The 71,024-nt window shown below is 42.1% G+C and overlaps 1 protein-coding gene across 1 annotated transcript; it reads right to left on the minus strand.

Annotated features, from left to right (window-relative positions):
* Nucleotides 1-33,536: 33,536 nt before the first annotated feature.
* On the minus strand, nucleotides 33,537-52,342 carry LOC142759938 (olfactory receptor 6F1-like). The gene is made up of 2 exons (XM_075862784.1): nucleotides 52,182-52,342; nucleotides 33,537-34,500 (listed from the first exon to the last, which is right to left on the minus strand). The coding sequence occupies exons 1-2, from the start codon at nucleotides 52,340-52,342 to the stop codon at nucleotides 33,537-33,539; spliced, it is 1,125 nt and encodes a 374-aa protein (XP_075718899.1).
* Between the last annotated feature and the right edge of the window lie 18,682 nt (nucleotides 52,343-71,024).

The following is a 71,024-nucleotide window of genomic DNA, read 5'->3' on the forward strand; positions in this document are numbered from 1 at the left end:
AAATACTCGCAGCCAGGGGCGTAACTAGGAAAGACTTGGCCCCATATCAAACTTTTGACTGGGGCCCCCCTCCCCTGGGTGTCACACAACCCCCCCTTGTAGATAGTGCCTTTTTTACAGCCCCCCCTGTAGATAACGCCATACAGCCCCCCTGTAGATAACACCATACAGCCCCCTCTGTAGAAACCGCCATGCAGAGTCCCCCCTGTAGGTAACGCCATGCAGAGTTCCCCCCTGTAGGTAACGCAATACAGCCCCCTCTGTAGAGAACGCCATGCAGAGTCCCCCCCTGTAGGTAACGCCACGCAGAGTCCCCCTCTGTAGGTAACGCCATGCAGAGTCGTCCCCCCTGTAGGTAACGCCATGCAGAGTCGTCCCCCCTGTAGGTAACGCCATACAGAGTCCCCCCCTGTAGGTAACGCCATGCAGAGTCCCCCCTGTAGATAACGCCATCCAGCCCCCTCTGTAAGTAACGCCATGCAGAGTCCCCCCCCCTGTAGGTAACGCCATGCAGAGTCCCCGCCTGTAGGTAACGCCATGCAGAGTCCCCCCCCTGTAGGTAACGCCATACAGAGTCCCCCCCCTGTAGGTAACGCCATACAGAGTCCCCCCCTGTAGGTAACGCCATACAGAGTCCCCCCCTGTAGGTAACGCCATACAGAGTCCCCCCCGGTAGGTAACGCCATACAGAGTCCCCCCCTGTAGGTAACGCCATACAGAGTCCCCCCCTGTAGGTAACGCCATACAGAGTCCCCCCTGTAGGTAACGCCATACAGAGTCCACCCCCTGTAGGTAACACCATGCAGAGTCCCCCCCTGTAGGTAACGCCATGCAGAGTCCCCCCCTGTAGGTAACGCCATGCAGAGTCCCCCCTGTAGGTAACGCCATACAGCCCCCTCTGTAGAGAACGGCATGCAGAGTCCCGCCCTGTAGGTAACGCCATACAGAGTCCCCCCCCTGTAGGTAACGCCATACAGAGTCCCCCCCCTGTAGGTAACGCCATACAGAGTCCCCCCCCTGTAGGTAACGCCATACAGAGTCCCCCCCTGTAGGTAACGCCATACAGAGTCCCCCCCTGTAGGTAACGCCATACAGAGTCCCCCCCTGTAGGTAACGCCATGCAGAGTCCCCCCTGTAGATAACGCCATACAGCCCCCTCTGTAAGTAACGCCATGCAGAGTCCCCCCCTGTAGGTAACGCCATGCAGAGTCCCCCCCTGTAGGTAACGCCATGCAGAGTCCCCCCCTGTAGGTAACGCCATACAGAGTCCCCCCCTGTAGGTAACGCCATACAGAGTCCCCGCCCCCTGTAGGTAACGCCATACAGAGTCCCCGCCCCCTGTAGGTAACGCCATACAGAGTCACCCCCCTGTAGGTAACGCCATGCAGATTCCCCCCTGTAGGTAACGCCATACAGAGTCCCCCCCTGTAGGTAACGCCATACAGAGTCCCTCCCCCCTGTAGTTAACGCCATACAGAGTCTCCCCCCTGTAGGTAGCGCCATACAGAGTCCCCCCCCTGTAGGTAACGCCATACAGAGTCCCCCCCTGTAGGTAACGCCATACAGAGTCCCCCCCCCTGTAGGTAACGCCATGCAGAGTCCCCCCCTGTAGGTAACGCCATGCAGAGTCCCCCCCTGTAGGTAACGCCATGCAGAGCCCCCCCGCCTGTAGGTAACGCCATGCAGAGTCCCCCTCTGTAGGTAACGCCATACAGCCCTCTCTGTAGAGAACGGCATGCAGAGTCCCCCCCTGTAGGTAACGCCATGCAGAGTCCCCCCCCCTGTAGGTAACGCCATGCAGAGTCCCCCCCCTGTAGGTAACACCACGCAGAGTCCCCCCCTGTAGGTAATGCCATGCAGAGTCCCCCCCTGTAGGTAACGCCATGCAGAGTCCCCCCCCTGTAGGTAACGCCATGCATCCCCTATCCACAGGATAGGGGATACATGTGTGAGATCGCTGGCAGCGATAGGGAGAACGGGGGACCGAAAGTCCCCCGAAGTTCTCCATGACTAACCTCTGACTTCCGGCGTCTGCGCAGCTCAATAAAAATGAAAGGAGCGCTGGTCACGCATGCGCACAAGCGCGACCGGCGCTCCATTCATTTCTACGGAGCTGCCGACACAGACCCCGGAAGTCCGAGGTTTGTGATGGAGAACTTCAGGGGACTTTCAGTCCCCCGTTCTCCTTATCGCTGCCAGCGATCACACATGTATCCCCTATCCACAGGATAGGGTATACATGTATTTTGTTTAATGGCAGAGCGGGGAGATACCTCCCTGCTCTGCCGTAGTGTTCAGTGGCGTCGCGCTGTTCAGCCACAGCGGCCTACAGCGGAGCCTCCGGCCATGGTGGGGGCCCGTGCCGGCGGGCGACACGGGCCCCCTCATGCCGCGGGCCCCATAGCAGCCACTACGGCTGCTACGGCGGTAGTTACGCCACTGCGCGCAGCAGAACCGCACGCAATACACATTGTGTGCATTGACCCCAATGCTCGATGTGATGCATTAATGGCCGCCAGATTTTTTTCTGTTTTTTCCCTGTCAGCCACCAGTAGTTTTATTTAGTACTGGATGATAAGGGAGACATTTGTCCTTAGACCAAAGAAAATAATAAGGAGCTTCTTTGTCTGGCATTTCTTCAGTGGAATCTTAATTTCCAGAGTGGATTTAACAGCTCTGATGAGTTTACTCATTCTATCTTTGTGGAACAGGTAACAATCCCCTACATCACTGGCTGAGACATCAGACCATACTTCTCCTTCAGATAACACCTGTTTAGTTTGGGGTGTGGCAGGAGATAAACTAGTGGCAGATGCTTCCTCTGTTCTCCTGCGTTCCTCGTTAAAGGCCACTGAGAATTGGGATCTGAAACACAGACAAAAACAGAGTTGTTTCTTTATTGGTGGATAAATCCTCCTGTGAAGCAAGTAAGTTTCATACAAATCATTATCCCAGTTTTCAGGAAGAGGCTGGGAGATTTGGAGCACATTTTGTGCCTGGACTTTCTTGCTCCTTTCCTCCTGAGACATCTGCAGGATAAGAAAAAACACATTAGGGTCTGACAACTTTCAAAGTTATAGGCCCCCGGTAATAAAGCACTTACAGTGCTATACAATAAGTTCCTCTTCCCACGGCTCAGCGCTACCAAGGCTGGCGCCATAAAGTTTTTTAAAAGGTGACTCCCCTCCTCTCCCGAGATCACATGATTGTACATGAACATGACGTCAGACGCAACGCCGACAGAAGCACCTGACGTATGACGCACGAAACAGCAGGCCTCAAGAATGCGGGAGTCTCAACAATCAACTACGCCTCCAATGATATTGGAGCGTGCATGAGGAGGAACCAATGTGGGGCAAAACTGTAGCACGTGCTAGAGAGCACAAAACTTAAACCGGCAAATAAGGCAGTCATTGGTATCGCATAGATATATAAATGGTATACATACCTGGCGTCTTGATTAGCCCATACTATACCCTCCAGACTCCATTATAAACAGGAAGGAAAGTATGTATACCATAAAGCAGTGACAAAAAAGTGTTTGCTTATAGCCAGCTGGAAAATTATCAGCGGCGTTCCATATGGCAAGATTACTCCAGACCAGGGAACAGGGATTCAAACAATCCTGTTTTCTTCTGTATCTTCTATTCCTTTATCCAACATAAGACAAAACACGTCTGATGTGTGTGCTGTGGGGAGCTTTATAGGGGGTCAGACTGTCAATTTAAGATGCTAATTAACTCTCAATCTTCTGTTCAATAGGATTAATGGAAACGTAATCCTTTCTGTGCTGCCTGAAGGACGACCAGGAAAGATATATATATATATATATATATATATATATATATATATATATATTATTCAGTGCACCTCCAAACCCTTTAAAAAAGATTATTTCCATGAATTAATTGCCATGAATTGGTTGACGTTTTATAGATTACCATATATGAAATTGTGGTGTTTCCCTTAAAGTGCAGCAGAGTATATAAGGGGCAGCAGAGTATATAGGGGCAGTAGAGTCTATAAGGGCCAGCAGAGTATATAAGGGGCAGCAGAGTATATAAGGGGCACCAGAGTATATTGGGGCAGCAGAGTGTATAAGGGGAAGCAAAGTACGTAAGGGGCAGCAGAGTATATCGAGGGCAGCAGAGTATATAAGGGGCAGCAGGAGTAAATAAGGGGCACCAGAGTATATAGGGGCAGCAGAGTGTATAAGGGGAAGCAAAGTACATAAGGGGCAGCAGAGTATATTGAGGGCAGCAGAGTATATAAGGGGCAGCAGAGAGTATAAGGGGCAGCAGAGTATATAGGGTGCAGCAGAGTATATAAGTGTAATGGCAGGAAGGAGGAGAAGGGAAAGTGAGCCCTAATCTACCCACCGCCCTGTCCCTGCCTACTTGCAACGACCCGCCCTAGGCGACGGGGTACAACTGGGCGGCGGTCCCTACGCTGTCTAAGTGCACAGGAGAACAAACAGGGAACACGCAAGGGAAGGGACAGTAGCCCACGGAACGCCGCGAGGAAACGGAGCGGTGAATGAATAGTCAGGACCAGGATGAAGTGGAGTATACCAACGTGAGCACGGAGAAGGAAGCAAGCCAGGGGCAAAGCGAAGCAGGTTAAGCGGAGCTGCAGCAAGGCAGAAGCACGGCAGAAGCAGGCTGGAGCAAGCAGCAGTGGGGCCAGGAATCCAGAAGAATTACAAGCACTGAGGAAGAGAACACGGCAGGTAATAAAGGACAGGGGGCGGAGCTAACTCCGACTGACCAGGCCGCGATAGGCTCTCCCACTCCTGAGCCTGCCACCCTGGTTGGTGGGAGACGGTGTCAGTCTAACAGGTCTGGCCTCAGGTGTGGATTGATTAATCCCAGGAGTATACCTAGACGTAGTACCTGGCAGATCCCTAACAATAAGGAGCAGCAGAGTATATAAGGGAAAGCATAGTATATAGGGGCAGCAGAGTATACTGGGGTTTGCAGAGTATATAGGGGCAGGAGAGTAAATATATATATATATATAAAAGGGCCTGCAGAGTATATAAGGGCCCCCAGAGTATACAGGGGGAAGCAGAGTAGGGATGTCACGATACCAGAATTTGGACTTCGATATTGATACTTTGTGTAGTATTGCGATACTCTATACCAAAACTATACTTTTCCAACAATAATAAAATAAAAGTTCTTCCATTTTCTGATTTGAGGCATGTGGTGTGATAAATTTTGAATGTGCCTCACATTAATAGTAATTAACCCTATCATGTTCCTCACAGTCATAATGGACAACATTGGGTTAATGTGTGAGGTACATGGAGTTAATTACTATAAATGTGAGGCACATGGAGGTTCAAAACTCATAATACCTCGTGTCTCACATTAATAAGTGAAAGAAAGCAGTTTTTATTTTATAACAGCGTAAACATCATAAATTACGCTATAAATTTGTTATTACGGTAGTGACAATACCGAATGTGTATATTTAATGTATTGAGACTTATTTTAATGTTTTTGTGCATTTTTTTTTATTTAAAATTACTATATTTTTTTTGTACTTTTTATTTTTAAACTTTAATGGCATATATCTATATGCCAGTACATTAGCCTGTGTACTGATAGTACGCAAGCAGTTGTAAGGACATACCTAAGTGTGCCCTAACAACAGGAAATATGGTCAGACAGCCCTGGGTTCCTTCAATGGACCCTGAGCTGTCTGCCCATATATGGTATGTCCCTCGATCACGTCACAGGGAATCCCCGTGACGCGATCCAAAAAGCTCCCCCCATCTCATTTTCCCCTGAATGCTGCGGTCAGCTTTGATTGCAGCATTCAAGGGAATATCTGTGGAGTTGAGAGGTTTCTCTGATCTTTGTCGTTAGTGCGGGGCTGCGGCTATGTAATACAACCATTGTCCATCTCCTGACAACTAGTGTGCGCACGCGGTCAGCATGAGGTGATGCGGCCGGCGCTGCACTAATGAGCGACGGCGCAGGCACTGAAGACAGAACATGGGGGTGTTTTGCAGTGCGCCCGCCATGTTCTGTCTTCAGTGCCGGTGCTCATTAGGGCAGCGCTGGGCGCATCACAGAATGCTGACCGCGCGCGCATACTGGTCAGGACTCAGGAGCGGGGCAATGGCTGTATTACACAACCGCAGCCCGGCTCTGACTACATTCATGTGTTACTATACTTAACTGTATATTGGATCACAGGTTTCTTGCAGGATGGGCTGTAGGCGGAGCTTCCTCCTCTGCTCTTGCTACTCGGCTACTGTTTACTCCGTATGTGTAACTAAGAGCAGAGGACAGAGCAGAGACCAGTGGCGCCCCGCCCCCTACATGCTGGGAGGGTGCAGCACCCTGTGTACTCGCATAGGCGACACACCCCTTAGGCCGGCCCTGTGTGTATATATATATAAGTAGAAGAAATCCCACAGCACTCGAATGGTTCAAAAAAGCATGTAGTTTTATTCAATCAACAGCTGCAACATTTCCGTCCTGCTATAGGACCTTTCTCATGCTTGCACCCATTACCATGGTGGAACTTGATGCAGAGTGCTGCTTATCTCTATCTATATATATATATATATATATATATATATATATATATAGCGATCAAAAAAGTAGGCTTGAGAAAGGCTCTAGTGGATAGAGCTGAAACGTTGCACTTAGGGTTAATAAAGTACCCTCTTTTTCACTAAATCCGATGGTGTGCTGCCTACTTTTTTGATCGCTGTTGATATTGAGAGTTTTGGTCTGCTCCCTGGGGCCTGTACCCACATTCTTTAACCGGTGCTGCTGGATCCTTGTTTGTTTTTGTATATATATATATATATATATATATATATATATATATATATATACTGTGTATATATATATATATCCAAAAAAGTGACCGTGAAGCAGCACTCAAATAAAGTGAATTCATCCAACATAGAACCACAACGTTTCACCTCCTCTATGAAGGCATTTTCAAGTAGTGTGTGTTAGGAATACATACGTATATATAAGGGGTACAACCCAAAACAATCAGTGCAATCAATCAGTATACAATAATACAATAAAATAATTTTTTGTCATCATACAATGATATAAAGTGACTAGTGACATAATGGTGCAAAAGATAAAACATGATATAACATATTGCTTTTCATAGAGTGTAATATCCTCGTGTTACAAAAAGTGTTAAAAAGTTAATTAAGTATAAGCAATGTAAAATTAAAAACATCAACAGCTGGCACTCACCAATCTAGAAAGAGAGGAATCATTGTAGCTGGACTCATATGTATTCTACATCCTCCATTAACAGCATGTAGAGTCTTAGACTGAGCATGCCTCTAACTAACCCACCAATTGGGTCAAAATGCACATGTGATCAATAGTCGTCAAGGGAACAAGGAAACAACATCAGACGACACAGCATGAGTCATCCATCGTAATGGACGTGACTGCGTATATACGTCACTGCTCATTCGGATGTGAAGACACCATCTTTAAGACGGGAAGGCAATAAGGTAAACGGGATTCGAGATTACAACCAAGTTTAAAAAGCTCAGTTTTTATTGCTTAGTCCCTCATCACACCTAGGGATATTAATGGTCAATTCGCCAATATAGCGAAAAACGTTTATGTAGATAGCTTGTGTAGGTACAGATCAAAAGAACATTCTGTCTCTAGACACGGACTGTAACCCTCATGTCAATAAGGGAACAATAAATGTCAAAAAGTATCTACCATATCGTCAGGTGATGGTTCCCCACCCCTGACAGATTATGATGGACACAATTAATTCAGGGATCCTTTAGTTGCATATATATTATTTGAAAAAAATATATATATATATTTTTTGTACCTTCATCAAAATGGTCATAAACGCCACCTATCCCAAGTGTGAACATGGACAAAGCATATAATATCAAAATGGACCAATCTAAAGTAGAATTCTAGATGTTTTTTCAAAATCAAATCCCATTCACATTGAAATTGTTGTATTATACGTCAAGACTAGAGATGAGCGAACTTATGAAAAGTTCGCTTCGGCTAGTTCGCCGAATTTCACGAAAAAGTTCGATTCGGACCGAACTAGTTCTGACCGAACCTGTAATTTTCGTGCGCCGAGCATGGAACTGTCCAGGGTGCTGAAAGAGTTAATGGGCTGCACTAACTCTTTCAGCAACCTTGACAGTACCATGCTCGGCGCGTGGAAAATACAATTTTAATGTAATAAAAAATAAAAAAAAATATGTTCATACTTACATTCCTCCTGTCCGGCCTCCAGCGATGACGTTTCATCCATGTCGCCGCTGCAGCCAATCACAGGCTGTAGTGGCGGTCACGCACATCACGTGACCGCCGCTGCAGCCAATCACAGGCTGCCGCGGCCTCTGCAGCCAATCACAGGCTGCCGCGGCCGCTGCAGCCAATTACAGGCTGCCGCGGCCGCTGCAGCCAATCACAGGCTGCCGCGGCCGCAGCGGCCAGTCACAGGCTGCCGATTAGTATAATATTTTTGTAATGTTCTTTCTGCCCGCCCGGATTCGATCAAAACGTTTTCGGCCGAATCCGGTGAAGTTCGGATTTGCTACGAACCGAACTTTTCGCGATGTTCGGACCGAAACCGGCTTCGGTTGTACCGGTTCGCTCATCTCTAGTCAAGACCATCACTGTGGTAATAAATTCTCAAAAAAAATAATAAAAAAAATAAAAGAAAAATATATTTAAAAAAAAAATTTTTTCTCTTTATTTTTTTATTTTTTACTATTAAAGAGAGACAAAGATCTTCTTATATGTAGAAATGTAATGGAGGCATGATTGTTGAGGGAGGGTTATAACATATGAGTCCAAACTCTCCAATTCCAGATCGTATGGGTCCAGTCATATAATATCATTGACACTCTAAAAAGAGAAGAGAACAAAAAAAGGAAGTTATTCCCTTATACAAAACTGTATAGACTCATACAGGGTTTACACATAAAAAATATTTCAACTACCATCCCACGATATTAACAGGATCCCGGGAGAGAAGATCAGGAAGAGCATAGATTGTCAAAGATTAAAATAACATCAGATGGTTATAAGAGAAGTAGAGATATGTTGATCCAGATATTATTTATAAACATTCAGTGGATAGTCTACATTTAAAGGGAACCTGTCACCAGCATTTTACTGATTAAAACAGAAATACCAAGTGGTAGTGGGTGAAAAATCATTTCTTTATAACCTATAATTGTCTTCTTAGTCGGCTCTGTAGCTTTAGTATTCAGCTGTTTAGTGTTCCCACAATGTATGCAAATGAGCATAAAAGAGTCAGGTCTTCATTTGAAAAGAGTCAAATCTTCGTTTGAAAAGAGTCAGATCTTCATTCCTCACGTCTTTCTGAGTTTACTCCGCCTCCTTACTCTTGATTGACAGTTCCTCGCCTTCCCCCAGCACACACAATCCCGCGCTTGTGCATTGATGTCCTCTTCTGGTGTGTGCGCACAAAGGGACACCGGATTATTACGATAAAAGGCGCAAAATGTTTGCAGACCGTTATTTACAGTCGGAGGAGGAGTTTAGGAGAGGGGATAACGGCAATTAAATTTTGATCGCAGCGGCCAGTGAGGGATAAGTAAAGTTCAATAGGTGAAATGCTGGTGACAGGTTCCCTTTAAACCATATGGATATAAAGAATTGAGTTTAGTTATCCACTGAAGTTCACGTTGCTTCAAGATTAACTCCCTATTACCACCTCGTTTTGGTGGGGGTACCCTATCAATGATAGTAAATTTAAGATGTTGGAGCCGATGTCCTGCCTCTAAAAAATGTTGTGCTACCGGTAACTCCACCTTTTTAGTGCGTATACTCGACTTGTGATTATTCAGTCTAATGCGACATTCCGTCGTCGTTTCACCCATGTAAATCAAGTTACATGGACATTTTAGCACATAGATCACAAAGTCACTCTTGCACATATAGAAGGAATTTATATTAAAGGATTTATCTGTAATTGGATGTATAAAGGTATCACCTTTTATCATAGATGGACAATTATCACAAGAAAGGCAAGGAAAACTTCCTTTGCGTACTACAGTAGTCCGTCCTATATCCCTTTTACTAACATCAGTTGTAACCAATCTGTCTCTTAAATTGTAAGGTCTTCTATATGAAAATAGAGGGGGGTAATTAAATTCCACAACTTTGTCATAATAATTGCCTAAGACCTGCCAATGTTTTTTTTATTATTCCTGCTACATTAGAGCTCCCTACATGAAATGTAGACACCATTGGAAGTCTCCTAGGTTGTGTCATTCTCTTATTGTTATGACATAACTCATCTCTATTTAGTCGTTTAACCTTCTCTAAATGGGTAACCCCTACTAAGAAATCTCTCAGTCATTTGATCCAGTATACTCATCGCTGAAGAGGACATACATCCATTCCAATCTCCTTTGTCATTTTGCTGTGCACCATCATAGCCTTTGAGAGCGGTAGCGTGTGGTCAATGGAACTCCTGTAGCTAGACATCTGGATCATAGCCCAATGTCGTACAAACACCTTCTGATGGTTTGTGTCAACACTGGTTGCTGCACTAGGCATGGGATGAGAAGTCCAATTTCACTTGCAGTACAGAATGGATCACTACGTGCCTTTCTTCCAATCAGACGATCTGTCTGTGAAGAGGTTCGCCATTCGCGGACCTATTGCTGTCATTCCTATTCATTGTAGTTCTCCCAACTTCCGGGAACATTAACTCCTTCCCACTCCTGGACGTACTTAGGTCATGGTAGCTGTATCGTTCGCGCTCCATGACCTAATAGTACGTCACGGGAGTAACGGCCATTTCGGCCGTCCTCCCGACACATACAGGAGTTGTGACAGCTGCTGTCTCGTACAGCAGCTGCCGCAGCTCCTACAGCGGGAACCGGTCGCTGTGTCCCGGCTGATTAACCCCTTAAAAGCCGCGTTCAATAGAGATCGCGGCTTTTTAGGGGTTAAGCTACCATCGCCGGCCTGCTACACGATAGCGGCCGGCGATGGTGACTATGGCACCAAACAATGGCGTCCGTCTATGCCATCGATGGAAGCCTAGTGGGTCCTGACAAAGTCAGGACCCACTATGCTTGCTGTTAGTGAGTAGCTGACAGCTCTAATACACTGCACTATGCATGTAGTGCAGTGTATTAGAATAGCGATCAGGGCCTCCTGCCCTCAAGTCCCCTAGTGGGACAAAGTAATAAAGTAAAAAAAAAGTAAAAAAAAGTTGTGTAAAAATAAGAAAATAAAAGTTTTAAAAGTAATAAAAGTAAAAATCCCCCTTTTTCCCTTATCAGTCCTTTATTATTAATAAAAATAGATAAATAAACAAATAAACTATACATAATTGGTATCGTCGCATCCGTAACAGCCTGAACTACAAAAATATTTCGTTATTTATCTCGCGCGGTGAACGCCGTAAAAGAAAATAATAATAAACCGTACCACAATCACAATTGTTTGGTCACTTCACCTTCCAAAAAATGGAATAAAAAGAGATCAAAAAGTCGCATGTACCTAAAAATGGTAATGATTGAAACTACAGTTCGTTACGCAAAAAATAAGTCCTCGCACGGCTTTCTTGATGGAAAAATAAAAAAGTTCTGGCTCTTAGAATAAGGTAACACAAAAAGTGAATGACTTTTTACAAAACGTATTTTATTGTGCAAACGCCATAAGACATAAAAAAAATATAAACATATGGTATCGCCGTAATCGTATCGCCCCGCAGAATAAAGTGAATATGTAATTTTTAGCGCACGGTGAACTGTAAAAAAAATAGAATAAAAAAACAATAGTAGAATTGCTGTTTTTTAGTCACCACGCCAATTAAAAATAGAATAAAAACTGATCAAAAAGCCGCATGCACCCCATGAAAACTGCAATGAATTCCTCAAGGGGTCTAGTTTCCAAAATGGGGTCACTTTTGGGGGGTTTCCACTGTTTTGGCACCACAAGACCTCTTCAAACCGGACATGGTGCCTAATAAAAAAGAGGCCTCAAAATCCACTAGGTGCTCCTTTGCTTCGGAGGCCGGTGCTTCAGTCCATTACCGCACTAGGGCCACAAGTGGGAAATTTCTCAAAGCTGCAGAATCTGGGCAATACGTATTAAGTTGCGTTTCTCTGATAAATCCTTTTGTGTTATAGAAAAAAATGGTATAAAAAGGATTTTCTGACAAAAATAAATACGTAAATTTCACCTCTACTTTGCTCTAAATTCCTGTGAAACACCTAAAGAGTTCATAAAGTTTCTAAATGCTGTTGTGAATACTTTGAGGGGTCTAGTTTCTAAAATGGCGTGTTTCATAGGGGTTTCTAATATATAGGCCCCTCAAAGCAACTTCAGAACTGAACTGGAACCTAAAAAAAAATAAAAATGAGGCAATACTTCGCTTCTCCAAATGAGCATTGCCTACTCCAAGAAGACCCCAGTTTTGACCATTTGTATAAACGGAGACCCCTATTAGACCGTTTCAGTGCCCGGTTTTCCCAAGCATACACCACCGGGACCTGTATTTCTATTGATGAGTCCTTGGTACATTTTAAAGGGAGGCTTCAATTCCGCCAGTACCTGCCGGGTAAGAGGGCAAAGTATGACGTGAAGATGTATAAGCTGTGCGAGTGCATCAGGGTATACCTACAAATTTAGGATATATGAAGGGAAGCACACCAGTGCTCAGCCCCCAGAATGCCCCCCCTTACTGGGAGTTAATGCAAAAATTGTGTGGGATTTGGTGCACCCACTGCTGGACCAGGGTTACCACCTCTACCTGGATAACTTTTATACCAGCGTCCCACTCTTCAACTGCCTCGCTTCCAGAAGTACTGCGGCATGCGGCACTGGTAGAAGAAATCTGAGAGGCCTCCCTAAGACTCTGCTTGGGCAAACACTCAGAAGGGGTGAGAGCAGGGCACAATCTAGCAGCAACATATTGTGTGTCAAGTACAAGACAAGAGAGATGCCACACCAGTACCCATGTACCTGTACGAGGTACCAGTACAGAGACCCCCAAACCAGACTGCATCCTGGACTACAATAGGTACATGGGAGGGGTGGACTTGTCAGATCAAGTCCTGAAGCCCTACAGCGCCATGCGTGTGGTATAAGAAGCTGTCCGTGCACATCATACAGATAGCATTGTACAACGCGTACATGCTACATCGATGTGCAGGCCAGACGGGAACTTTCCTGGAATTTCAAGAGGTGGTTATCAAGAAACAAATTTTTAGGGGCCAAGAAGGGGGGCACCCAGTAGTTCTGGAAGCGGGGCCACACGCATCACACCAGGGCAACACTTTCCAGAAGAAGTTCCCCAAACAGGCAAGAAAAGAAAAAGTCAAAAGAGGTACAAAGTCTGCTAAAAGAGGGGGATAAGGAAGGACACAATATATCAATGTGACATGTGTCCCGAAAAACTAAGGCTCCGTATGAAAGAGTGCTTCAAAATGTATTATACATCCCTTGATTTTTAATCTACCCCAGTTTTACTTACCCTGATGCACTCCGCACAGCTTACCCCCCTCATCTTTCCCTTCTGAGCCCTGCTTTGTGCCCAGGCAGCTGATCACAGCCACATTGAGGGTATTGCCATACCCGTGAGAACCCACATTACAGCTTATGGGGTGTATGTCTCCGGTCAAAATGCTCACTACATCTCTAGATGAATGCCTTAAGGGGTGTAGTTTTTAAAACGGGGTCACTTCTTGGGGGTTTCAACTATACTGGTACCTCAGGGGCTTCTGCATACATGACCTCGCACCAGAAAATCCCCAGTAGGCCAAATTGTTGTCCTTTCCTTCTGAGCCCTCCCATGGGCCCAAACGTCAGTTTATCACCACAAATCGGGCATTGCCTCACTCAGGACAAATTGGGCAACAAAATAGGGTATTTTGTTTCTTGTGAAAATAAGAAATTTTCAGCCAAAACTACATATTATTGAAAAAAACTAATTTTGTTTGAATTCCCAGCCCAATTCAAATAAGTTATGTGAAAAAACAATGGCGTCAAAATGGTAACAACAACTATAAATTAATTCCTTGAGGGGTGTAGTTTCCAAAATGGGGTCACTTCTGGTGGGTTTCCATTGCTTTGATACCTCTGGGGCTCTGCAAATGCAACATGGCACCCGAAAACCAATCCAGCAAAATCTGGACTCGAAAGAACAAATAGCGCTCCTTTCCTTCTGAGCCCTCCCATGGGCCCAAACGGCAGTTTATCACCACAAATGGGGTATTGCTGCACTCAGGACAAATTGGGCAACAAAATGGAGTGTTTTATTTCTTGTGAAAATAAGAATTTTGAGCTAAAACTACATACTATTGGAAAAAAAAAGTTTTTTTTACATTTCCAGCCCAATTCAAAGAAGTTCTGTGAAGAAACTATGGGGTCTAAATGGTCACATTACCCATAAATTAATTCTTTGAGGGGTGTAGTTTCTAAAATGTGGTCATTTCTGGTGGGTTTCCATTGCTTTGATACCTCTGCGGCTCTGCAAATGCGACATGGCACCCGAAAACCAATCCAGCAAAATCTGCACTCCAAAGAACACTCAGCGCTCCTTCCCTTCTGAGGCCTCCCATGGGCTCAAACAGCAATTTATCGACACAAATGTGGTGTTGCTGCACTCAGGAGAAATTGGGCAACAAAATGGGGTATTTTGTTCCCTGTGAAAATAAGAAATTGTTATCAAAACTTACATCTTATTGGAAAAAATGTCATTTTTTTAATTTCACAGCCCAATTCAAATAAGTGCTGTGTAAAAACTGTGGGGTCAAAATTGTAACAACAACCATAAATAAATTCCTTGAGGGGTGTACTTTCCGAAATGGGGTAATTTTTGGGGGATTCCTACTGCTTTGGCACCTCAACACCTCTTCAAACCTGGCATGCTGCCTAAAATGTATTCTAATAAAAAAAGAGGCCTCAAAATGCACTAGGTCCTTCTTTGATTCTGGGGCTTGTGTTTTAGTCCACGAGAACACTAGAGCCACATGTGAGACATTTCTAAAAACTGCAGAATCTGGACAATACATATTTTGTAGTGTTTCTCTGGTAAAACCTTCTGTGTTACAGAAAAAAATTGAATACAATTGAAATTCAGCAAGAAAAATGTAATTTGCAAATTTCACCTCTACTTTGCTTTAATTTTTGTGAAATGCCTGAAGGGTTAAAAAACTTTCTAAATGCTGTTTTGAATACATTGAGGGGTCTAGTTTTCAAAATGGGGTGTTTTATGGGGGTTTCTAATACATAGGCCCCTCAAAGCCACTTCGGAACTGAACAGGTACCTTAAAAAAAAGGCTTTCGAAATTTTCTTAAAAATATGAGAAATTGCTGTTTATGTTCTAAGCCTTGTAACGTCCAAGAAAAATAAAAGAATGTTCAAAAAATGATGCCAATCTAAAGTAGACATATGGGAAATTTTAACTAGTAACTATTTTGGGTGGTATAACCGTCTGTTTTACAAGCAGATGCATTTAAATTCTGAAAAACTCTTTTTTTTATAAATTTTCTCTAAATTTTGCAATTTTTCACCAATAAACACTGAATATATCGTCCAAATTTTACCACGAACATAAAGCCCAATGTGTCATGAGAAAATAATCTCAGAATCGCTTGGGTAGGTTTAAGCATTCTGACGTTATTACCACATAAAGTGAAATATGTCAGATTTGAAAAATGGTCTCTGAGCCTTAAGGCCAAAACAAGGCTGCGTCCTTAAGGGGTTAAACAGTGCTGACATCTCTGCCTCGGCGTGTAGCGATCTGCCAGAGTGACAAACCAAGGTCTCCCAGTTCAAGGATTCTGTCTCTCTCAGTTTGCGAGAAGTGGCTATAACTGGCATGTCGACGAACAGAAGGCATCGCTCAATTATCCCACACCACTTGATCCAATTCGTGAGGTTTCATGTGGCTAAAAAACTTTGCTTTCAATCTAGCTTTTATGCCCCTCTCACATGCCACAGATTGTAGCTAGGTGCTTGAAAATTTGATCATTTGCAGATCTTAGGGCCTGTTCACAACAGCGTTGGCTTTCCGTTCCGGGGTTCCGTCTGAGGTTTCCGTCGTGTGAAGTCCGCAACGGTAAGTCAAACTGAAATCACAGCTTCCATTTCAGTCACCATTGATATCAGTCGACTGCGTTATTGATTCCGTCGTTAAAACGGAAACCTGCCGGAATGGTGACGAACGGAAACCATTAGTAATGTTTCCGTCACCATTGATGACTGAAACGGAAGCTGTGGTTTCAGTTTGACTTTGCCTCGTGGGGTTCACCCGACGGAAACCTCCGACGGAACCCCGGAACAGAAAGTCAACGTTGATGTGAACAGGCACTTAGCGACACCTGCTGCTTCCTCGATTTGCATAACCTTACGGCTTACCCTTCTTGGTGCTGCAATTTCAATGTTGAGCAGTGTATATCCAATATAATATAAACAATAACGTTTAATTGAAATTTTATATGCCATATCTGTTGATACTTGAGTAAAATATTTGTAAGTATTTTGTGCAGCATCTTATTGTACAATAGGGAAGTTCTTTTTTTTTTTTACACATGGAGACAATCAATCCAATAAAGCAAATTGTTAAGTAACAAAGCTAAAAGATTGCTTATGGGCATTGAATGCGTGCCTTAAACAGGTAGATTGAATTCCTGCAACACCATAAAAGGGTAAGGGCGGGTTCACACATGGCGGAATTGCACTTAAATTCCGCTGCGGACACTCCGCAGCGTTAATCCGCAGCGGAGCCGTTTCTACATTGACTTTCACTTTAATTTAGCAGTGTTCGTTTACACGATGCGTACAATTCCGCTGCGGAGCATAGGCTGCGGAGCGGAATTTGGTGTCCGCAGCATGCTCTGTCTGTTGCGGAGCAGTGGCGGACTCATGGCGGAATTTCTCCATTGACTTCAATGGAGATTCAAAGTTCCGCAATGAAGTCCGCAGCTGTCATGCACATGTCATGTGTGCTGCGGATGCGTCTTGCTTTTTTTACTTGACATTTCTTCATTCTGGCTGGACCTATGTATTTCTAGGTCTACAGCCAGACTGAGGAAGTCAATGGGGCTCCCGTAATGACGGGAGCGTTGCTAGGAGACGTCTGTAAATAGTCACTGTCCAGGGTGCTGAAAGAGTTAAGCGATCGGCAGTAACTGTTTCTGCACCCGGGACAGTGACTACCGATCCCAATATACATGTATCTGTAAAAAAACATATAAGTTCATACTTACCGAGAACTCCCTTCGTCTGTCTCCAGTCCGGCCTCCCAGGATGACGTTTCAGTGTAAGTGACGGCTGCAGCCAATCACAGGCCAAGCACAGGCTGCAGCGGTCACATGGACTGGCGCGTCATCCAGGGAGGTCGGGCTGGATGCCGAAAGAGGGACGCGTCACCAAGACAACGGCCGGTAAGTATGAAAATCGTTTACTTTCACTAGGGAAAGTGCTGTCCCTTCTCTCTATCCTGCACTGATAGGGAGAAGGGAAGCACTTTTCCCGCAGTCTGCAGCAGCTAGTCCGCATCAATGTACTGCACATTTTGTGCAGATCCGCTGCAGAATCTGCAACGCAGATTCTGTGCGGCATCGATGCGGACAGTTGCGGAGGAATTCCGCCATGTGTGGTCATGCCCTAAATGAAATTCCTCTCTTAATCTATGGCTAGGCTCACATGCACCATTCCTGATGTGACTTTTGCTGTAGTGTTGACGTAGTTTTTTTTTATGTGTTTCATTTTAAAGAGTAAAAGTAAAACATTTTTCTGTGATTAAAAAATAAATAAAAAATGTATATTTTTTACCCTCAAATATTAACAAGTCATGGCTGCTCCTCTGGAATAATCGTAATCTACAGTAGTTTCCATGATGTCACATTTTGCAAAAACAGGGACATTGATAGACTTCCTTATCTTTTTTAAAGAGGATAAATTAAATAGTATTCAGCCTGGGAAGAGTCATTTGGTCTCCCCAAACATTCCTTGTTTCATTGTTTTAATTTTCTCCTGTACTTCAAGATTCACATGCCTAAGACTATGTTCACACCTGCGTCTGGCTTTTCCGTTGTTCTGCTCTGTCAGGGGAGCACAACGGATACCACTGGCGGCCGACGGAACCTATTGACTTTAATAAGTTCCGTCGACTTTCCGTCAGGGTGTCCGTCGTTTTGCATGCATGCTGCACTATTGTCTCCGGTAATCTCCGGTAAACTAACGTAGCCTACAACGCAGATGTGAACAAAGCCTTAGTCGTATTTCCAAATAGAGGAACTTAAAGTTTTCAAAATCTTGGAATCTTTGGGAAATGGTTTAGCCTCTAGACTGTATGGCTCTTTGCTTTCTAATTATCTTGATGCATTTCCATTATTGAGTAAATGGGAGTGGAAATTGGTAAACATCGGGCATAGTCAGTGGAGGGACATATTTAAATCCATAGAAAGCATTTCTCTTGAGCTGGCAATATAATTCTTACCATGGAAAATCTTATTTTTCTTGAATGATAGTAAACTAAAAGCTATAACTTTAGCTACTGGAAGAAAATGAAAAAAGTAGCAAAAAAACCACAGTGGCTCACCCAATATATTAGTTCTGGGATCTGTAGTTCCTCAGTGGAGTGCAGCGAAGAGGGGGCTTGCGGGCTGGCAAGAGATTCACAAAATAACAGGACAAAAGGAGGTTCCTCAGAACATCCATAAAATATAAAAAGAGCTTTATTCGTTCATCCCTAAAAATTCAGGGAGGGCACAGGATAGGCATGCTACAGCTTACGCGTTTCGAACAAGACTGTTCTTACTCATAGCATACGTAACAAGTTCAATGCATATGTTTTAAAATCATGATTAACCAATCCTGACACATCATCTCAGAAACAGCTTCACACAGCAGGTGAAAATACAAACAGGTTTCATGTATGAAGAAATCATGGCATATATGTGTGTGTATACAAGAATCTACGAAATTCAACTTTGTGTTTAGACTGCAGGTGATACATTTTTCATTTCAAAATAATGTGTTCTAATGAAATATATCATGAAATGTATCATCTACAACAAGACATACATAGAAATGCATCTCAAAATGGGAACAAATAACTTGTGTAAGTTAGAAACGGTATAGTTGTAAGAAACTATCCATTTGTTTGTTTCAAAATTTCAAACGAAGTATATCATAAAATATATCATTTTAAGCAAACTTGGAAAAAGAAGAACATACTTTCATGATAGAACAAGTAGTTGTTTCTGGCAATTTAGATATATGAAACACAATATATTGAAGTCAAACTATTAAAGATTTAATATTTTATGTGTAAAACAACATATAGTCATTTAAGGAAGGTCTTCCCAAACTAAATATATTGTAAACCATACCGTTTATAGATTTACATTCGTAGAAAGTATGAATATTATTTTTAAGACTAATTTTTTAAAAAAAGAGATGGACCAATATAATGATAATATGGAAATGGGTTTAATAAGTTCCGTCGCCTTTCCGTCAGGGTGTCCGTCGTTTTATAGGAGATAATAGCGCAGCATCCTGCACTATTGTCTCCGGTAATTTCTGGTCAACTAACGTAGCCTACTACGCAGATGTGAACAAAGCCTTAGTCTTATTTCCAAATAGAGAAACTTAAAGTTTTCAAAATCTTGGAATCTTTGGGAAATGGTTTAGCCTCTAGACTATATGGCTCTTTGCTTTCTGATTATCTTGATACATTTCCATTATTGAGGAAATGGGAGTGGAGATTGGCAAACATCGGCCATAGTCAGTGGAGGGACATATTGAAATCCATAAAAAGTATTTCTCTTAAGCTGGCAATATAACTCTTACCATGGAAAATCTTATTTTCCTTGAATGATAGTAAACTAAAAGCTATAACTTTAGCATCTATTACTAATAACTGAAACATTTTTTGATGCATGAACGATAAGATGGAGCAGGTTTCCATTGGTCAAAAACGATAACTTTTAATACCATGGACATAAGAATTATTGTTAAATTGGTTGGAACATTAGTGATAATTGTTTCATGTATGACCAGATTTAATTCTTCACATAGGATCTCCTTTAGGCTAGGGCTCCACAAAATGTTTTCCTATGGAGTTAAAAGTTTTGGGCAACTTGTGATACTATCTGGAATTCAGACTGTGCCGTAATTGTGATTGTTGCATAAATTTTTCTCCTATAGAAAAACATTGGGGTTGTGAGATGGTTGTGGTAACCCGTAATTTTAGTCATCACTATGCAAAAGAAAGATCTGCAACAAGACTCTCTTGCTATACTGCAATTTTTAATTGATAACAAAAATTGTTTTATTTCAAATCTTGGACCTCATATTCTCACCTTCAGCAGGGAAAAACAATGTCTCTCTATTGATAATGATGATAAAATAACCAGAGAAGAAATTTGTTAGTTACAGGGGTTGTCCCATCAGGACATCCCTTGTCGATATTGTATATTACGGCATATGGACGTCAAAAATGGAGGTTGCCCTCTTAGGACTCCCTCTATGTGCCAAAATGGAGAGCCGCTCTGGCAGTCCCTGCATTACATGGATAGCCATTTATTTGAATAATCAGCATGTAATCAATGTTCCCTCTAAGTCTTGGCAGCTCATGAGCGGAGCAGTTAGGGAGCAGGGCAAGTCTCCATCAAAGGTGGGCGATCTGATAACCAAAAGTAATATGCTAATATAGCGTACTACATAAGAGATATAAACCTAAAAACGTATAGGGCACAATTAACACAAGTAGATAGGAAAAATAATCAATTTTATTGAGAAATACAACATTAAAAGATAGGTCATACTGAGCAAAAACACAGAGACGTCTAACACTTGCAGAGAACATACAGATACAAAGGGGTAAGTGACGGTGTCAAAGATGTATTCTTAAACTGGGTAAATATGGCCTGATCACATTGATAATTTTGAAAACCTCTATATACATAACATGGAGATGTGAATCTGCAGAGTAAAAGATGTGTATATATATAGGCTGGATGTAGATTTAACCAGTACAGAGATTATCAACAAAGTGAAAAGCTGTAGTCCGAAGTGACAAGCATGGTGTGCCAGCAGTGAATGATACAGGCAAGTTAGGTGGAAGAAAACCCAAGAAAAGAAACATGTAACATACCCATTGTAGTCCTCTGCATGGAGAGAACGTCAGTCCCGACGCGCGTTTCGGCGAAATGCCTTCGTCCGGGGGTGCCGTCTCTCCAGCAGGAAACTCCTCTTTTAAGGTGTGTAGCCAACCAATCATGGCCGTATCGAACATCACATGGGACCGTGGGTGTGTATACAGTGGCGTCAAGTGCCGGGGGCGGGGACGCCCGTCATTCACCTCCGACCGCGCGTCATCACGGGGGCGTGACCCAGCGGCGACTGACGCCAAGGAGACACGCCCACCCCGATAGAGACGCGCAGGACCGGGGGAAGCGGGGGCTCCCTCCCGACACAAGCGCACAGGTAAACACAGCTGAAATTAAAGTATCCCATGGGATGTTGAGAATACGAGACCGGGCGGCAGAAAGGAAGAAGAGAGTATAGCAGAGGGTTTAGCATGAGTCAATAGATCCTTATATATTAAGTTGAATGCGGCGGATATGAATATATTAAGAAAAATGAAAGATATAGTAAAAGGTGATGTTTAAACAGCAGATTATAATGAATAGATAGATGTGTCATACTAACATCCATTTATAAGTCTCATATATATATACATCCATTGTGACAGTATAGTAACATGTATATGAACTCAAGTTAGGGAACATGTTCGCGACATTACGTTAGCCAAAACGATCGAGACCCCAGAAATCCTGAAACCTGTCGCTCGACATTTTAAGTTATACCATTCGTGTGACCCAACTAAACTTAAAGTCAGAGGAATCGATTGTATAGAAAAACATATTAGAAGAGGCGACATCTCTAAAAATTTGGCAAGGTGTGAATCCAAGTGGATCTGGACTCTAGGGACTATGTCTCCTCATGGGCTCAATGAAACTCTCAATTTTGCTCCCTTCCTTTGACCGTTAACCTCCAGTGGGTTATTTTAAACATGTTTTTAGCTTTTTAAATGTCTAATTACCTTCCTCTTCACCATAGAATATCTCTTTGGTATACAATTGGAGGACGAGAGGCCATGAATGCAGTGCGGTGGACATATGCTTACATCCGACAATGAATATCACTTATCTTCTCGGCTAACGGCTCGTTTGTGCGGTTTAATGTTTCTATAGACATATATATCTACAGCTTGTATACGTCCAATCACCTATATCTATATACTGTGTATTTTTATCACTTATCAGTGTTGTTACTATATTTTATTTGTACTAACTATATTTTTAATACTCTCTAATATATTCACATTGTCCACTAATATTTACATGTTCACATATTATTATGTTGTACAATTCATTTTATTAAATGTATTTTCACATATATGTTTCAACCAATATTTTGGGCGTCCTATTGTTTACACACAATACAGTATGTTCCGCAACAAATCACTCACATGAATTTTGTTTTATTATTTATACATATATTTTTTACCACTTCTTATTTACATACCTCACACATATATTTCTCACAATCATCTATGACATATATTTTATATTCATAACATATATATTGTACATTTATATATGCACTTCTCTACACATACATTTTCTGCACCTTGTTTGTGCCAAAAACTTAACACTATATTGACACATCGTATATTATCACTTCTTCTTTTCATTTCTTAATTTTAAGTATATACTGTATAGATACGAGAAGGGGCAAAAAAGAGAGAAAAAAAGAAAAAAAGAGAATAAAAGAAAAACTTTTTAGACACAGTATTTATATTTATTGCTTCAATGTTTCTATATATTTGTACAATAAGTTATATATACATTTTTAATCTACATATAGTGTTTTGGATACATATGTGCCTGGCTCGGCATGTTCATATACATGTTACTATACTGTCACAATGGATGTATATATATATGAGACTTATAAATGGATGTTAGTATGACACATCTATCTATTCATTATAATCTGCTGTTTAAACATCACCTTTTACTATATCTTTCATTTTTCTTAATATATTCATATCCGCCGCATTCAACTTAATATATAAGGATCTATTGACTCATGCTAAACCCTCTGCTATACTCTCTTCTTCCTTTCTGCCGCCCGGTCTCGTATTCTCAACATCCCATGGGATACTTTAATTTCAGCTGTGTTTACCTGTGCGCTTGTGTCGGGAGGGAGCCCCCGCTTCCCCCGGTCCTGCGCGTCTCTATCGGGGTGGGCGTGTCTCCTCGGCGTCAGTCGCCGCTGGGTCACGCCCCCGTGATGACGCGCGGTCGGAGGTGAATGACGGGCGTCCCCGCCCCCGGCACTTGACGCCACTGTATACACACCCACGGTCCCATGTGATGTTCGATACGGCCATGATTGGTTGGCTACACACCTTAAAAGAGGAGTTTCCTGCTGGAGAGACGGCACCCCCGGACGAAGGCATTTCGCCGAAACGCGCGTCGGGACTGACGTTCTCTCCATGCAGAGGACTACAATGGGTATGTTACATGTTTCTTTTCTTGGGTTTTCTTCCACCTAACTTGCCTGTATCATTCACTGCTGGCACACCATGCTTGTCACTTCGGACTACAGCTTTTCACTTTGTTGATAATCTCTGTACTGGTTAAATCTACATCCAGCCTATATATATATAAACATATTTTACTCTGCAGATTCACATCTCCATGTTATGTATATAGAGGTTTTCAAAATTATCAATGTGATCAGGCCATATTTACCCAGTTTAAGAATACATATTTGACACCGTCACTTACCCCTTTGTATCTGTATGTTCTCTGCAAGTGTTAGACGTCTCTGTGTTTTTGCTCAGTATGACCTATCTTTTAATGTTGTATTTCTCAATAAAATTGATTATTTTTCCTATCTACTTGTGTTAATTGTGCCCTATACGTTTTTAGGTTTATACTAGTTGTTTAGGGCAACACACCAAGAGTTACTTGGTTTCATTGGGGTCTAGCCTTTATATATAGGCTGTAGTATAGCATATATTTATATGTATACCATTTAGATCTCCTTCCTGCATGTACCAATAGGTTTATGTTGGCTAATTCTTTACTGTGTTCCTCACAGATTCAAGTACATCAGGGTCCATGGATCATAAAGCTAGGGAACGCATCTGGCGTTCTCAAATGGATCAGGTGTTTAATGATGGGTCTACTCAGCCTGTTTTTAACGGTCAAGGGAATGTGAGTGAATTACAAAATAAATACAAGAATCTATTACACCGCCGTATGAAAATATGGTGGAACAAGATCTTTTTGGAAAATTACTTACAAAGAAAATTGATCCCTAGAGGCCTTAGAGTCCAGATCTTCCCCTCCTTTCCAATTGAAGATACCACATTTATTACCAATTGGGAAGAAGTCTGCAATCAGAGTTCCTTTAAATTTATGGAGCTGTTAACCAATTTGAATCAAACCACATTAGATCAGCTCGATATAAATATCGAAGCCATACAATCTGATCTTAAAGAAAAAATGAGCGCTGAAGGTTTGGTCAGATTCAATCTCACATTGGAACAACAATTTACCGAATGGGAAAAAGAAATTAAAGATATGAAATCTAAAAAATTCTCAAGAGATACTAACGATTACGCTCAGCACAAAGTATACAAATGGAGGAAAAGTACTCCATTTGTACAGACCAATCGCCATATGTCCACTACATCAATCTCATCTCAGAGTGAATCTGACGGTGGATCACGACAGCGGCCGTATCATGCCTATAGCACGAGACAAAAAAGAAAAGTACCATACAAACTAACTTCTAACAAAAGAAAACCTGATGTTGATGGATCCCAGAATCCACTTAAGGTAATTAATTTATCCAACCATGTCTTCTCTACCTCTGATATGGAGGTTCTAGAGCGAGGACTTACTTTTGCTCCATGTGCCCGCTTTGATGCATTTTCTGCTATCAAAGATTTACACATTTTCGGTCGATCACTCATCTATAAAAAATATTTCCATAGGTCTGATGTCCATGAGATTTTTCCTACTGTTACAGAACAACAGACTGTATCTGACCTAGAGGAACTATTGAGAGAACAAGAATACGACCCGACAGGTAAGGTTCCCCCATCACTCAGGGTAAAATCAAAACGGTTTCCTGCAATGACAATGTGTTCAGCAGTAGACTCCTTTGTTAAATCTGTTAGTCAGGAATTTGCAAAATTGCCCAATAGGATAAAAAATGATAATCTATCAGTAGCACAACGACAAAGCCTTAAAAAACTAAGTAAAATCGACAATGTCGTCTTTAAAGGAATAGTGTCATCACAAATAATTTTTTTATATGTTAAAGATGTTAGTGCTTTAATAAAAACGTTTATATTCATTTGTGTGTTTGTGTTTTACTGTTTCTTATTTTTACACTTTTTCTTCCCTATGGGGGCTGCCATTTTTTGTTCCATTTCTGTGTGTGTCGATTAACGACACACACAGACATGGAGTACGGCAGCCAAAGTCCCATAGGGACTGTGAACGGCTCCCGTCCCATTCACGTCCGTGTACGGCGTCTGTGTGGGAACTGCGCATGCGCCGCTCCCACACAGTCCTATTCGAAATTGGCGCCGTCCGGCGCCATTTTCCTGTGGACCGGAAGTCGCGGCCGGACAGTAATATTACTACTTCCGGTCGCGGCTTCCGGACTTGTGCACATGGAACAGCGGCAGCAAAGGGAGCGGACGGGCCGGAGGGAGCCGCGGCGGCAGGAGCAGGTAAGAGATTTCAATGTATGTTCGTGTTTGTGTGTGTTTACTACTGTATGTAAACCTACTACACTGTGGGTTACCTCAAAAAATGGCGACACACAGTGTAGGAGGTTAAACCTTTCAAACCCCTCGTTTATCCCGGCACTAGCCAGGATAAAGGAGGGGGGGATGCTGAGAGCTCACTAGAGCGAGAGCTTTTAACCCAATGTTGCAATGCTGCAATTTTGGGAACTAGCTCCATCTAGTGACCAAAAATGGGTAGTATTATAAATTAGAAAAAAATTTATAATATTTCCTGACTCGCGAAAAAAATAAAAAAAATTTGAACAATGTTTAATCACCCACACACTAAATGTTTAAATTTTAAAAAAAAAACATGTTTTTCGGGCAACACCATGCCTTTAAAGCAGCCGACAAAGGCGGAAATATCGTGGTTTGGCCTTGTGTGATGTATGAAACCGAGGCTTATAGACAATTAAATGACAAAAACTGTTATAAAAGACTTACATATAATCCTTTACATACTTTCCAACTAGATCTGGAGAAGATTCTAACAAAGGCCCAAACTGAGAACATCATTTCTAAAGAATTACATGATGCACTCATTCCCACTGAACCAACTATATCAACTCTATATTTACTACCAAAGGTTCACAAAGATGCACAGGTCCCCCCGGGAAGACAGATTATTTCAGGTAGGGGTAACTTAACTGAGAAAATCTGCAAATTCATTGACCACCACCTTAAAGGGGTTGTTGAGTGTTTACCGTCATATGTACGTGATACCGCCGACCTTCTGCAGAAAATAGACGGAATCAGCGTGGAGGATGACATGTTACTGGTTACGTGTGACGTCGAGTCACTCTATACCAGTATCCGCCATATCGACGGTCTAAGAGCCGTCTCTACATTTTTAACTATGGAAAATATGGAGTCTAATTTTCCAAGTTTATCTTGACACTTCTCGAATTTGCACTCAAACATAATTTCTTTATCTTTAACGAACACTTTTATCTCCAGCTCCAGGGAACAGCAATGGGGGCAGCATGTGCGCCTTCATATGCAAATTTGTTTCTGGGGCTGTGGGAACGTGACCTCTTCCATGGTGGGCGTGGTGTCTCGATGGACCGGGTCATCTTTTGGGCCCGGTACATTGATGACATTTTGCTCATCTGGAGGGGTACGCCAGAGACTTTTGAGACCTTCATCAATAATGTAAATTCCAATGATCTAAACATCAAATTAACTTATCATTATGATAAATATCGGGCGGAATTTTTGGACATCAAACTATGTAAAGATGAAAATGGTTTTCTCCAATCCGATGTGTTTCGGAAAACCACGGCGGTTAATTCCTTCCTTCACGCCTCCTCTTCTCACCCCATACAGACGATAAAAGCAGTTCCAATAGGTCAATTCCTCAGGATCCGAAGGATTTGTTCCTCCGTTGACGCATTTGAGAAACAGGCTTATGATCTTACCAACCGATTCCTTGTCCGGGGATATAGTAAACGTTCCATAAAAAAAGCATATCATCGTGCGAAAAATACATCGAGAGACGAACTCTTATTCCCTAAACTAAGAAACAAAACAGAGACACAGGTAAGATTCACTACAGAATACCATTCAAGGTGGCCTCAAATGAAAGATATATTGAAGCAGTTTTGGCCCATATTACTTACCGATCCAACAATCGAGAAATATATCTCCAGATATCCAGCTATTTCGGCACGACGCTCAAAAAACCTTAAAGACCATCTTGTACGCAGTCATTATCAACTAAACAATAAAAAGTTTCCGTTTGGCACTAAAGGCCCTAAATGGGGCTGCAAGACCTGCGGTCATTGTGTAGCGTGTTCCAACATAGAAAAAGCGACAACTTTTGTTGACGCAACGGGCAAACGCACATTTACCATCACCCACTCCATCACCTGCTCAACCAGGGCGGTTGTTTATTACGCTACCTGCCCTTGTCCCAAAATATACGTGGAACTTACCACTCGCGAATTTAAAACTCGAGTTAGGGAACATGTTCGCGACATTACGTTAGCCAAAACGATCGAGACCCCAGAAATCCTGAAACCTGTCGCTCGACATTTTAAGTTATACCACTCGTGTGACCCAACTAAACTTAAAGTCAGAGGAATCGATTGTATAGAAAAACATATTAGAAGAGGCGACATCTCTAAAAATGTGGCAAGGTGTGAATCCAAGTGGATCTGGACTCTAGGGACTATGTCTCCTCATGGGCTCAATGAAACTCTCAATTTTGCTCCCTTCCTTTGACCGTTAACCTCCAGTGGGTTATTTTAAACATGTTTTTAGCTTTTTAAATGTCTAATTACCTTCCTCTTCACCATAGAATATCTCTTTGGTATACAATTGGAGGACGAGAGGCCATGAATGCAGTGCGGTGGACATATGCTTACATCCGACAATGAATATCACTTATCTTCTCGGCTAACGGCTCGTTTGTGCGGTTTAATGTTTCTATAGACATATATATCTACAGCTTGTATACGTCCAATCACCTATATCTATATACTGTGTATTTTTATCACTTATCAGTGTTGTTACTATATTTTATTTGTACTAACTATATTTTTAAAACTCTCTATTATATTCACATTGTCCACTAATATTTACATGTTCACATATTATTATGTTGTACAATTCATTTTATTAAATGTATTTTCACATATATGTTTCAACCAATATTTTGGGCGTCCTATTGTTTACACACAATACAGTATGTTCCGCAACAAATCACTCACATGAATTTTGTTTTATTATTTATACATATATTTTTTACCACTTCTTATTTACATACCTCACACATATATTTCTCACAATCATCTATGACATATATTTTATATTCATAACATATATATTGTACATTTATATATGCACTTCTCTACACATACATTTTCTGCACCTTGTTTGTGCCAAAAACTTAACACTATATTGACACATCGTATATTATCACTTCTTTTCATTTCTTAATTTTAAGTATATACTGTATAGATACGAGAAGGGGCAAAAAAGAGAGAAAAAAAGAAAAAAGAGAATAAAAGAAAAACTTTTTAGACACAGTATTTATATTTATTGCTTCAATGTTTCTATATATTTGTACAATAAGTTATATATACATTTTTAATCTACATATAGTGTTTTGGATACATATGTGCCTGGCTCGGCATGTTCATATACATGTTACTATACTGTCACAATGGATGTATATATATATGAGACTTATAAATGGATGTTAGTATGACACATCTATCTATTCGTTATAATCTGCTGTTTAAACATCACCTTTTACTATATCTTTCATTTTTCTTAATATATTCATATCCGCCGCATTCAACTTAATATATAAGGATCTATTGACTCATGCTAAACCCTCTGCTATACTCTCTTCTTCCTTTCTGCCGCCCGGTCTCGTATTCTCAACATCCCATGGGATACTTTAATTTCAGCTGTGTTTACCTGTGCGCTTGTGTCGGGAGGGAGCCCCCGCTTCCCCCGGTCCTGCGCGTCTCTATCGGGGTGGGCGTGTCTCCTCGGCGTCAGTCGCCGCTGGGTCACGCCCCCGTGATGACGCGCGGTCGGAGGTGAATGACGGACGTCCCCGCCCCCGGCACTTGACGCCACTGTATACACACCCACGGTCCCATGTGATGTTCGATACGGCCATGATTGGTTGGCTACACACCTTAAAAGAGGAGTTTCCTGCTGGAGAGACGGCACCCCCGGACGAAGGCATTTCGCCGAAACGCGCGTCGGGACTGACGTTCTCTCCATGCAGAGGACTACAATGGGTATGTTACATGTTTCTTTTCTTGGGTTTTCTTCCACCTAACTTGCCTGTATCATTCACTGCTGGCACACCATGCTTGTCACTTCGGACTACAGCTTTTCACTTTGTTGATAATCTCTGTACTGGTTAAATCTACATCCAGCCTATATATATACACATCTTTTACTCTGCATATTCACATCTCCATGTTATGTATATAGAGGTTTTCAAAATTATCAATGTGATCAGGCCATATTTACCCAGTTTAAGAATACATCTTTGACACCGTCACTTACCCCTTTGTATCTGTATGTTCTCTGCAAGTGTTAGACGTCTCTGTGTTTTTGCTCAGTATGACCTATCTTTTAATGTTGTATTTCTCAATAAAATTGATTATTTTTCCTATCTACTTGTGTTAATTGTGCCCTATACGTTTTTAGGTTTATACTAGTTGTTTAGGGCAACACACCAAGAGTTACTTGGTTTCATTGGGGTCTAGCCTTTATATATAGGCTGTAGTATAGCATATATTTATATGTATACCATTTAGATCTCCTTCCTGCATGTACCAATAGGTTTATACTACATAAGAGAATAAGAAAACTTATTTTTAATTAGTTTTAATTACTTTTTTAAATACTATAATGTTACAAGTACACCAGTAAATTAGACCTTATAAACACCGATTATAGGCATTAATGAAATTATCCCTCTCTACACCACTGTCCATATAGATAGCGCCACACAGACCCCCTATAGATAGCGTCACACAGCCCCTGTGGATAGCATCACACCCCCCCCCCCCTATTGATAGCGCCACACACATCCCTACCTATAGATAGAGCCACACAGCTCCCCCCTGTAGATCGCGCCACATACCCCTGTGGATAGCACCACACACCTCCCTGATAAGGGTGCCACACACCCCTGTGGATAGCGCCACACACACCCCTCGGTAGATAGCGCCACACACACCCCTCTGTAGATAACATCACACACAGCCCCCAATAGATAGCACCACATAACCCCCCGGTAGATAGCGCCACACAGACCCCCTGTAGATAGAGCCACACAGACCCGCTGTAGATAGTTCCACACACAGCCCCCTGTCGATACTGCCTCACACAGCCCCTGTAGATACTGCTACACACAGTCCCCTGTAGATAGTGCCACACAGATGCCCTGTAGATAGCGCCACACAGACCCTTGTAGATACTGCCACACACAGCCCCCTCTACATAGCGCCACACAGCCCTCCCCCTCTAGTAAATAGTGCCACACAGCCCCCCTTGTATATAGTGCCACACAGCCCCCCTTGCATATACTGCCCCACAGCCCTCCCCTTGTATATAGTGTCATACAACCCCCCCTTTTATAAAGTGCCACACAGTCCTCACTTGTATATAGTGCCACACGGCCCCCTTTTGTAAATAGTGCCACACAGCCTCCCCTTGTATATAGTGCCATGTAGCCCCCCTTTTATAAAGTGCCACACAGTCCTCACTTGTATATAGTGCCACACGGCCCCCTTTTGTAAATAGTGCCACACAGCCTCCCCTTGTATATAGTGCCATGTAGCCCCCCTTTTATATAGTGCCATACAGCCCCTCTTGTATATAGTGCCATACAGCCCCCCTTGTATATAGTAAAATACAGCCCCCCTTGTATATAGTGCCACACAGCCCCCTCTCTTGTATATAGTGCCACACAGCCCCCTCTTGTATAAAGTGCCATACAGCCCCCCTTGTATATAGTGCCACACAGTCCCTCTTGTATATAGTGCCTCACAACCCCCCCTTGTATATACTACCACACAGCCCCCCTTGTATATAGTGCCACACAGCCCCCCTCTTGTAAATAGTGCCACACAGTCTCCCCTTGTATATAGTGCCACACAGCCCTCCCCTTGTATATAGTGCCATACAGCCCCCCTTTTATGTGCTACACAGCAATCCCCCCATGTATATTGCCACATAACCTCAACCAACAAAAAATATTGTACATACTGTGCCCCGTTCCTGCGACGGATGGAGCGCTGCTCAGCTTTGCGGGCGGGATGCATGCGCAGACCAGCGTGATGCAGTGACGTCATCACGCCGGCCTGCGCAGGGAACCTTCCCAGCGCCTTATAGACTGCAGGCCTGACATGGCCTGCAGCCTATAGTATTAATTTCCTCAGGACGCAGATACAAATGAATGTGGCTGTCGCTAGCATCGGGGCCCTCTCCGGTGTTAGCGACGCCACTACATCTGCCTGCTGCCCGTGACAGTGCGGGCTTTAAAGTTTAGTGAGCAGGGGGACAGTGGAAGGTGCGCGGCGGCTCAGCCACGCACCTTATAAGGAACACTGCATGTTATGCTACGTTTTCACTCCAGGGACCTCTGCAGGGGAATTTTGTAGCTGGCCGCTGCTTCCCCAGGCGATAATCAACTGAACTTTTCACTAGCTTATTTTAGAAAAGTAGTTGTCTTCATGAGACAACCCCTTTAATTCCATCGGACTTTGGGATTTGGGAATTAAAGCATGTCTGGACCACTTCTTGGTGTGTCTCTTGTTTTTTACTTTTTTCTTCTACGCTTGGCTGTAGGGGCATGTGGGGTGGGATGTCTGGGAAATAATTGATGATTTATATTACTTAAGGTTTTGTAATAAAGAAATATTAAAATAAAAATGGTTGTTGACACCTTGCAAGCCCTACATAAGAGTTCAAGCATAGTAGTTCATTTTTCTGTTCAATGTCCTTTCACAGCAGTGGGAGGTAAAGCAAGCAATTTATTAAAGGGCTTAATACTGATAGAAAGGAGGCTTTTAGCGCTACTGGCAACCAAAAGCAAAATCCAAAAGAATAGGAAACTTTATTGGTAATGTGCTTCAATGCAAACCCTGTGTCTTCACCAGACCAGATTCTGGTTTGATGAAGATGCCGGTTTGGCATTGAAACGCGTCACTAATAAGTTTCCTATCCTTTTGGATATTGCCTTTGCTAGTTAGGAGGGCTACACACCTCCTATCTTTTGTACCATTATTATCCATTATACGGTGGTGCCCTAAGCAGCTACAACTCAGATATACCCTGGCAAGCCTACATCAGCGTTGTTTCTTTTCTGCAACAACCCGTACAGGTTATTACATTATTTACTGTGTTTAATCAACATGCACTAATAGGTGCTTTATTCTTTTTCTGTCTTTTAGTTAATCATTGAAGGGGTTGTCCATTTTAGAAAACCTGTTTTAACATGCCCTATTAGAGAGTTAATAGAGGGAGTCCCCTGTTCCGGAGCTTCAAGTCTTGGCCAGAGTGGAAATCATTTACAATAGAGTGTCTCTCGGTCTGGAGGTTGTCCTCCATTACACAGACAACCTATTGATTTGAATAGGCACTGTGTAATGCTTAATTTTCCCTGTGGTGGCACTGCTGGGAAATATGACACTTACAGACAAGTTTCCTGTAGATTACATATGATTGCTAGTTTCCTAGCAGGGCGACACTTTGGGATTAGATTATTGTCAAGGGACCCGCCTAACAAGTAGGAATTGTCCAAAGCGGAAGAAAGACCCTTTTCATAAATCAATTTATCCTGAAGTGAAAGATCCACAAGTAACATTTGACAACAATTGTTAAATATAAAAACCTTTTTATTAAAATATAATGTTATATAGGAAATGATGCCATTAAAACGAAACAAATATGAAAATGTTGGACCCTTCCATGGTTTCTTGCTATTTGATGAAAGTCTAGACCGCTTGTCATTTGTTCTTTTTGCAATCATTCTTTTGTATAATACTTATTCAGTTGATGGTTTTGAAAAGTTGAAAAGGGTATTAGTAGTGAGTTAGTACTACCTCTTGTTGATGGCATAGATACCAGGAAAGACTAACTGGTAGGTGAAGCAAGTAAGGTGTGGAAGAAGTTGTTGATGCGAATTTGTTGTTTATAATTTTAGGAGAACGCAAGTTTTGTGTGGAAGAAGCTTCATCCCCATTTCCCTGAACATTTGTTGGACTTGTTTATTCCGCAAAGTGTATATAAACGGATTTAGAACTGGTGTCATGACACTGTTAAGAAGGGCCACAATTTTGTTAAGATCAGGAGAAGAACTTTCAACTGGCCGCACATATATAAAGATCGCACTGCCATAAACTAATGAGACCACAGTGAAATGAGAGGTGCAAGTGGAGAAAGCTTTGATTTTTCCCCTGGTGGAGGGTATCATTAATATGGCAAAGAGAATACTACAATAGGAAATTAATGTGAGACAGAAAGAACCCAAAATTACAGCTGATGCAAAACTGGCGAAAACCATATCAAACTGACGAATATCAGAGCAACTTATCTTTACGACTGCTGAGCTATCACAGAAGAAATGGTTAATCTCATATGGACCACAGAAAGACAAACCAAACATTAACACAGTGGGATAAATAAAAGTAATAAATCCAAATATCCAAGAAATTAATACTAACCAAAGGCAGATCTTATTGGTAATGATTGAATGATACCTCAATGGGTGAGAAATTGCTATGTACCGATCCACTGACATAACTGCTAAAAGATAAAATTCTATAGTCCCTAGTGACACATAGAAATAAAGTTGCAGTATACAGCCAGATATTGAAATTATTTTGTTGTCGTAAGCAAGTATAGTGAGCAATTTAGGGACTGTGGATGATATGAACCAAATGTCCAAGAAAGCCAAGCTGCTGAGGAAGAAATACATAGGAATATGGAGACGCTTTTCCAACCATATAGCAATAATTATTGTCAGATTTCCAATTAGAGATATCAAGTAAAGTACAAAAAACAGTAAAAAGACACTGTTCTGTGCCCAAGGACCAAGTGTGAAACCAACGAGGATAAATTTTGTTTGGTTAATATGAATCATATCCACAGAGAACCTGTGGTAGAAGAAAAAACATTATAATTATTACATGACTGACAAAGAGTAAATGGCAATGGTTGCATTCCAAGTACATAATTTAGCATGAGCAATAATTTACAAAGCCAACAAACCAGATATTAGATATGAGTGTTCTTGGATGTTTGATATTATGAACTCCACTAGTTATGGCAAAGTCGGTGACTTCTAACTTTATTATGACACTACACAGTTACATGCAGATATCGTTCCACATAATCACATAAGAGGATAAATCACAATCCACGTGGTATGCAGTGAAAATAAAAAAAATATCCGCATTTTGATAATTGGAATGGGTATTATTTAAATAAGAACAAGGTCACATATATAAGACGACTATGCAAATATTGAATATAATAATGTCCTGACATTTAGGAAACCCTAGCATAAGTTGTATATCGGTAAAAATAACAAGTACCACTCATAGAAATTTATGGTCAAAACAAATATGGTTATTAGTGACAAGGACTGGGGGCTGTATAAGCGGCATTTAGAATTAGTGGCAGTATGCATCATGCTAGATAGTGAAAGTACTGTAGTAGTGCTAGGATAATGAGTAACGTGAGTATATACTATAACAGTGATTGAAGTGACAGATAAGTTTACTTAAAGGGGTTGTCTGGTTGCCACAAACTGTTAGGAATAAAAAAAACAAAAAAACTTGCAATAAATTACCGGTCTCTATTGCTCCAAGACGTTTCTTCAGCAGCTTTAAAACTTTGTCCAAGTGCAGTCGACTGCGCTATTGAGTCCACCAAAAAAACGTAATCCTTACGGAACGGAGACAGAAGGAAACCACTTGCAACGGAAGCATTACCATTGTAATCAATGGCAATGCAAACGGAAGCTATGGTTTCCATTTGCCTTTCCGTTGATGGGTACCTCCGACAGAAAGGTCTGACGGAACCCATGAACGGAACCCCGCTGCTGATGTGAACGAGACTTTACTGTACCAATAATGCAGTCAATTCAGATGGCGGTGTGTAAGGAACTGCATCGCTGATTACTAGCGCGTCCAGGAGTTGTAGCGTCCATGGACTCACCTCCCAACGCCCGCAGCCATGGATCCGTGAGCGCTGGTCCCCATCTCCTTCCTAGGAGATGCCAGCGCTCACTTCCACTCCGGTCTGCTGTGTCCCGTAGGGTGTGCATGCACGCTCATGCCCGGCCTTAAAGGGCCAGCGCGTGCACAAAGGAAATCGTCATCATCATCAACTGCCACGATTTCCTGGTCTATAAGAAGGCCCCAGGCCTTCTGATCCTTGCCTGAGCGTTGTTAGTTTTCCCAGTCTGTCATGCATATGGTCCCTTCGTGTTTGCCGTTCCAGTTGTTACCCGTGTCTTGTTACCTGTTCCTGTTTCCCATGCTGTGCCTTTAGTATCGAGTTGTGCCATGTCCTGTGTCAACTGCCACATCCGGAGGAATCCGCCACGTCCTGTGTCATCTGCCACTTCCAGAGGAATCCGCCACATCCTGTGTCATCTGCCACGTCCAGAGGAATCCGCCACGTCCTGTGTCATCTGCGACGTCCAGAGGAATCCGCCACGTTTGGCGCAACCTGCGGCACCTGTGTCATCCGCCACATTTGGCGTTATCTGCTGCACCCATCTCAATCAGTGCCAGAGCTGCGGCCACTGTCTGGACTATCCAGGTACCCTTGTGCGGGACATTGTATTGCTGGGGTTTCCTGTTGTTTGGCCAGCTGCCTCCCCGCTACGGTGGTATGGCCTAGTGGGTCCACTAACCCGCTACGTGACAGGAGTGTTGCAAGCCCCAAAGCATATGTCCACCTCTCACACAAAAAAAATATATATAATATATATAATAGTTATTAAATCATATCACTATACCAGATTAAATATTGCATACTGTTACTGCACACAACTCTCTATTATAAGACTAATATTACTAATAATAACACAATATAAGGTCCAAATAATACCGCCACACCATAACCATATAGTGACTGAATAATACCTCCATACTGTTACTGAATAATACTGCCACACGATAACTGCCACACGATAACCACATAGTGACTGAATACCCCCAAACTGTTACTGAATAATACTGCCACACCATAACCACATAGTGACTGAATAATACCCCCATACTGTTACTGAATAATACCACAACACCATAACCACATAGTGACTGAATGATACCCCCATACTGTTACTGAATGATACCTCCACACCATAACCACATAGTGACGGAATAATACCCCCATAATTTTATTGAATGATACCTCCACACCATAACCACATAGTGACTAAATAATACCCTGATACTGTTACTAAATAATACCACCACACCCATAACCACATAGTGACTGAATATCCCCAAACTGTTACTGAATAATACTGCCACACGATAACCACATAGTGACTGAATAATACCCCCAAACTGTTACTGAATAATAGCACCACACCATAACCACATAGTGACTGAATGATACCCCCATATTGTTACTGAATAATACCGCCACACCATAACCACATAGCTCTAGGTTTATGTGGGCCCTTGGGCGACACAGACATAGTAGGCCCCTTTGCAGGGGAACTCACAGCGGCAGTAAAATGGCAAAAAACTTCACTTTGTGCCCCCATATAGACATTAGACCCAGTTTGTACCCCCATAAATTTAGTGCCCTCTATAGATTGTGCCACACAGCCCCCGTTCTCATGTAAATCCACACATCCCTCCCTCCCAGGTAGTGCCACACAGCCCTCTCCAAGGTAATGCCACACAGCCCCCCTTCACCATAGTGCCACACAGCCTCCCTCCCTGGTACTGCCACACAGCCCCCTTCCCAGGTAGTGCCACACAGCCCCCCAGGTAGTGCCACACAGCCCCCTCCTCCCAGGTAGTGCCACACAGCCCCCCCTCCCTGGTAGTGCCACACAGCCCCCTCCCTGTAGGTAGTGCCTTTGGGGCTTCCTCTAGGAGTGGAATCCACAGCCAGAGCATTTTCCGACGCTCTGGCTGGGGATTCCGCTTCAGGAGAAGCCCTTGACGTCACTGTCCATATATGGACAGTGTTATCAGGGGCAGGGCCAGATTAAGGGTGTCTTGCATATGGAGCAGTTAATTTATATGTGGGCCCCCCTACTAACTTGGGGACCTTCACCAGCTCCAGACAAAAATAACAACGTTACTTACACATTTTAAGCTGTATGGTTGACAATATATACTGTAGTCACATATCTCTCATCTTACACCAGAATTTTGCACAATAAAAACAGCATTAACAACCTGGCTCCTACCTGCTCACTTTGCTTCTTCCTTCAGCACAATATCACTGTTACCAGGCAGGGACATATTTACATCTCTGGCTGGGTTCACACCTGTGTTGGGTGATTCCGTTGTACTGCTCCATCAGAGAAGCAGAACAAGGAAATACTGGAAGCAACGATTCCATTGCACCATGGACACCACCGGCGGCCAACGGAACCAGTTGAGTTTAATGGTTTCCATTGGCTTTCGGTAGGAGTGTCCATGGTTTTACTGGAAACAATAGCGCAGCATGCTGTGCTATTGTTTTCAGTAATGTCAGGCGGATCTGCTACGGAGGCTCCTAACAGCCTCCAATGCATATGTGAACAGAGCCTAATGCTGTCAAAAGCATTATGACTGAATACATCCTCATGTACTCAATTTGTTCCACTTTTTACTACATTATTATATATAAATAATAATCCCATACAATACCAACATAATAACAAACAAACATAAGAATAACTTTCAATGTGCAAATAATACTTATACAATGCATAAAAATAGTGTAATACAGCATCTATATAATACTGTCTAAAAGCAAGTGATGCTGAACTAATACCTACAGTACTCAAATAATACCTCCATACAAAGTCCAAAGAATATCACCATGACATGTGCAAATAATACCTCCATACAGTCCAAATAATATAACCATGCCATGTGTAAATAATACCCCCATACAAAGTCCAAATAATATCACCATGCCATGTGTAAATAATACCCCCATACAAAGTCCAAATAATATCACCATGCCATGTGTAAATAATACCCCCATACAGTGCTCCTAACAGAACTTAAAATACACTTATTTTAAAAGGACTTCTTTTAATTACACGCACAGGACAACACGTTACTATACTCTCTCTCTTAGGACCCATTCGCCGGCTCTGCCATCTCCTGTTGTAGTCCTGCACCTGACTTTTTTTAATTATTGCTTTCAAAAACGTACAAATATAAAGTATAAATATAAACCCAACTCCACCCCACTGACCTGTGACCCACCAAAGTACACACTGCTCCCCATATACACCCCTCCTCACACTGCTCCCCATATACCCCCCTCCTCACACACTGTTCCCCATATACCCCCTCCTCACAAACTGCTCCCCATGTGCCCCCTCCTCACACACTGCTCCCCATGTACCCCCCTCCTCACACACTGCTCCCCATGTACGCCCCTCCTCACACACTGCTCCCCATATACCCCCTCCTCACACACTGCTCCCAATGTACCCCACCTCCACACACACAGCGTCCCATGTAACCCCCTCCTCACACACTGCTCCCCATGTACGCCCCTCCTCACACACTGCTCCCCATGTACCCCCTCCTCACACACTGCTCCCAATGTACCCCCCCTCCTCACACACAACGTCCCATGTACCCCCCTCCTCACACACTGCTCCCCATGTACCCCCTCCTCACACACTGCTCCCAATGTACCCCCCCTCCTCACACACAGCTTCCCATATATCCCCCTCCTCCCACACTGCTCCCATGTACCCCCCTCCTCACACACACTGCTCCCATGTACCCCCCTCCTCACACACTGCTACCATATACTCCCCTCCTCACACACACTGCTCCCATGTACCCCCTCCTCACACACACTGCTCCCATGTACCCCCCTCCTCACAGACACTGCTCCCATGTACCCCCCTCCTCACACACACTGCTCCCATGTACTCCCCTCCTCACACACAGCTTCCCATATACCCCCCTCCTCACACACACTGCTCCCATGTACTCCCCTCCTCACGCACTGCTCCCATGTACCCGACTCCTCACACACACACTGCTCTCATGTACCACCCTCCTCACACACAGCTTCCCATGTACTCCCCTCCTCACACACTGTTCCCATGTACCCCCTCCTCATATAGACTGCTCTCCATGTACCCCCTCCTCACACACAGATTCCGATATACCCCCTCCTCACACACTGCTCTAGCTCCTTTTCAGACCACTCATTACCTTCCACCTCTCTGCAGCATCCTTGTATCTTTTCTCCCTGCATAGAGATGTATTAGGAGTTAGACCCTCCCCTTTCTGAGGTCACCTGACCTCCACTTTACCTTCTATCACTTTACTATCCTCCTCAGTGGTTTAGAACCTTTGTCATGTGACTATGATGTCACCAAAGGTCCTACTCCTCTTCTAGTTGCTGTTTTGGCGTAATTTTCACAAAATCGCTGGAAAAATGCCGCGTTTTAATTTTGTAGATTCGTAGAGACATTTAGAGACAATGTAGTTATGCACAAATCCTGCTAAATTTGCAGCAGTTTTGAAGTAAAGATGCGGGATGGTAATGCAGGTAAGCCAAGACAATTGATAGTCATAGGGGATTCTATAATCAGGAAGACGGATAGAATTATTTGTCGCCAAGACCACCTCAACCGAATGGTTTGCTGTCTCCCTGGTGCCAGGGTTCGGCATGTGGTGGAACGGGTGGACAAATTGCTGGGAGGGGCTGGTGATGATCCAGCTGTCGTGGTCCATGTCGGTACCAACGACAGAATAAATGGTAGGTGGAGGAACCTTAAGAATAATTTTAAAGAACTAGGCTACAAGCTGAAGGGAAGGACCTCCAAGGTTGTATTCTCAGGAATACTGCCTGTGCCATGCGCATCACAGGAAAGACAGCGGGAGCTTAGGGAGTTAAATGCATGGCTTAAGTCTTGGTGTAGAGGAGAAGGATTTGGGTTCCTAGAGCACTGGGCTGACTTTTCATTGGGGTACAAACTGTATTCTGCAGATGATTTGCACCTAAATGGAAGGGGGTCCGCTGTGCTGGGGGAGAGAATTCTAGCTGGGGTGGCGGAGTATTTAAACTAGGGCTGAGGAGGGAGGTCAATGTAGAAAAAAAAGGGGTAGCCAGGTTAGAGAGGGGTCAGACTATATTGGTGGGGGGAGAAACAGAATGTGGGGAGAGGACTAGACAACAAGATAAGGAGATCCTTTCGTTACAAAACATCAGTGTAAATAAAAAGGACCGATTAATGTCAAATCACATTTCTGATAATAAAAGTGAAAAACTGACAGGCAAGTTAAAGTGTATGTTCACAAATGCCAGAAGTCTAGCAAGCAAAATGGGGGAGCTGGAGGCCTTGATACTGGAAGAAAATATAGATATAGTTGGTGTTGCTGAAACATGGCTGGACTCTTCACATGACTGGGCTGTAAATCTACAGGGTTTTACACTTTTTCGTAAAGACAGGACAAATAGGAAAGGTGGTGGTGTATGTCTGTATGTGAGAAGTGATATGAAGGCGAGTGTGAAAGAGACAATAGTGGGTGAAGACTGTGAGGAGGTTGAAACCTTGTGGGTGGAACTAGAAAGGGAGGTAAACACTGAAAAAATTACTTTTGGTGTAATCTATAGACCCCCCAATATAACTGAGGAGATGGAAGGTCAGCTATATAAACAGATGGAGTGGGCTGCACAGGCGGGTACTGTAGTGATAATGGGAGATTTTAATTTCCGGGATATTAATTGGTGTCATGGTTCGGCTTCAACTGCAAAGGGGAGACATTTCCTCAACCTGTTGCAGGAAAATTTTATGGGCCAGTTTGTGGAAGACCCGACTAGAGGTGAAGCTCTGTTGGATCTGGTCATTTCTAATAATGCAGATCTTGTTGGGAATGTCAATGTTCGTGAAAACCTCGGTAACAGTGATCACAATATAGTTACATTTTACCTATACTGTAAAAAACAAACGCAGGCTGGGAGGGCAAAAACATTTAATTTTAAGAAAGCCAATTTCCCCAGGATGAGGGCTGCAATTCAGGATATAGACTGGGAAGAACTAATGTCAAATAATGGAACAAATGATAAATGGGAGATTTTCAAATCTACTTTGAGTTATTATAGTGCAAAATTTATTCCTACAGGTAATAAGTATAAACGACTCAAATTAAACCCCACATGGCTTACACCTTCTGTGAAAGGGGCAATACATGACAAAAAAAGGGCATTTAAAAAATACAAATCTGAGGGTACAGCTGTAGCCTTTGTAAAATATAAAGAGCTTAATAAAATCTGTAAAAATGTAATAAAATTAGCAAAAATACAAAATGAAAGGCAGGTGGCCAAGGATAGTAAAACAAATCCCAAAAAATTCTTCAAGCATATAAATGCAAAAAAGCCAAGGTCTGAACATGTAGGACCCCTAGATAATGGTAATGGGGAGTTGATCACAGGGGATCAAGAGAAGGCAGAGTTACTAAATGGGTTCTTTAGCTCTGTATATACAACTGAAGAAAGAGCAGCTGATGTAGCCGGTGCCAGTGCTGTTAATATATCCGTTGATATACTGAATTGGATGAATGTAGAGATGGTCCAAAGAAATAAAATAAATGTGCACAAGGCCCCGGGACCAGATGGGTTACACCCTAGAATTCTTAAAGAGCTTAGTTCAGTTATTTCTGTCCCCCTTTTCATAATATTCAGAGAATCTCTAGTGACTGGTATAGTGCCAAGGGACTGGCGCAGGGCAAATGTGGTGCCTATTTTCAAAAAGGGCTCTAGGTCTTCCCCGGGTAATTATAGACCAGTAAGCTTAACATCCATCGTGGGGAAAATGTTTGAGGGGCTATTGAGGGACTATATACAGGATTATGTGACAATAAATAGCATTATAAGTGACAGCCAGCACGGTTTTACTAAGCACAGAAGTTGTCAAACTAACCTAATCTGTTTTTATGAAGAGGTGAGCAGAAGTCTAGACAGAGGGGCCGCTGTGGATTTAGTGTTTTTGGACTTTGCAAAGGCATTTGACACTGTCCCCCATAGACGCCTAATGGGTAAATTAAGGACTATAGGTTTAGAAAATATAGTTTGTAATTGGATTGAGAATTGGCTCAAGGACCGTATCCAGAGAGTTGTGGTCAATGATTCCTTCTCTGAATGGTCACCGGTTATAAGTGGTGTACCCCAGGGTTCAGTGCTGGGACCACTATTATTCAACTTATTTATTAATGATATAGAGGAAGGGATTAATAGCACTATTTATATTTTTGCAGATGACACCAAGCTATGTAATATAGTTCAGACTATGGAAGATGTTCATGAATTACAGGCAGATTTAAACAAACTAAGTGTTTGGGCGTCCACTTGGCAGATGAAGTTTAATGTAGATAAATGTAAAGTTATGCATCTGGGTACCAACAACCTGCATGCATCATATGTCCTAGGGGGCGCTACACTGGCGGATTCACTTGTTGAGAAGGATCTGGGTGTACTTGTAAATCATAAACTCAATAACAGCATGCAGTGTCAATCAGCTGCTTCAAAGGCCAGCAGGATATTGTCGTGTATTAAAAGAGGCATGGACTCACGGGACAGGGATGTAATAATGCCACTTTACAAAGCATTAGTGAGGCCTCATCTAGAATATGCAGTTCAGTTCTGGGCTCCAGTTCATAGAAAGGATGCCCTGGAGTTGGAAAAAATACAAAGAAGAGCAACGAAGCTAATAAGGGGCATGGAGAATTTAAGTTATGAGGAAAGATTGAAAGAATTAAACCTATTTAGCCTTGAAAAAAGACGACTAAGGGGGGACATGATTAACTTATATAAATATATTAATGGCACATACAAAAAATATGGTGAAATCCTGTTCCTTGTAAAACCCCCTCAAAAAACAAGGGGGCACTCCCTCCGTCTGGAGAAAAAAAGGTTCAAGCTGCAGAGGCGACAAGGCTTCTTTACAGTAAGAACGGTGAATTTATGGAATAGCCTACCGCAGGAGCTGGTCACAGCAGGGACAGTAGATGGCTTTAAAAAAGGGTTAGATAATTTCCTAGAACAAAAAAATATTAGCTCCTATGTGTAGAAATTTTTCCTTCCCTTTTCCCTTCCCTTGGTTGAACTTGATGGACATGTGTCTTTTTTCAGCCGTACTAACTATGTAACTATGTAACTATGTAACTATATGCCTGGGGGCCCCCCTGAGCCAATCAGAGGCTGGGGCCTGGTGCATGTGCTCTAGGAGCACCAATGATAACCTGGCCCTAATCAGGGGCAACCCCAGAGCCATAGTCCCTGGCAGAGAACAACTAGCACTCTGCCTGGAACTCCTTTTCTGCTCCTGACTTCTCTGTCCATATATGGACAGTAATGTCAGGGGCAACCCCAGAGCCAAAGTCCCAGAGCAGAGCAATTTCTAGTGCTCTGCCTGGGACATCTTCTCACCTCCTGACATCACTGTCCATATATGGATAGTGATGTCTGGGGCTTCCCCAGAGACGGAGTCCCGGACTCAGGAAGAGCCGCTTCTAGCACTCTGGCCGGGACTCCTCTACTCCTGACATCACTGTCCATATATGGGCAGTGATGTCAGGGGCAACCCCAGAGCCAGAGTCCCGGGCAGAGCGCTACTAGTACTCTGCCTGGGAGTAAATGGCTTAGTAAATGGCAGAGCGGGGAGATACCTCCCCGCTCTGCCATAGTGTTCAATAGTATCTGTGTCCTAAGGACGCAGATACTATTGAATGTGGCGTCGCTACCTCTGTGGCAGCCATGGCGGCTGCTAGCGTGGCCACCGGGATTGAGGGGGTAGTGGCGGCGGGTGGCACATCCACCCTCATGCCGTGGGCCCTGTAGCAGCCGCCATTGCTGCTACAGCGGTAGCTACGCTGCCTCCTAGACAGGGGCTCCTCTAGAAGCAGAATCACCGGAAAGACTCTAACCGGGGATTCCACTCCTAGAGGAGCCATGACGGCAGCGGCAGCACTCGGCGTCTGAGTGGACCCCCCCCCCCAAGTTAGTCGGCCCCCGGCACTTGCCCGGGTTGGCCGGTGCTGATGACGGCCCTGCCCATAATGTTACTGAATATTAGCCACACACCATAACCACATAGTAACTGAATAATATCCCCATACTATTATTGAATAATGCCACCACACCATAGCCACATAGTGACTGAATAATGCCCCCATACTGTTACTGAATAAAAACCATTATACAAAGACCAATATTACCACCATGTAGTAACCATATAGTGGTAGATGGCAGTTATACACAGGAGCTCTGCAGAGGATATAAGTGATTACAGCACATTTATGTTTAGTGACTCACAGGTGATGCTTTCTCTGATTAGAGTCATTCACTTTTACTTTTAATCTCCATCTGGCCCAGACCACTGTGACAATTTATTCCAGCCACGACTCGTCTCTGCAGAATTTGAGACACAGACATGTTAGTTTCTCGCTTTTCCAGCACCCTCCACACCTATTGTAATGACGGGGTAGGGAGACGGACAAGTGAGCCCTAATCTACCCACAACCCAGTCCCTGCCTACTTGCACGGCCCGTCCTAGGCGACGGCGTACAACTGATACACTCAATATGTGCACCACAGACAACACAAGACAGGGTACACAGAAGAGAGTGAAGTGAGCAACAGGAGTAGTGAACGAGCCGAGTCAAACCAGGAGAGTACGTGGTAACAAAAGCAGAGCAGAAGAATAGTAGTCAATCAAGCCAGGGTCAATATGGAGCAGGTCAAATGTAAGTAGCAGGAACAGCAGAGCCAGGAACCAGAAAGAATCACAGGCAAAGGACAAGCAGCAAATGAAGGTATACACAGACTAAGGGCGGGAGCTAGAACTGTCTGGCCAGGCTGTGATAGGTTCTCCCACTCCTGAGCCTACCAGCCTGAGTGGTGGTAGATCGAGTCACTCTAACAGACCTAGGCACAGATGCAGGCTGATTAACCACGGGCGTCGACAAAGAAGCTGTGTCAGGCAAATCCTTTACACCTATACCCCATCCTCTAAATAAAATCGTAATCCACAGTGCCCCAGACAGTAATAATGATCCCTCCGTGCTTGACACAATAAAAATGCCCCCATCAGTAACCATGCCCCCTTTGTGCCACCACAGTAATAATGCCCCCTTTGTGCCCCCTGTAGATAGTGCTACACACAGCCCCCTGTAGATAGCACCACACACAGCCACCTGTATATAGCACCACAATCCTCCCCCTATGTTTTTAGTGCCACACAGACCCCCCTTAGTAGTGCCACACAGTCACCCCTCTCTTGTATATAGTGCCACACAGCCCCCTTTGTAGATAGTGAAACTAGGAGGTGTAGGACCTGTAGTGACATCACAGTCACATGATTAAGGTCCTGTAGGCTGTACCCAAGAACAAGCACCACAGAGGAAGAGGCTCTGGTAAGTGTGTGGTGTGTATATAACAAACATAATGTAAGTCTATATAGTGTGTGCTGCGTGTATAGAGTTTGTTGTGTGTATAATGAAAGTCTATACAGTGTGTGTATTGTGTATATAGTGTAAGTCTATATAGTGTGTGCTGTGTGTACAGGGCCGCATCATCCATAAGGCGAAATGAGCTTCTCGCCTCAAGCGGCGCCCTGCTGCCTTTCTGAGGGGGCGCCACTGAAACCAGCCGCCACCACCCCCTCCTGCGCTAATTGTACCTGCGTCAATAGGACGCAGATACAATTACAGTTAGGTCCAGAATTATTTGGACAGTGACACAAGTTTTGGCATTTTAGCTGTTCACCAAAATATATTGAATATACGGTTATATAATCAATATGGGCTTAAAGTGCAGACTCTCAGCTTTAAAGGGTTTGGCCAGGAAAAAAATATTTTATAAAAAGTGTCCCCCCAGCATTGGTTTTCCTTCCCTAAAACCCCCTACTGACCTTCTAACCAGTTTCTGTTTGATCTCAATCGTCACTGCTGCTCTTTCTGTCTGTTTACATCCCTTGTTTACATCCCTGCTTTTGTTCCTGTCTGTTTCCTGTCTTGTAACCTACCATACCCATGATCCCTTGCTACATCTGAGGAGACAGCTTACACCCCGCCACTTTCTCCACAGCATCTCAGCTATTTGCATACTGCCACACCCCTCTGTGTCCGCAGGTCATTCCCTGCTCTAATTACAGTCACACAGCTCCCTACTTATACAGATTACACTGCTTAAAGGCTATGTACACCTTTGAAATAAAAAATGTTATATATAAAAATGTGTATCAGTGAGTTTGGTGCAACTTTATAATTACTTTTTCTTAAGAATAATTTTTACTTTTTCAGATACAGCTACTTTGTATCTTGTATACAGAGCAGTTGTATCTAGCGCCGAAACCTGTATCCGTCAGGTCAGCGGCACTGACGGGTTCAGTGACAGTGGGTCATCCGTGCCTCTGACACGGAGGATCGAGCTGTTACCGATCACATCTAAGTTCACGGTGGATCCTGCTGTCAGAGACACGCATGACCCGCTGTTACTGAACCCGTCTGTGCCGCTGACCTGACAGATTCAGGTCTTAGCGCATGATACAGCTGCTCTGTATACAGGATACAAAGCAGCTGTATCTGAAAAAGAAAAAATATTTTTTAATAAAAAGTATTTAGAAAGTTCCACAAAACAAACTGCTAGACATTTTTATTTAAAAAAAATTTTTTTTTCAAAGGTGTACATAGCCTTTGAAGTTGGTTTCTTTGTTTTCATGTGTGTGAAGTCTGGGTTGACTATATACTTCCCAATCCTCCCACATGACGTAGATCAGAAAGAGTTTTGTAGAATGCAGATCAGCCTGATCTCTGCAGCTTACTAGTCTTGTAGTCTTCTGACAACTGTATTTCTCAAGAAGCAAGAGTTAAAGGATCATTAGCGGCACATGAAGCTACAACTTGAGATCTTGTGATCAATATTGCAAAAACTGCAGCAAGTATGAGAATAATACATCTGAAGAAGAAAACAACAAGAAAGTACCTATTTAAGATTCATCTTGTCAAACTGAGATCAGAAACTGTTACAGTATGTTTGAATGAAATGTAGAATATACTGTATGAGGATTAATGAGTGAACTGAACGTGCTGGATAAATTATAAACAGGCAATAAAACAATCATGTAGTGGAAAAGTTACAGCAATAACTGAAATGTTGACAAGCACAAAACTTTTTGATTGAATAAACTGTACTATAACTAATGACTCGCAATATGTTTGTAACACATTTTGATTGTTTTATCATCAGTTAAAAGAGTGGGATGTTAAACAGAATCACCCTCCGCAAATATTGCATAAACCATCACTGATGTTAATATGAAATTATATGCTTAATTATTTTGTAAATTATAAACTGGTAATATGTACTAGGTAAAGTGTAATCTAAAATTCTCTAGACCTGACTAGTTTTTTTTATAGTATCTAGCAATGAATGCAGCCAAAAACTGCAGCAACTGTGTTCAATTGATGACGATCATTGCCGTTGTAGTTAAAAGGATGTTAAAAATGTCTGATGTCAGTTCTATCATTGAGCATCAATGAATGGCTTCCCATTTTCATACTTCAATCAGTGTTATAAACCGCATGGTGTATTCACATGTGCCGTTACGTGTCAGTAGTTTTTAACTACATGGTATGCTAATTACAGTTAAAACATGTTAAAAACACATTACCCCTTAAAAAATGTACAATGAAAAACAGCATTGAAAGCCCACAGTCATTCACAGTCAAAGCGTTTTTCACCAGCACGTCCGAACACATAATATACAAATTCCTAAGGGTAAATTCACATGCGGCAGATTTGTTGTAGAAATTTCTGCGATTCACCCATCTATCTGAATGGGGCTTGCAGAAATCCATGCATCTACTACAGAAAAAAATTCTATCCGCATGAATGGGATGCATTTTTATTTGCAGAAATTTCTGCAACACATCTGTGGATACACCCTAATATGTAAACCCTAGCTCAGTATATCCTGAATTCATGATTTCTTCTAAACCTCCATTAGAAATACATCCCACAGCCAACACAACAGGCAGTGGCTTTTTTCACAGATAGATATGCTTAGCTTGTGTTCTACTCTCCGTGCAGTTATTGACATACCTTATAGTACCTAGACATGTATGTATTCCTCATTGTGACTGCGCATATGCTGATATTTATTAAGAGTCTTCTCATTTGTTTTCCAACTCAAGCGACTGTAAATGATTAGTCTCCAAAGAGCAGTATATAAATTACCCCTGGGAAGAACAAAAGAGTTTCTGTATGAGATACAATTGACTTTTTCCATACTTTATCCAAATTATAGGGGATTTCCACAGTCTGCAGTATAAGGGTATGTGCACACGACCTCTTTTCAGACGTAATGGAGGCGTTTTAGGCCTCGAATTACGCCTGAAAAGACGGCTCCAATACGTCGGTAAACATCTGCCTATTGCTTGCAAGGGGTCTTACGATGTTCTGTCATTTTACGCGTCGCTGTCAAAAGATGGAGCGTAAAATTACGGCCGCGTCAAAGATGTGCAGGACACTTCTTGGGACGTAATTGGAGCCGTTTTTCATTGACTCCAATGAAAAACAGCTCCAATTACGTCCATAAAAGACGCCGCGAAAAATGCGTGGACTTGTAAAAACGTCTGAAATTCAGGAGCTGATTTCGCCTGAAAACAGCTCCGTAATTTCAGACGTAATTTGGTGTTGCCGTATGAACATACCCTTAGGGTATGTTTACACGGCCTATTTTTGGCCATTTTTCTGGCCGTAAAGGCCCGAAAAACGGCCGACTAATCGGAAGCAGAACGCCTCCAAACATCTGTCCATTTATTTCAATGGGAAAACAGTGTTCTGTTCCGACTGAGCTTTTTTCGCAGCGTTTTTTTTACGCGTAAAAAAACGGCCGCGAAAAAGAAGTGCAGGACACTTCTTGGGACGTTTTTTGGAGCCGTTTTCCATAGACTCTATTGAAAAAAGCTCCAAAAACGTCCGTAAAAAAACGCAGCAAAAAAATGCGAGTGGCACAAAAAACGTCTGAAAATCAGGAGCTGTTTTCTCTTGAAAACAGCTTCGTATTTTGAGACGTTTTTGACTCTGTGTGTGAACATACCCTTAGATTTAAAAAGTCTACAATAATCCCTATAGTTACTTCAGAATAGTTTCACCTTCAAATGACCCTTGCTTCACCATTGTAAAATGAGGATGCTGTTACGGTCTGGTCTGCTGTTAAATCCATAACCCAAACCAAATTAGAGTCATGAAACTTGACAGGCAGCAAAATTCTAGAATTATCAGTAGCTAATACCAGTACGCCTAGGTGAGCTTAACAGGACTCACTTAGGCACTGACGTTTTCTGGCTGTCGTTACTTAGGCGTTGATTTGGTGTCCAGCCAGTAGAAGCAAAGAACTGGATTTCTGTGATGAGCCCATTCATCAGGTGAAGTTTCATTGCCCCAATCTGCATGAGGGACATTGACTGCAGGAGCAGAAGTCGGAACAGAACAACGTTTTTGGCGACCTTCTCGTAATCTCTGCTCCAGTTTGTTAAACAACTACATAGCCTACTCGAGTAACTCATGTAGAGGATAATGGACCAACATGTCCTTGTCGGCTTTGAATACTGGAACGGAATTGACTTCTCAGAGCAGGATCGTTCCATTGAGAGTCAATAGCCCAAAGTCTAAATTAGGTGCAATTTTCCTCAACTGAGCACTTTCTCTGATGCAAAGATTAGATCTTATTGGCCACACTATCCGCATCATACAGTAGTCTCAACTTAGAAAATAAATCATCTAAGAGAGTTCTTCAGAATCGGGAGGCAGAAAAAAGGCCCACATCAGTGAATTTCCTTGGAGCAAGGAAATTAGTATACCACCATTTTGCTGCACAATTCCAGAAGAGCGAGGACAAAGTTTGAAATACATATGCCAATTTTCACACAAAAAAACAAATTTGTAGAAACTGGGTAGCAGCACCCTTGTTGAGCCAGGTGTTCAGTCAGCTAATGCACTATTTGCGTAAGGCCTCATACCCACTTCAGTCTTTTTCTTCAGGGTGCTAGCCGTTTTTCTGACGGCTAGCACCCTGACCCATTCATTTCAATGGGGCCATGCACACTTCAGTTTTTTTGACGGTCCCATTGCTCCGTTCCGATCCAAAGTAGAGCATGTCCTACTTTGGTCTGAGATTCCGTGACCGTGAGGCCCATGCAAGTCAATGGGGCCGTCAAAAAAACTGAAGGCACACGAAAGGCATCATAATCAGTTTTCAAACCACGTCAATTTGTGGTAAGATTGCCCAGCAATATCAAGTCCAGAGTCAACTCGCCTGCCCTAAACCCCATAGAGAATCTACGGTGTATTGTCAAGAGGAACATGAGAGACACCAGACCCAACAATGCAGATGAGCTGAAGGCCGCTACCAAAGCAACCTGGGCTTCCATAACACCTCAGCAGTGCCACGGGCTGATCACCTCCATGCCACGCCGCATTGATGCAGTAATTCACGTAAAAGGAGCCCCGACCAAGTATTGAGGGCATATACTGTACATACTTTTCAGTAGGACAACATTTCAGTATTAAAAATACTTTTTTAAATTGGGCTTATATAATATTCTAATTTTCTGAGACACTCAATTTTGGGTTTTCATTAACTGTTAGCCATAATCATCAACATTAAAAGAAAAAAGTGCTGGAAATAGATCACTCTGTGTGTAATGAATCTATATAATATATGAGTTTCACTTTATGAATTGAATTACTGAAAGAAATTACGGTAACTTTTTGATGATATTCTAATTCATTGAGAAGGACCTATATATATATACATATATATATATATATATATATATTGAGGACAGCATAGCTACAAAACATATTTTATAACACATGGTAGGCTTAGGTACACCACCTCGTCAGTACACTGTCCCTGGATATAACTTTATAATTAAAATGAGGGCTGTGGGTCCTGGAGCTTATATCCATAGATAATTCAGCCCTGCCCCAAGTAATTTGCTCCATCATCAATACAAATGTATATATATATATATAATAGTATATCTCTGCATAATACAGTCATGCACTTACTAAATAATACCACTATATAAGGGCCAAAATTATTCTCCACACTATTACCACACACATTTATTGAATATTGCGCCATAGTGTTACTAAATAACATTACTATATCATGAAAAAAATGCATCACTACAAAGTGACTGAATAATACAGTCATAGTTACCAAATAATACCCTTAAACAAGGAATAAATATCACTATAGTGTTACTGAACAAAGCCCAGTTTTTACCATTTGCTTATACTAACATGGGAATACGCAACAACGGTCAGGCAAGGAGTGAAAGGGCAGAGCCCTTTATATAGTTCAGGGTGATCTGGGGATAATTTGTAATTATTTCCATGTGTGCGTGCTGACCCTTTAAGGCCAGGACCGAGCGCGTGCACCCTAGAGGACGGTCTAGAACAAAGTGGCCGTGAGTGCTGGTATCTCCTAAAAGGGAGGCTCTGGCCAGGTCACAGAGGTCTGCGGTCACGGCCGTCGATGGGTGAGTGAGGACGACCGTCCGCGACCATTACACCATATAAGTAAATATAGTACAGTTACATCAAGTGACCCATAAGTGATGTCTGCTCCGGAAAGAGTCCTTCATTTTTCCTTTTCTTCTTTATCCGGTCCAGACCGACATGAAGATTGCTTCCGACCATGAAATGTCTCTGCAGAATTTGATACCCAGACAACTTTGGATCTTCACTTTTCTGGCACATATCCACCCACTGTTAATTGCCCTTTTATGTCCCCCACAGTAATAGCGCTTCCTAAGTGCCCCACACAAATTCATGTTGTCCCTACACAGTAAGCATAGACTCTTAGTTCCCCCCACAGTAATCGTGTCCCCACACGTAGTATTAGTGCCCCGCCCCCAGTTTTGGTGTCACCCTAGTATCCTCCACACAGTAATTGTGTCCCTTAGTGCTGTCCACTTAGTAATGGTGACCCCTGAATTGCCTTTATGCAGTAATAGTGCCCCTTAGTGCCCCCTTCTCAATAATGGTGCCCCCTTATTGGACACTACTCAGTAATAGTACTCTAGTAATAGCGCCCCTTAGTGGCCCCCATTCAATAACAGTTACCCCTACTCATTAATAGTGCCCCCCTTAATGGCACCTACTCAGTAATTGCACCGCCCCCATTCATTAATAGTGCCCCTACTCATTAATTGTGCCCTCCTTAATGGGCCCCTTTCAGTAATAGTGTTTCTTTGTGCCCCAAACAAATAATAAAAACTCTCCTAGCCCTGTTCCCATGATGAACAGAACTTCACAGTCTCATGCTGCAGGCCTCCACAGCCACATTAGGCCTGCAGTCTATAAGATACGGGACACTTGAGTCATCGGGCCACCAGCGCAGGGATACTGTCCCAGTGTCTCATAGGCTGCATGCCTAAAGCGGCCTGTATCCTACGGGAATGAATGATGGAGCAGTGAGCTATCTGCTCCCTGCTCCGCCATAGTGTCAAATCGTATTTGTGTGCCAAGGACACAGAAACAATTGAATGTGGCAGTCGCCCATGGATCTGGGGGATCGGGACAAAAATCCGGGACTCAGGCCTCAGATGTCCGGTGATAGCGACGCAACTGTTCTCTTCGATTTATGTGCTGAAAGTTTGATATTAGAAAATGTTTGCTTGATTTTTCTCTTATACATTTCCTTTTCTCATTATAAAATACTGAGTCCTTATGCTCAACATTCACTGATTCAAGTTTGTATGTCTTATTCCCACCTTCCCATAAATTTAATATTAAACGGTTGGTCAATTTTAAATCAGTATTTCTGGATTATTTTGTATAATAAAGGTTTATGCTATTAATGTTTGTACTGCAGTACATGGTGTTATATTCAAGTGGATATTATAACTTGCTTCTAATCAACATATTCCAGGTGGTTAAAGAGGTTGTACACTTTGGACAACCCTTGTTTATGTAAGAGGTACCCTTTTTATATATCTGGCTATGGGGAGTCATAAGAACAAGCAACTCCAGAAAATATGAATGATTTTTAACTGTATTAAAGATGTATAAATTCAAGATCATGTGTTTTGGGCCATGCATGGTCCTTAAAGGGAATGTGTCATGTACTTAAATTTCATTAAATAAATTTGAGTATATAGATGAAAAATTATATGTTTGGTCTTTTTTTCATCAAATCTCTTTTATTATGCATTTTTTTAAAAATCAAGCAACTGTCAATTCAAGATAAACAGCATGGTGAGAAGAAGTTATATGACAAAACAGTCTTACATTTACATCAAGAGAAAGAAAAGTATGATTTAATAGAAAATATGGGAACAAACTGTTAAGCACACAGGTTTGCACATACTGTATATGAAGCAGAAATCAAAGCGACGGATAATATAGCTTGCAGGGATATATTGGCATCAAGTAACTACCCTGGAGGGGGTAACTCAGAGTATAAGGGCACGTTCAGACGTGGCGGAGTTGCTGTGGAATTCTCCAGCGGCCGTTTTTTACATTTGTTTCTATCCATTTTTAGGAAACTTAGTTCAGACGTTGCGGAAAACTCCGCTGCAGACCATAGACTATGGTGCGGAATTTTCTGTGCGCAGCATCCACTGTCTGTTGTGGAGAAGAAGCAGAATTTCACTGCGTATTTCAGCCTTTGCAATGCAAAAACTGAAATCTGTGGCAAGTCCGCTGTGTTTTCTGCAACGTCTGAATTACCTGTCAATTAAGCAAATGTTGGTGCAGATTCGTTGCGTAATTGCCCCAAATCTGCACCAACATTTGCAGCGGAAAAACTCTGTCACGTCTGAACGTGCCCTAATCACCATTAAATACACAGTACATACTGAAAAAAGGATGTAACCTAGAATATTTGTAACTGCAGAAGTGATTGGAAGGGAAGGGGAGGCTCGTTTCATGAAGAGCAGGTTGATGTCCAGGAAACCCATGGGGCCCACATGTCAACAAATTTTTCATGTGACTTAGATTCCCATCTGGACAAATCTTCAAGATGGAAGATTTAATTATTTTATTAATCCACATGGGGATATCTGGTGGCTCCTTACTAAGCCAACAAAATGGGACTAGTTACATCACAGCCATAATCAATTTATACTTAGATCGGATCTTTGGAAGTAGGTTAAATAAGACTAATTTGGGTGTCAGAGTTTGGTGGAACATATATTGAGACAGATTTAATAATGCTGTCTAAGTTTTAGACAGCGTAGACAAGGCAGTGAGAAAATGCGCTAAATTTATCAAGGTGGTGCATGTTGTATGATCAATTTGGCAAATTTTGTTAGACATGCTAGACATTTTCTCTTCCTTGTACCACCTATTATTTGGATTAGTTTGCACCAATTTCTTTGGGCACATTGTGGCTCATTTTAAATCACGCTTCTTTCCCACTGTCATGCCCCCTTGTCAAGCGTGTCGAAAAAGCTATATAAAGCAGTTAATAAATGTGGCGTACAGTATTATGGCGCATTTTAAATAGTAAATCTGCCTCATTATATATTTGGGTTTCCACTGCTTCTCAAAAGCGGGAAATTATGGAGCACTTCCACAATATGTGTAAGATGAAATCTGGCCAGTAACAACAACTCCAGCAATACCAACTAGTTTGAACACTTTTTCCTGAGTCTTTATGCACCTAGAAAAATTTTAAGCTTTACTTAACTTCAGGAGGAGAAAATGTTGTGCAGAGGTCTTTCTCCCAGGAGTAAATAAAATTAGGTTTACTAGGTACATTGTTCATTAAAAGTTTGCTATAAAGTTTAGAAATTAAGTGGTTAGGCTGGATAGAAAAACGTAGAATCGTTTCAAGCCATATTAGATCCCAACATGCGTTAAAAGAACTCAGGAAAACGGCAAACATTTTAGAGAAATGGAAATATTGCATTAAAGACCAGATTAGTGGAACAACTCAGATACCATTTTAGTGAGTTTATTTATACCCAGAGCTCCACATTTAGACAGATTGACTTTGAAATTTGATTAAGCACCAAAGTGATCAAATTGAGTTAAAAGTGCAGGGAGTGCCTTATCTGGGTTGGTAAGTAGAACAACATGTCAACATGTCAATCGCAAATTCCACAACCTAATGCTCCGCACCTCTTACAGTCAACTCCTGTTTCTCAGAGTGTTGGCGGATTGCTTGAATTAGTGTTTCAAGAGTTATTATAACTAAAGTGCGGGACAGAGGGCATCCTTGCCATTTTTAAACAGGAAGGAGGGGAAGGAGTGACATCTATCCTGACTGTGACATCTGAACACATAAAGAGAGTGGAAATAGAATTAATGAATTGGGGGGAAGGCCGAATTTAGAGAGGGCTTGATTCACGTACTACCAGTCCACCCTATCGAACAACTTCTCGGCGTCAGTGCAGAGAAGAGTCAACAGGGTTTTTGTTTTGTTAGCATAATGAATAGCTTGTAAAATCCTGTAGAAATTAACTCTTTCCTGCCTCCATTTAATGACGCCCGATTGTTCCAGGTTGATTAATTAGAGTAGAAATTGTACTTACTAGGATCTTTCGGCCACAATTTTAACTCCACGTTAAGCAGAGAGGTAGGCCTATAACTCAAAATGTTTGTGAATGAATGAATGGATCGTGCTGAAGAGATCACTAAATTTGAGCGTGGTACTGTAATAGGATGCCACCATTGCAACACGTCAGTTCGTGAAATTTCTTCCCTCCTAGATATTTCACGATCAACTGTGAGTGGTATTATTGCAAAGTGGAAGCGTTTAGGAACCACAGCAACTTAGTCACAAAGTGGTAGACCACATAAAGTTACAGTGCTGGCATAAAAGTTCCATTCCAAGGGAGCTTCATGGCATGGATTTCTATGGCTGAGCAGCTGCATACCAGCCTTACATCACCAAACACAATTTAGACCACAAACGAACAGAAAGGGAGCATATAGACTCGGATATATTTTGTATTACAGAATATATTTATTTATTTTAGACAACAAAGATAAAAACACAAATTTATAATATATAGCAAAAATAAAAAAGATGATATCAACACCATATATACAACGCCTGATTATTTCACGAGTGAGTATATTAGTATGTGGTACTATTTAGCTACATTTTATGGTAGTAGCATGGCAACAAAAAGGTGTTACGTATACATGTCAATGTGTGAAGCTTAAAGGGGTTGTCCCAAGTTGACTCAAATTTTTTTTTTTTGACACATTCTAAGCAGGAAATGAATTTTAAAACATTTGCTCTTAAAAAAAATTTAAAATTCATTTCCTAAGTGCCTTTTTTTTACACTTGATAACTCAGCAAGTGCTGGTTATATTTTCTAAAAAGGGGCGTGAGCGGCTTGATGTCAATCAAGCCGCTCCGCTCTGCAGTGTGCGCGCTCCCGATGTTGCTGGATACTGTAGTTCTAGCAACATCGGGAGAATGTTCGTCTCCAGTGGCGGATTAAGAAGACCATGGGCTCTGGGCTGTTACCCAAACTTGGGCCCCCCTTCTCCACCACCACCCTGCCGCGCCGTAACTATTGCTAACACTACCTTTTTGCACAAGCATTAACAAATGGGTGTTACGATTCCCCTTTCACAGGGATGTGTCCCTACATACTGACAGTATCACACTGTGCAGGGACACATCCCCCCATGTAGACAGCGCCACACACACACCCCCCTGTAGATAAAGCCACACACACCCCCCCTGTAGATAAAGCCACACACACCCCCCTGTAGATAAAGCCACACACACCCCCCCCTTTAGATAAAGCCACACACAACCCCCTGTAAATAAAGCCACACACACCCCCCCTGTAGATAAAGCCACACACACACCCCCTGTAGATAAAGCCACACACACACCCCCTGTAGATAAAGCCACACACACCCCCCTGTAGATAAAGCCACACACACACACACACACACACACACACACACACACACACACACACACCCTGTAGATAAAGCCACACACACACACCCTGTAGATAAAGCCACTCACACCCCCCTGTAGATAAAGCCACACCCCCCTGTAGATAAAGCCACACACACCCTGTAGATAAAGCCGCACACACACCCCCTGTGGATAAAGCCACACACACCCCCACCCCTGTAGATAAACCCACACACACCCCCACCCCTGTAGATAAAGCCACACACACACAACCCCCTGTAGATAGAGCCACACACACACACACACACACACCCCTGTAGATAAAGCCACACACACACACACACACACACACACACACCCCTGTAGATAGAGCCACACACCCCTGTAGAGAGCGTCACACAGCCCCCTATAGATAGTATCACACGGCACTCCACCTTGTATATAGTGCCACACAGCGCTCCCCCCCCTTGTAGATAGTGCCGCACAGCGCTCCCCCTCTTGTATATAGTGCTACACAGCGCCGCTGCAGCCCTGGGATGACATTTTATCCCATATGACTGCTGCAGCCTGTGATTGGCTGCAGCGGTCACATGGGGTGAAACATCATTCCGGGAGGCCGGCCCGGACGAAGAAACAGAATTCTGGGCAAGTGTAAGATTTTTATTTTTTCTAAATTGCGTTATTACATAACATCTGCTATCTGTTGCGGGTTTTACCTCCCCATTGAGTTAAATGGGGAAAACCCGAAACAAATGAGCAGCGTTTACGTAAATACAATTGACATGCTGCGGAATAAAAAACCGCACCGCAGCTTTTTATTTCCCACTTATCATTTACGAAGCGTGTGGAAGAGAATGGTTCACATCTAATCTACTCTGCTGCTACGGTTTTAGGGCTTGTCCACACTTAACGGAATTGCTGCGCATTTTCCGCCCGGAAAATACACAGAATACGGTAGTGGCAAAGTGAGTGAGATTTAACAAACCTCATCCAGACGCTGCGTAAAATTTCCGACCAGACATTTTGTCCTGCGGTGCGTATTTCTCGTACTGCAGCATGTCAATTCCTGCTGCGGAAAGTGACTAAATTGCTGCGTTTTTTCAGAGGAGACGTCACCATCCCCCAACACTGAGAAAAACTCAGCAAAATACGCACCATTTACTGCAGTAAAAACCACAGGAAATGGTGCTTTTTTTCTGTAGCGGAATTTCTGCTGAAATATATATATATATACACACACACATACACTATACATATGTATGTATATATACACTATCTCTATCACAGACAAAGTGACAAAGTACGCACATTATGCACATAGTACGCACAGTACACAAAGTACGCACAGTACACACATTATGCACAAAGTACGCACAGTACACAAAGTACGCACATTATGCACAAAGTACACACAGTACACAAAGTACACACATTATGCACAAAGTACGCACTTTATGCACAAAGTACACAAAGTAGGCACATTATGCACAAAGTACGCATAGTACACAAAGAACCACATTATGCACAAAGTAGGCACATTATGCACAAAGTAGGCACATTATGCACAAAGTAGGCACATTATGCACAAAGTACGCACAGTACACACATTATGCACAAAGTACGCACAGTACAAAGTACGCACATTATGCACAAAGTACGCACAGTACAAAGTACGCACATTATGCACAAAGTACACAAAGTAGGCACATTATACACAAAGTACGCACATGAATATACACATTAAACACACATGAATATGGACATTAAACACACATGAATATGGACATTAAACACACATGAATATGGACATTAAACACACACATGAATATACACATTAAACACACATGAATATACACATTAAACACACATGAATATACACATTAAACATACATGAATATGGACATTAAACACACATGAATATGGACATTAAACACACATGAATATGGACATTAAACACACATGAATATGGACATTAAACACACATGAATATGGACATTAAACACACATGAATATACACATTAAACACACATGAATATACACATTAAACATACATGAATATGGACATTAAACACACATGAATATGGACATTAAACATACATGAATATGGACATTAAACATACATGAATATGGACATTAAACACACATGAATATGGACATTAAACACACATGAATATGGACATTAAACACACATGCACTTACCTTTTATGTCTTCACTGCAGCTCTTCTCCTGCTCACAGCACGACACAGAGCCCGCCGACAGTCTCCCCCCCCCCCATGTCCCGACAGCTAGCAGCAGAGGAGAGATGTTTAGAGCAGGGAAGGGGGGCTGGAGGGGGAGCTTCTAAAGCAGCACAGACCACGGCTGCTAAGTAGAAGCGAAGCTCCCCTTGCCTGACAGGTGCAGTCCAGGCACCGGGGCTCCCTCCGGTGCTAGCGACACCACTGGGCATGAGGGGGTTCGGACGGTCATGGGCCCCCTGGGAGCCTTGGGCCCCGGGCGGCCGCCCGAAACGCCCTAATGATAATCCGCCACTGTTCGTCTCAAGCGGGCATGGTAAGCCCGATTGAGACGAACTTACCGTGAATGTCATCAACCCTACACTACACTACACTACACTACATTACATTCACCCCGTTTCGGCAAGCCACTCCCCCCCCACCTGTCACTACATTTTTGTACCCGCCGCATTGGTGCTGCATAAGCACCCGGCGAACAACTAAAAATATATAAAAAAAATAAACTCACCTAAGACGTTCTAACGGCGCTCTGAACGGTCCCGTCACTTGCCATCTTCCTTCTTCTTGGCGCCGCTCGCATTCATAGTAACAATGCGTTGTGGCGCAGATGACGTAATCATATCAGGCCCACATGATTACGTCATCTGCGCCCACCGCTCTGTTATTGTGAATGGGAGAAGAAAAGTGACGGGACCGTTCAACTCTTCGTGGGAACGTCTTAGGTGAGTTTATTTTTGTATGTATGTTGTCATGTATGTATGTTTTCTTGTATGTATGTTGTCATGTTTGTATGTGTATATGTGCATGTATGTTTGCATGTATGTAAGTTTTCATGTATGTATGTTTGCATGTATGTATATATGTACATGTTTGTATGTATGGTTGAATGCAAGTATGTATATTTGCATGTATGTATGTTTGCATGTATGTATGTTTGCATGTATGTATGTATGTATGTTTGCATGTATGTCTGTTTGCATGTATGTCTGTTTGCATGTATGTATGTTTGCATGTATGTATGTTTGCATGTATGTATCTATGTATGTTTGCATGTATGTATGTTTGCATGTATGTTTGCATGTATGCATGTTTGCTTGTATGTTTGCTTGTATGTATGTTGTCATGTTTGTATGTGTATATGTGCATGTATGTGTATATGTGCATTTATGTTTGCATGTATGTATGTTTTAATGTATGTATGCATGCATGTATGTATGTATGCTTGCATGTATGTATGTTTGCATTTATGTATGTTTGAATGTATGTATGTTTGCATGTATGTATGTTTGCTTGTATGTATGTTTGCTTGTATGTATGTTTGCTTGTATGTATGTTTGCTTGTATGTATGTTGTCATGTTTGCATATGTATATGTGCATGTATGTTTGCATGTATGTATGTTTGCTTGTATGTATGTTTGTATGTATGTTTTCTTGTATGTATGTTGTCATGTTTGTATGTGTATATGTCCATGTATGTGTATATGTGCATGTATGTTTGCATGTATGTATGTTTGCATGTATGTATGTTTTCATGTATGTATGTTTGCATGTATGTATGTTTGCATGTATGTATGTTTGCATGTATGTATGTATGTTTGCATGTATGTATGTTGGCATGTATGTATGTTGTCATGTATGTATGTTTGCATGTATGTTTGCATGTATGTATGTATGTTTTCATGTATGTATGTTTGCATGTATGTATGTTTGTATGTATGTATGTTTGTATGTATGTATGTTTGCATGTATGTATGTTTGCATGTATGTATGTTTTCTTGTATGTATGTTGTCATGTTTGTATGTGTATATGTGCATGTATGTGTATATGTGCATTTATGTTTGCATGTATGTATGTTTGCATGTATGTATGTTTGCATGTATGTATGTTTGTTTGCATGTATGTATGTTTGCATGTATGTATGTTTGCTTGTATGTATGTTTGCTTGTATGTATGTTTGCTTGTATGTATGTTTGCTTGTATGTATGTTTGCATGTATGCATGTTTACTTGTATGTATGTATGTTTGCATGTATGTTTGCTTTTATGTATGTATGTTTGCTTGTATGTATGTATGTTTGCTTGTATGTATGTATGTATGTTTGCATGTATGTATGTATGTTTGTTTGTATAAATGTCTGTATGGCCATGTATGATACTGTCTGCTGGCGCCCTGTATCTAAGCCAACTTTGCCGCAGGCTTCTATACATGGTATAACAGTCAGTATCACACATGAAAGTGAAACTAAGCCTACGACATGTTTTATTTCATTTTTTTTTTTTTTTTTTTTACAGGTTTGGTGTTTGGACTACGTCGGTTTCGAGGACTACTTAGATGACGCTTTTTTTTTCATCAAAAAAATGGTTAATGAGGGTTGTGTTGGGGGTGCTTTATTTCAATAAAATATTTTATCTATATCTTTGTCTTTTCTTTTCAAGTTTTATTACTATCAATTTAGTAATGGCCGCTGTCTGAGTGACAAGGTCCATTACTAAGGGGAGGCTTAGTGTTAGCCGGTACAGAGGCTAACACTAAACACCATTATTACCCCGGTACCCACCACCACCAGGGGTGCCAGGAAGAGCTCGGTACGATCCAGTACCCGACCATCTGTTGTGATGGTCGGGCTCTGGGGCGCCCGCAGGCTGGCATTATGAGGCTGGGAAGGGCCAAAAACAGTGGACCTTCCCACCCATGTAACGCTAGGCTGCTGCTGCTGTGTTGTATCTGGCTGGTTATAAAAATGGGGGGGACCCCACGTCATTTTTTTTTATTATTTATTTATTATTTTTATTAAAAAGACATGGGGTTCCACCCAATTTATCATAACCAGCCACAAACAACACAGTGTTATTAGCCTGGGAATGTACTAAACCAGTGGCCCCTCCCACCCGTGTAATGCCAGGCTGCTGCGGCCTTGTATATGGCTGGTTATTAAAAATGTGGGGGACCAAACGTCTATTGTTAGATTTTTAAAAAAAACGACGTGGGGGTCCCCCACATTTTTATAACCAGCCCGATACAGCACAGCAGCAGCCTAGCATTACAAGGGTGGGAAGGTCCACGGTTTTTGGCCCTTCCCAGCCTCATAATACCAGCCTACGGCCGCCCCAGTACCCGACCATCACAACAGATGGTCGGGTACTGGATCGTACCAAGCTCTTCCCGGCACCCCTGGTGGTGGTGGGTACCGGGGTAATAATGGGTGGTTAGTGCTAGCCTCTGCACCGGCTAACACTAAGTACCGCCTTAATAATGGACGCTGTCAATCAGCCAACTACCATTATCTAGTCACTAATAAAGTTTGGAAAAAAAACACAAAGACAATTTTTTTTTTATTGAAATAAGAAATCCCCAACAAAACCCTCGTTAACCATTTTATTAAAATTTTAAAAAAACGTAGATCTACGCAGTAGTCCAACGAATCGAAGATGTAGTCCAATTGGTACATCAAAATCTGCAACAACATAAAAAAAAGTTATCAATGTGAACAATACCGATACTTATACTCACCTACACACACACAAACAACCACACACAAACATATACACAAACACATATAAACACACACCCATATATTACACAAACACACACATAAACACACAAACACACAAACACACACATATACACACAAACACACACGTATACACACAAACATATACACAAACACATGTACACAAACACCCATATATACACAAACACACAAACACATACACAAACATATACAAACCCACATATACACAAACACACACACATATACACAAACACACCCATATATACACAAACACACCCATATATACACAAACACACACATATACACAAACACACACATTTACAAAAACACACAAACATATACACACAAACATATACACATGCACAAACACACCCTTATATACACACACACATAAACTCCAAAAAACACACATATACACACAAACCTATACACAAACACATGTACACAAACACACCCATATATACACAAACACACATATACACAAACACACAAATATACATATACAAAAATACACAAACATATACACACAAACATATACACATATGCACAAAAACACCCATATATACACAAACACACACACATAAACACAAACATACACACACATACACACACACATACACACACACACACACACACACACACATATACACACAAACATATACACAAACACATGTACACAAACACACCCATATATACACAAACACACATACACAAACACACACACACACAAACATATACACAAACACACCCATATATACACAAACACACCCATATATACACAAACACACACACACATATACACAAACACACCCATATATACACAAACACACACACATAAACACACCAAAAAAACACACACACACACACATATACACACAAACATGTACACATATACACACAAACATATGTACACAAACACACCCATATATACACAAACACATACACAAACCCACACATATACAAAAACACACACACACACAAACATATACACACAAACATATACACAAACACACCCACATATACACAAACGCACACACATATACACAAACACACCCATATATACACAAACACACACATATACACAAACACACACATATACAAAAACACACACACAAACATATACACACAAACATATACACAAACACACCCATATATACACACACACACACACACACATAAACACACAAACACACACATATATACACAAACACAAAAATATACACAAACATATACACATACACACAAATACACCCATATATACACTCACACATAAACTCACACACACACACACACACACACACACACACATATACACAAACATATACACAAACACATATACACAAACACACCCATATATACACAAACACAGACACACACACACACACTTACCTTTAGCGGAGCGCAGACTTCTCGCGACGGGTGCCTTCCACTGCATCTCCTGCGCATGCGCCGAGATGCGCCGAGATGCGCGTTCACGAGTAAATGACATCCTCTGCTCAGGACGCAGAGGATGTCATTACGCAGAGGATGTCATTACGCATGCGCGGCCACCGCTAAAGGTAAATAGCGGTGGCCGGGAACCTAGACATCGTGCAAGATACAAAGAGGGACCGACCACAACTGCAATCAAGGATATCCAGAAAACGACATCGCTGGACGACGGACAGGTAATTAGAATTCTTCTTATTTTTACATGGGGGAGCTTTATAGCTCCATTTATCAACTTGGGACAACCCCTTTAATATATGTCACATTACAGGTATATTAAATCGAGATCTGTGTATCAAGTCCCAAACAGTAAGAAAAGTAAGGATGTCAAGTATGAAAACCAATTAGAAAACCTTTAGATGTAGATGTACACACATATAGGACCATATCCTTGCCAAAAGAAAAGTAAACTCTTACTCGCATGAAAAGAGATGCAGTGACTGGCGTGTATAGCCGCCTCGACGCGCGTTTCGTGTTAGTTCTCCTCAGGAGGCTTGACCAAGCACAATGCCAAGCGTCAGATGGAATTGTGTAAAGCACGCCGCCACTGGACTCTGGAATAGTGGAAAACGTGTTTTGTGCGGTAACAAATCACAATTCTCTATCTGGCAGTCTGATGGGATGTCATAAAAGCTCCTGTAGGTGCAATGTGTGGGTGTCCCAATACTTTTTTTCCATATAATGTATGTGAAAGTGGATCAGAATATACTGCCTCCTTAAAGGGCTGAACCAAGCAATTGATCCTCTGATCTTTTCACCAGCAGTAAAATAATGTGGGAGATAATGTACTCTGCTACACATGGGGTACCACCTGTACTCTGATAATTTTCTGATAAAGGTCTTACAGCCCTATTTAGTAAATTCGAAAACAAAAACCAGGTACAAAAAAGTGGCCACACTGCATTTGTGCTTTATAAAGCAAAAACAAAAAAGGAGGCAAAGACACATATCTTGATTTTAAAAAAATATCTTTGAAGCCCTCATATTTGAATGTCGGGATACTGGATAATGACCCCAGTCTGAGGCCTCATGCACACGACCGTAAAAACTCCCGTTATTACGGGTCGTGATTACGACCCCTAATAACGGGCTCATAGACTTCTATTGGCGACGGGTGCCTTCCCGTTTTCTCACGGGAAGGTGCCCGTGCCGTTGAAAAAGATAGAACATGTCCTATTTCAGGCCGTAATAACGGCACGGACAGTCCATAGAAGTCTATGGAGCTCTCGTAATGACGGGTGGCTACATGTGTGCACCCGTCATTACGGCAGCGTTGCTAAGCGACGTCAGTAAATAGTCACTGTCCAGGGAGCTGAAAGAGTTAACTGATCGGCAGTAACTCTTTCAGCACCCTGGACAGTGACTACCGATCAGTATAAACCTGTAAAAAATAAAAATAAAAGACGTTCATACTTACCGACAACTTCCTGCTTCCTCCAGTCCGGTCTCCCGCCCGTTGCCTTGGTGACGCGTCTCTCTCGACATCCGGCCCGACGTCCTGGATGACGTTTCAGGCCATGTGACCGCTGCAGCCAATCACAGGTCAATCACAGGCTGCAGCGGTCACATGGACTGCCGCGTCAACCAGGGATGTCGGGCTGGATGTGAAGAGAGGGACGCGTCACCAAGACAACGGCCGGGTAAGTATGAATTTCTTTAACTTTTATTACAGAAAAGGCTGTCCCTTCTCTCTATCCTGCACTGATAGAGAGAAGGGGCTGCCGATTAGTGCAGTGCTATTTTGCCGCCAAAAACGTGCTCGTAAATACGGGTGGAATACGTGTGACACCGGACCCATATTTACGAGCACGGGTTCGTAAATACTGGTGCAAAACGGGTGGAATACGTGTGACACCGGATCCGTATTTACGCCAGTATTTACGGGTGGGAAAAAATACGGTCGTGTGCATGAGGCCTGAGGATGTTAAAAGACTAATTGAAAGGCATTTTATAAGTCCCCTTTCCATCTTACAAGGAGAAACCCCCAGAGAAGGTGCGACTTGTGCAGCAAACTAAAAGCGCACTTCTTTAAATTTTATATTTCCCCTTATTTATTTTACTACAGACAGAGGAAGAGTTGGGGTGGGGCTCCCAATGTTTATAAAACCGCAGAGCCCCTTCAATTACATACATTTCTTCTAACTTTTTTAAAGAAACCAAAAAAACTAAATTCTCATTAAGTTTCAAGAGTAGTTATTTTGAAAGTGTTATAGAAACTCATTGGCGCCACAGCCATTTCTCGCTTTTTCATTTTGTTTTTTCCCTCCCTGCATTCCAAGAGCCATTCATTTTTTATTTTTCCACCGACATAGTTGTATGAGGGCTTGTTTTTTGTGGAATGAGTTCTAGATTTTTATGGCTTTATGTACTGTACCATAAAATGTACTAGATACTGAGTTCACCATACGGTAAAACAACTTGTTAACTTTATTCTACGGGTCAATACGATTACGACGATACAAAATTTATATATTTATTTTTATGTTTTACTAACAAAAACATATTTGTTAAGAAAAATGTTTGTCATATTCTGAGAGCCATAACTTTTTTTTTTTTTTTTTTTTACAATCATTGAAGCGATGTGAGGGCTTTTTTTTTTTCCAGGAAAGCTGGCATTTTTATTTTTTACCATTATTGATACATGCAATTTTGGATCACTTTTTATTCCATTTTTTGTGGGAGCTAAAACTGAAAATCTGGTGTAATTTATTTTTTACTTTGTTTTACACCATGTTTATGTTATATTAGATACCAATTAGATACCGTTTTTGTTTTTTTTATTACTTTAGGGAAAAAAATAAGAAGTGGGGTTTTTCAAACTTTCAAAATAATTATTGTGATTTAAAAAAACAATGTTTAAAGCTTTTTATTAATTTTTTTAAGTCCCCCTAAGGGACTTGAACAAGCAATAGTTTGATTGCTGGTACTATAAACTGCAATACTTATGTATTGCAGTGTATGGGACTTTTAACTGACTTCTATTAAGCCATGCCTCTGTCAGGGCTTAATACGAACAGAAAAATGGCAGACCTGGGAGCTTTTATTAGACCCCCAGGCTGCCATGACAACCATCGGCATTCCACAACTGCGTCACAGGGGGGTCAATGGACTCAGGGCCGGCCTTAGGGGTGTGCGGGCTGTGCGATCGCACAGGGCGCTGCACCCTCCTAGCATGTAGGGGGTGCCACTGGGCTCTGCCTCTACTCTGTGCTCTGTTCTTATTACACACACAGAGTAAATAAGAGCCGAGGAGCAGAGGAGGAAGCTCCGCCCACAGCCTGTCCTGCACGAAGCCTGTCAGCATGGAGAGATGGTGAGTGTCTCTGCGTATCTGTGTGTGTGTGTGTGTGTGTGTATACAGTGTGTGTGTGTGTGTGTGTGTGTGTGTGTGTGTGTGTGTATACAGTATGTGCCTCTGTGTGTATACAGTATGTGTCTCTGTGTTTGTATGTGTATATGTGTATATGTTACAGTGTGTGTAGTGGGTATACAGTATGTGTCTCCGTGTATCTCTGTGTGTGTTTGTGTGCGTGTATACAGTGTTTGTGTGTGTGTGTGTGTGTGTGTATACAGTATGTGTCTCTGTGTTTGTATGTGTATATGTTACAGTGTGTGTGTGTGTGTGTAGTGGGTACACAGTATGTCTCTGTGTTTGTATGTGTATATGTTACGGTGTGTGCGTGTGTGTGTGTGTGTCTCTGTGTGTATACAGTGTGTGTCTCTGTGTATACAGTATGTGTCTCTGTGTTTGTGTGTGTGTGTGTGTGTGTGTGTCTCGATGTGTTTATGTCTCTGTAAAAGTGTGTGTTCAATATTAAAGTAGAACAGATAAAACAAAGATATCTGTGTTGCCCCCTATATACTCTGCTGCCCCTATATATCATGCTGCTCCCTATATATCCTGCTGCTCCTTATATAACCTGCTGCCCCTTATATAACCTGCTGCCTCCTGTATACCCTGCTGTCCTTTATATACCCTGCTGCCCCCTATATATCCTGCTGCCCCTTATATACTCTGCTGCCTCCTATATACCCTGCTGACCCCTATATATCCTGCTGCCCCTATATATCCTGCTGCCCCCTATATATCCTGCTGCCCCTTATATACTCTGCTGCCTCCTATATAACCTGTTGTCCCTATATACCCTGCTGCCCCTATATATCCTGTTACCCCCTGTATATCCTGCTGCCCCTTATATAACCTGCTGCCTCCTATATACCCTGCTGCCCCTTATATACCCTGCTGCCCCTATAAACCCTGCTGCCCCTTATAAACCCTGCTGCCCCTTATATACTCTGCTGCCCTTTTATATATATATATATATATATATATATATATATATATATATATATATATATATATATATATATATATATATGCCTGTGTGTGTGTGTATTTATATGTGTCTGTGGGTATAGTTATCATCTACAACATTATCTGTACTCAGAGATTTATCACTGTGTTATCAGCGGTGTTACATAGGACTGCAGGTTACATTTACTGCATTATCTGTATTCGGAGAGTTATTACTGTGTGTTATATGTGGTGTTACATAGGACTGCAGGTAACATCTACGACATTATCTGTACTCAGAGAGTTATCACTGTGTTATCAGAGGTGTTACGTAGAACTGCAGGTAACATCTACAACATTATCTGTACTCAGAGAGTTATCACTGTGTTATCAGCGGTTTTACATAGGACAGCAGGTAACATCTACATTATCTGTACTCAGAGAGTTATCACTGTGTTATCTGTGGTGCTACATAGGACTGCAGATAACATCCACTACATTATCTGTACTCAGAAAGCTATCACTGTATTATCTGTGGTGTTACATAGGACTGCAGGTAACGTCTACTACATTATCTGTACTTAGAGAGTTATCACTGTGTTATCTGTGGTGTTACATAGGACTGCAGGCAATATCTACTACATTATCTGTACTCAGTTATTACTGTGTGCTATCTGTGGTGTTGCATAGGGCTGCACATGAAATCTACAACAATATGTGTACTGTGTATATATATGTGCCTGTGTGGGTATATATGGGTATGTTTGTGAATGTGTCTTTTTGCTTGTATATATGTGCCTTTTATGTATTTGTATATGTCCATCTCTGTGTATTTATCTGCCGATGTGTGTGTATATGTGTCTGTACGTCTATATATTTACCTGTATGTACTGTATATATTCCAGAATGTGTGTATGTATATTTGCCTGTATGTCTAAATATCTGTCTTTATGTATGTATGGTATATATGTTCCAGCATGATAATATATATGGTTAATTTTTTGTTTGTGTTAGGGGGCGGCAATAGAGAGTGCCGCACAGGGCGCCATTCAACCTAAGGCTGGCCCTGAATTGACTCACGTAGGGTGTCGGAAACCTCCCTCTAGTGGAGTAGATGCCACAGTCGCTATTGACCCTGCATCTAAGTGGTTAGACTACTGCGATCAGAGTTATATCCGAGCCATTGCAGTGTCGGCTGTAACATAAAGCCTATGCCCGCTGAGTATGGAGCGGGCGCAGCCCTTTGATAAATACCTTGGGGTATCTGCTTTTGTAGGTATTTTGGTTTGTGGGGTATTTGCAATATTCTGGAACTCCAGGGTCTCCAAAACACTGTATGCAGCTGGAAAATCAGGTGTGTAATTGGACCTCAAAAGCCAAAATGGCTTCTTTTTCTGCCAGGCCCCAGCATGTGCAGGTGAAGTAAATAAAGCACACATATTGGGTATACTCATATAGAGAGAAGCAGCAGAATGTTAAATTAGGTCACTTTTACCCATGGCTTGTACTGCGTGACTCAAAAGACACGAAACCCCTTAATGAATACCTGTATGTTAAAATGCATAAAATGTAACATTTGACATTGTTTAGCAGTTTTTCCCATTTTGCCCACTTTAGGAAAAAAACTAAAAATCATATATTTTAACATACAGTGAAGGAAATAAGTATTTGATCCCTTGCTGATTTTGTAAGTTTGCCCACTGTCAAAGACATGAACAGTCTAGAATTTTTAGGCTAGGTTAATTTTACCAGTGAGAGATAGATTATATAAAAAAAAAAAAACAGAAAATCACATAGTCAAAATTATATATATTTATTTGCATTGTGCACAGAGAAATAAGTATTTGATCCATTTGGCAAACAAGACTTAAAGGAACAGTGTCACGAAAAAAAAATTTTTTACATCAGTTTGATTTTAGTGTTTTATTAAAAACTTTTAGATTTATTTGTGTGTTTGTGTTTTACTTTTTTTTATTATTGAACTTTTTCTTCCCTATGGGGGCTGCCATTTT

This window comes from Rhinoderma darwinii, chromosome 1, assembly GCF_050947455.1.
Source record: "Rhinoderma darwinii isolate aRhiDar2 chromosome 1, aRhiDar2.hap1, whole genome shotgun sequence".
Classification (NCBI taxonomy): domain Eukaryota; kingdom Metazoa; phylum Chordata; class Amphibia; order Anura; family Rhinodermatidae; genus Rhinoderma; species Rhinoderma darwinii.

Excerpts from the sequence above, each read along its gene's own strand:
- LOC142759938 (XM_075862784.1), bottom strand. The coding sequence starts at position 52,342 with ATGTGCCAGAAAAGTGAAGATCCAAAGTTGTCTGGGTATCAAATTCTG. Across the intron at positions 34,501-52,181 it reads TCACTTATGGGTCACTTGAT|GTTCTCTGTGGATATGATTC; the intron begins GTAACTGTACTA and ends CTTCTACCACAG.